Raw genomic sequence first — 72,089 nt, 5'->3', positions numbered from 1 at the left:
TACACCGTCCTCATGTGTATTTTAAGACCACAGTCCGTCGCGAGGAGGGAGGTTCACATTCACAGATCAGTTCGTTCAGTGTTTGTTTCTCTTAGAAAATTCAAGGATGGCAGAAGTGGCTCCAGCCTCAACCGCTGCCGCGCCGGCTAAAGCGCCCAAGAAGAAAGCTGCCGCTAGACCCAAGAAAGCGGGACCCAGCGTCGGTGAGCTTATCGTTAAAGCTGTTTCTGCTTCCAAAGAACGGAGCGGCGTGTCTCTCGCCGCGCTGAAGAAAGCTTTGGCTGCTGGCGGTTACGACGTGGAGAAGAACAACTCTCGCGTCAAGCTCGCCATCAAGAGCCTAGTGACGAAAGGGACTTTGGTGCAGACCAAAGGCACCGGAGCGTCTGGCTCGTTTAAGATCAACAAGCAAGCGGAAACTAAGAAGAAGCCCGCCAAGAAAGCCGCGCCTAAGGCGAAAAAGTCCCCCGTTAAGAAGCCTGCCGCGGCTAAAAAGCCCAAGAAGGTCGCGGCAAAGAAGTCGCCCAAGAAGGCGAAGAAGCCCGCTGCCGCCAAAGCTACCAAGAGTCCCAAGAAAGCGAAGAAGCCGGCCGCTCCGAAGAAAGCAGCCAAGAGCCCCAAGAAGGCAAAGGTTGCGAAGCCCAAGACCGCCAAGCCAAAAGCAGCAAAGGCGAAAAAAAGCAGCCCCCAAGAAGAAGTAAACGTGCATGTTTTCATGTCTTGGTCTCCCCAAAAGGCTCTTTTAAGAGCCACCCACCTTTTTTTCTAAAGAGCGCTTTTCTTTAAACTCTAAATATCTATTAGGGTCCAACGAAAATCAGTTTTTCTTACTGTATCCATAGTAAACATGTTGCATTTCATTATTCACAGAAATATTGTATATAATAAGATTTTATTGTATGCTATGAATACATTAGTCTGCCCATCTCTCCTCTCCTTGTCATACATGTACGTAGCTTGAATAACTTGAGTACATTTCTACATTAAATTGAAGTGCATACATATAGAAAAACGTTATTACGAGAGGGAGTTTTGTAGAGTAAACGCGCGTAAAACATTTTGCATCTCATTCAACATATGGACATGTACACAGTAATATTCTATTGTATGCTATTTTTTAATTTGCCAATCTCTCCTGTCCTTGTCATACATATGCGTTTACCCTGAATAGCTCAGAAGATTTCTAAAACTTTATTCAATATTGAAATGCATATACGAAGGACAACAAGAAAAGACGTGCCACATGGAGTGTTGCAGGGGAAAGAGATGGAGCCTGGCTTTGGATGTCGACCGCTTCGGGTTGGTTATTCGTCATGTCTTCTTTAAGCCAATAGGAGAGCAGCTGATTTAGCTATATCTCCAGCGCTCTTAGAGCAGGCGTGATTATTTCATCTTTGCTTACACGACGCTGTGGTTGACATTATGAGTGGTAGAGGCAAGACCGGTGGTAAGGCTAGGGCCAAGGCCAAGACTCGTTCGTCTCGCGCCGGACTGCAGTTTCCTGTGGGCCGTGTACACAGGCTTTTGCGCAAGGGTAACTACGCCGAGCGCGTCGGTGCCGGTGCTCCCGTCTACTTGGCTGCCGTGTTGGAGTATCTAACTGCTGAGATTCTCGAGTTGGCAGGCAACGCCGCCCGCGACAACAAGAAGACTCGTATCATTCCTCGTCACCTGCAGCTCGCCGTGCGTAACGACGAGGAGTTGAACAAGCTGTTGGGAGGAGTGACCATCGCTCAGGGTGGCGTGCTGCCCAACATTCAGGCTGTTTTGCTGCCCAAAAAGACCGAGAAGACCGTTAAATCCAAGTAAATTTCCCTTCTGTTTTCAGAATCCAACGGCTCTTTTAAGAGCCACCCACATCGACTTATGAAGTGCAACTTTTCATTCATGCAGATTTTAGTCTGCGCTCTTGTCATTATTGGATGCTGCTGTTTCACGTCTAAGCATTCGCACACTTCATTTAAATGCGCACAATCACTCAGTAATGTTGCATATGCACACATGAATTTATACGTGTGCATTAAGACAGACATGATGTTGCTCCTATGAACAGAATATAGGACAGTAAGCATAAGCTGCTGGCAACTAATGAAAGCCAGCAGTGTTGGCAGGTGAGAAATGTAGGATTATATGGTACCAGAGACATAAAATAACAGTGTTATACCTGCAGTCTGTTTTTAAGCAGATTGTATGCGAATTAAGGAGACTGATTATGGTACATTATGGGCAGAAAAATCCAAACAAAGTCTTGCCGTGAACCCGCCTGAAAAGTAGGCGTTTTTTTAATGTGTGCGCTCTACGGGCCAATTGTCGAAGAGTGACGCACACTTGATTGTCCAATGGATGGTCTTCGTGTTGAAGACGCCCAATGAGCGCTGGTCGTCGTTAGGGCTTAAAAACGACGTCCCCATACTAGGTTCCTATTCTCGTTCCTCCTTGTTGGTGAACAGTCGACTTCTGTCACTATGGCACGAACCAAGCAGACCGCCCGTAAATCCACCGGTGGCAAAGCCCCGAGGAAGCAGCTCGCCACTAAGGCTGCTCGCAAGAGCGCGCCGGCCACTGGCGGCGTGAAGAAGCCTCATCGTTACAGGCCCGGTACTGTCGCTCTGAGGGAGATTCGTCGTTATCAGAAATCTACTGAGCTGCTGATCCGTAAGCTGCCTTTCCAGCGCCTGGTGAGAGAAATCGCTCAGGACTTCAAGACCGATCTCCGCTTCCAGAGCTCCGCTGTCATGGCCTTGCAGGAGGCTAGTGAGGCATACCTGGTTGGTCTGTTCGAGGACACTAACTTGTGCGCCATCCACGCCAAGAGAGTCACCATCATGCCCAAAGACATCCAGCTGGCCCGCCGCATTCGCGGAGAGCGTGCTTAAACTGAGCGCTCGGAGTAAAAGGCCCAAAAACACAAAGGCTCTTTTAAGAGCCACCTAATTGTTTCACTGCAAAACGAGCAAGTTCACTCAGCAGAGGAATGATTCTCTGAAGCTAAATAAGATTTAAACCAGGAAATTGCTGTTTTCACATCTAGTATGAATGAATTATTTTGATCAGCATTGCTATGTTGAGGCCTAAACCCTGACTGAAAGATTTCCTTTAACTGGTTCTGAATCAGGTATTCATGAGCTTAGTTGTTAAGCTAAAAACTTTCTCAGATCTTTGAAATAAATGGCCTGTCAAGTTCAGTCGTTTTGATAAGTGGTAGGATTACTGCTCATTTGAATGACTTGGATACATAGCAAATGTTCAGGGAAGAGTTTTTTATTTATTTAGTAAAGGATCAATTGCTATAGGGAGAATTGTTTTTGAGAAAGTGTGTAGGCAACAAATCTGGTAAGCAGGATAACAGATGAGCCCTTCAATTTAAAATGATGTGTCCTTCGTGTCATTTCCAACATACAGTAGATTCACCATAGACACCAGTGATCGAATCCTGATACGCAACAAAATTTGCATGAAGCAACTGTACAGGGAAGCCTTGGTTCAATACGATCTATATAATGCACAATACATTATTATTTTTTGCAAAACAAGAGTTTTGTTTTTACAGTGAACAGCATTTGTTTTTGTGGACAATAAATATTGTGTTTATAGAGGTTTTGTGAATTGGGTTTTGATAAAGAAGGAAGACGACAAAAAACGAAGAACACAATTAATAACATTCCTAACCATTCATAAATGACCCATTGAATCAGAGATGTCAGGAGCAATAGTTGGTTTTACAGAACCACTGTAGAAAGATTAAGAATGAAATGAAAATTGAAGAATGAAAATTATTTTGTAATATTATCACTGTTAGTATGTTTTGTTTGTGTCCATGTCAGCAAATGTGTACATGAAATCTGAGAAACCAAGATATGACAGAAAACAAATTATGAAAAGTTATCCACAAGATAGCAGACAGCTGAACTCTTACAATAACAGTAAATCCATTAGAATAATACTGGGAGGCCTTCTCATTTGTTTACCCCTCACCTTCTGTATTGTGTTCTGTACTTTGAATTGATGTTGTGTTTGAAAACTGCTAAAATTATTGCCTTATTATTCTTCATTCTATGTAAAAAAAAAATCTAAAGAACATTTTGAAGTTCTATTTAAAAAATAAGGAGTAAAGGATTTTATATGCTGTGATTCTATAAGTTATGGAGGGCTGTACAAAGAATTTACAACTAATGAAATGTAACAAATGGAAATCATGTCAATGTGGGCAATGGACATTACAACATAATAGTGTGCAAGATGATTTGATGTGCTTGTAGGCTAGAGCAGAGCCTATAGTCAAATATATATTATATATGTCACATAGCCTAAGCATATTAACACAAGGCTAATGGGGGTGTGTTCAGCATGTACCCACCTTTAAAGTACCCAGGAAGGAGAAGATGGAAATATTCATTGTACATGGACCATAAGATTTAAATACCTTTCAGTGAAAAGTGTGGGTGGCTCTTAAAAGAGCCTTTGGGTTGGTTAAGTTGCACTATTCGGCCATTTACTTGTTTTATTCAGGAGTGTTTGTGTAAATTAGTGTACTAGAACAAACTTATTTAACAATATGTATGCTTAATGAACACTCTAATACAATGTACCTGTGTAAAGAATAATAATAAGCAATGTCAATGTGTGTGTGTGTATGTGTGTGTGTTTGTGTGTGTGTGTTTGTGTGTGTGTGTTTGTGTGTGTGTGTTTTTGTCTGTGTGTTTTTGTGTGTGTGTGTGTGTATGTGTGTGTGTGTATAAGTGTATGAGAGTGTTGTATGTGTTTGGTATCATAGTTTGAACATGGACATTTTCACATTTTTATGAAAAACGATCCTAATTGAACCATTACCTGTTACAAGTAAGGAACACCATTGCACTAAATATTGATAGAATAATTAGTAATGTAGTAATTAAATATTCACACTGTTTGTTAGGATTTTTTTGGTTTCAGACATCTTTTGAACAATTAAACATGCACCAGGGTTAAAGTGACCCTAAACAGTACGGCTGTTTTACAAGGATGCACATAATAGGAGGGTTAAGCTAGAGTTCTCAAACTTTTATACAAAGTACACACATGTGTTTACTACAAATGGCACCAAATGGCAACTCAATTCAAATAGCACTGGCCTCGTGAGTTGAATACATTGTGTTCCTTTGTTACAATCTACCCCACTACCAGGGTAGGTTACAACACATGCTGGGGTAAATTGTAACAATTAGACAAAACAAGCAACAACAGAGGCCACACCATGCAATATGCTTTAAAAAGAGGTTTTTGAAATAAAATAAAGAAAGAACAATCCAGAACAATGTCTCTCTCTCTCTCTCTCTCTCTCTCTCTCTCTCTCTCTCTCTCTCTCTCTCTCTCTCTCTCTCTGTGTGACTGACCATAACTCATATCCACTTGGTTTTATTCAAGTGTGTGTGTAAATTAGTGTAATAGAACAAACTTATTTAACAATATAGGTTCATTATACTTAATGAACACCAGGGCCGGCGCCACGGGGGGACGAGGTGTCCCGCCCCCTCAATGTAAAAAATAAGACCCATTTATTTTACAACAATCGCTACATGGTGCCCCCTCGGCCGCTCGACAATCGTTACACGCCCCTCCCCCCCCCCCCCCCCCGCTCAACAACTTACGTTCGCCCCCCCCCCCGAAATTTTCTGACGCCCCCTCACTGTATATGTTCTGGCGCCGGCCCTGATGAACACTCTAATACATTGTACCTGTGTAAAGAACATGGAGGTCAAATAATAAGCAATGTCTGTGTGTGTGTGTGTGTGTGTTATATCACAGATACTATGTGCCTTCACAACTGATCTGACTGACTTTCCCTTCTTTGTGACCTCATAAGATGTTTTTTTTTTTTTTAAACATTTGCAGGCTCACCACTGTCAGTCTTTCTTTTTCACTGCCTAGGCATTCTGTAAAATTATTAAAATCAAGAATGTTTTCTTAGTAAGGTGATGGTTATAACACTTTAAAAAGCTGTGTTACAACACACCCCACCCCTGTCTGCCATTGTTTAGCTAACTCCTTGTATTAGCAAGTGTTAGGTCCTGATATAATGTCTACGGGAGCGTGGTGAGTTGTGGAATGTGTGGTGTTGTGATTTCTTTCAGGTGCACCCGGGATAACGAAGTCACATGGTTCTGGGCGGTGCCTGACAACCGCTACAAAAGGCTTCCTGGAAGTGCAGACGGGAGGAGAGAGTGGCAGCCTCTCCTCGTCTTGTTCTCCCTTTCTATACATCGGCTAACGGATGTTTAGAGATTGTTATACATCAGCTAACGGATGTTTAGAGATTGTTATACATCAGCTAACGGATGTTTAGAGATTGTTATACATCAGCTACGGATGTTTAGAGATTGTTATACATCAGCTACGGATGTTAAGAGTGGTCATACTGCCCTTGTTCGTGTGTGTGACGAACTGTGTGTCAATTATGTAGTGTTTCCTTGTATGTTGTTGTTATAATTTCAAAAAGTGCTTAGCACCAGGTGGGGTAGGCCGCTGCTTGTTTTGTCGTTTTGTCGTTTGTTTCCCCTTTTTCAGCGTGGCCTACCTGAAGTCAGCGGTGCTAAGCCCATGCTTGTTTCATCTTTGTCTTTACATGTCAAATACACATCATTTTGAATTGGTTAAGTCGTTGTCCGTTCCTCCTTTACCGTCGTTCAACGAGCCGTTTCATTACTTACACTCTGTTACCGTCTGACCTAGACCGGGCGGTAACAGCAAGGTGATTTGAAATTAACAGGGCAAAAATGCATCAAAATTTACCTGAGAAACAAGTTTAATGTAATAGAAGTCACATCGTTTTTTTCTGCAATAGTATAAGTACTAAACAAAAAAATAAAGTCTTGATTCAGAAATTTACTTTCTTACCTCGAAATCAGTTTTTTCTAAATGGAATCTCCATGTGCCTGTTTCCATCCTTGATATTCACCATATGGGATCAGGGAGGAATTGGGTAAATACTGGAATGATCATATGACTCATATCTGATCCATGATCGGTGGAATTCATGGTGTTACAACTCTCCACCTGTAGTATATTAAATATACTCTCACACTATTTCTCACACGTCAACATACAGGTGTATTTGAACACACACGCACATATACTCAAGCTGAGATAGTGAAAAAGAAAACGTAGTCATGGCCTGGTGGTAGGGAACTGGTCTTGTGACTGGAGGGTCGTGGGTTCGATTCCCAGACCTGAGGCCATGACTGAGGTGCCCTTGAGCAAGGCACCTAACCCCAACTGCTCCCCGGGCACTGGGCTAGGGCTGCCCACCGCTCTGGGCACGTGTGATCCACAGCCCCCTAATAATCACTAGTGTGTGTGTGTGTGTTCTAACTGCACAGATGGGTTAAAAGCGGATGACAAATTTCGATTGCGGTGTAAAAATCACAATTGACAAAAATACAGCACACATTTAAACACATTTAACTCCCGCCCCAGCCATTTCTGCCTTCAACTTTGAAACGAAAATTATGATAGAGCTTCAAAACCTGTTTAGTTCTGCTTGCACAAGGAATATCTTATCATTTTATTATACTAAAATACTTTGGATGAGGTTCAAACTAGCTAGGTCATTACTTTGATTATCATTACAAACGTAATAATAATCTTTATTTGAATAGCACCTTTCATTTATACTCAAAGTGCTTTACAGAATAAATAAATAAAATCATTAAAAGAACCTAAAAAAAGGAAACATACATAATAAAATAAAATAATAAAATGACAATTTATTAAAATAGACAAAGTAATGTAATAAAGTAAATAAGATGGCAAGACTTGAAATAATTAGAACAGACATAGAATGTTAAATAATGTCATAACGTCATAAAATTATTTACCATTAGAGTTTCAATAATGCAGTTTCATTGCATTATTTTGTCATAAAGCGTCTCCATTTATTTTATAAAACGTGTTTTTGTGACGATCGGGGTGGAGCGAAGGACGAGACACAGAATCCTTGCAGAGACGTCACTTTTAATGAATCACACATAGATTGCGCAATAGCGCACGAGGAACATCTGACACTTACACAGAAAAGTGTAGACTCTAGACAACGACGAGCACAGGACACTGCGCGAGCGCACATTAAATAGACAAACCACATTAACTCCACGTGATTACGAGACGATTCACAGGTGAGACGGATTATCACATGACATAGCCATCACCATGGAATATCCACAGACGCAGAAGATGCACGTAGACTACGTAAACACACGCCCAAAAGGGAGGGGCCGGGGTCCTCAACGTGACAGTTTTAGGATTCAGAGACTACAACGTGCATTTTAAATTGTGGCAAATTGTAGTAGTGCACGGCAAAGTCGGACATTTCGGGTGATAAATTGTGTGTACGGTTTATCTGGGGAAATAACAGAAGTAACAAAGATTGAGTGAATGTATAAAATGAGGAATAATGTAAGCTTCGGAGCTGTAGAAATTGGAAGACAGTTAAATATCGTTTTTACAGAATAAATAAATAAAAACATTAAAAGAACCTAAATAAATTAGTATATGGGGACTTTCAATTTAAATATAGGAATCAGAACCTTGATTGGTGTAGATCTTTAACTTGTATTGTATTAGAAAACTGCACACATCTTTGGTGTTAGCGGGTTAGTTTTGACCCGATTCAAATCAGCTTGAAAATACTCAAAAACAACATCATCCGATGTTGTTAGTCACCCCTTAGATAACAGTAGCCTATGTATTTAAATCCACGTAAAGACCTTTTTGAATGTTATTTTGTTCCATTCACTTTTCGTCTCACAATATAACACTCGTTTTCAATGAACTAAATTTTACATTCACTATAGTGAAGAAAATTAGTCTAATAATCTAATATCTAGTCAAGTCAACTCAAATTTATATATATATAATATATAAATATATAAATTTATTATATATATATATAGTGTATACGTATGTTATATGTGTAGGATCACTCACGTTTAAATAATTGGCGCTTGTGGTTACCAGTAAACGCATCAAACAGCTCTTTAAATGAGTATATGGGTGGCTCTTAAACGAGCCATAACGTTTACCTCTTAATCCCGCCCCAGCCATTTCTGCCTTCAATTTTCAAACAAAAACTATAATAGAGCCTCAAAACCTCCTGATTAGTTTTGCTTACAAAAGGAATTTCTATTTTATCATTTTATTATACTAAAATTCTTTGGATGAGGTTCTAAACTAGTTAGGTCATAACGTTGGTTATTATTGCATTATTTCGTCATAAAGCGTCTTCATTTATTCAATATGTCCATTCATTTAAATGTTTTAGGATTCAGACTACAACGTGCATTTTAAAATTGTTGTAGGTCACGGCAAAGTCAGACATTGTGTGTGATAAATTGTGTAGAAATTATATGGGGAAATAACAAGTAACAAGAGTTCATGTAGCCTATAAAATGAAATGGTTTAATTTGTATGCTGTGTTTTAATAGTATGTTTGACATTATGAATCTTGCAATGATTGTGTATTGACCCTTCCATGATTTTAATAAAAGTACATTCAAAAAGCAAAGTCGGACAAAACGTTCTCTGTGCGCGTTTAAGTAATTGACGCCAATAAATGGCCTGTCAAGTTCAGTCGTTTTGATAAGTGGTAGGATTACTGCTCATTTGAATGACTTGGATACATAGCAAATGTTCAGGGAAGAGTTTTTTATTTATTTAGTAAAGGATCAATTGCTATAGGGAGAATTGTTTTTGAGAAAGTGTGTAGGCAACAAATCTGGTAAGCAGGATAACAGATGAGCCCTTCAATTTAAAATGATGTGTCCTTGGTGTCATTTCCAACATACAGTAGATTCACCATAGACACCAGTGATCGAATCCTGATACGCAACAAAATTTGCATGAAGCAACTGTACAGGGAAGCCTTGGTTCAATACGATCTATATAATGCACAATACATTATTATTTTTTGCAAAACAAGAGTTTTGTTTTTACAGTGAACAGCATTTGTTTTTGTGGACAATAAATATTGTGTTTATAGAGGTTTTGTGAATTGGGTTTTGATAAAGAAGGAAGACGACAAAAAACGAAGAACACAATTAATAACATTCCTAACCATTCATAAATGACCCATTGAATCAGAGATGTCAGGAGCAATAGTTGGTTTTACAGAACCACTGTAGAAAGATTAAGAATGAAATGAAAATTGAAGAATGAAAATTATTTTGTAATATTATCACTGTTAGTATGTTTTGTTTGTGTCCATGTCAGCAAATGTGTACATGAAATCTGAGAAACCAAGATATGACAGAAAACAAATTATGAAAAGTTATCCACAAGATAGCAGACAGCTGAACTCTTACAATAACAGTAAATCCATTAGAATAATACTGGGAGGCCTTCTCATTTGTTTACCCCTCACCTTCTGTATTGTGTTCTGTACTTTGAATTGATGTTGTGTTTGAAAACTGCTAAAATTATTGCCTTATTATTCTTCATTCTATGTAAAAAAAAAAAATCTAAAGAACATTTTGAAGTTCTATTTAAAAAATAAGGAGTAAAGGATTTTATATGCTGTGATTCTATAAGTTATGGAGGGCTGTACAAAGAATTTACAACTAATGAAATGTAACAAATGGAAATCATGTCAATGTGGGCAATGGACATTACAACATAATAGTGTGCAAGATGATTTGATGTGCTTGTAGGCTAGAGCAGAGCCTATAGTCAAATATATATTATATATGTCACATAGCCTAAGCATATTAACACAAGGCTAATGGGGGTGTGTTCAGCATGTACCCACCTTTAAAGTACCCAGGAAGGAGAAGATGGAAATATTCATTGTACATGGACCATAAGATTTAAATACCTTTCAGTGAAAAGTGTGGGTGGCTCTTAAAAGAGCCTTTGGGTTGGTTAAGTTGCACTATTCGGCCATTTACTTGTTTTATTCAGGAGTGTTTGTGTAAATTAGTGTACTAGAACAAACTTATTTAACAATATGTATGCTTAATGAACACTCTAATACAATGTACCTGTGTAAAGAATAATAATAAGCAATGTCAATGTGTGTGTGTGTGTGTATGTGTATGTGTGTGTGTTTGTGTGTGTGTGTTTGTGTGTGTGTGTTTTTGTCTGTGTGTTTTTGTGTGTGTGTGTGTGTATGTGTGTGTGTGTATAAGTGTATGAGAGTGTTGTATGTGTTTGGTATCATAGTTTGAACATGGACATTTTCACATTTTTATGAAAAACGATCCTAATTGAACCATTACCTGTTACAAGTAAGGAACACCATTGCACTAAATATTGATAGAATAATTAGTAATGTAGCAATTAAATATTCACACTGTTTGTTAGGATTTTTTTGGTTTCAGACATCTTTTGAACAATTAAACATGCACCAGGGTTAAAGTGACCCTAAACAGTACGGCTGTTTTACAAGGATGCACATAATAGGAGGGTTAAGCTAGAGTTCTCAAACTTTTATACAAAGTACACACATGTGTTTACTACAAATGGCACCAAATGGCAACTCAATTCAAATAGCACTGGCCTCGTGAGTTGAATACATTGTGTTCCTTTGTTACAATCTACCCCACTACCAGGGTAGGTTACAACACATGCTGGGGTAAATTGTAACAATTAGACAAAACAAGCAACAACAGAGGCCACACCATGCAATATGCTTTAAAAAGAGGTTTTTGAAATAAAATAAAGAAAGAACAATCCAGAACAATGTCTCTCTCTCTCTCTCTCTCTCTCTCTCTCTCTCTCTCTCTCTCTCTCTCTCTCTCTCTCTCTCTCTCTCTCTCTCTCTCTCTCTCTCTCTCTCTCTCTCTCTCTCTCTCTCTCTCTCTCTCTCTCTCTCTCTCTCTCTGTGTGACTGACCATAACTCATATCCACTTGGTTTTATTCAAGTGTGTGTGTAAATTAGTGTAATAGAACAAACTTATTTAACAATATAGGTTCATTATACTTAATGAACACCAGGGCCGGCGCCACGGGGGGACGAGGTGTCCCGCCCCCTCAATGTAAAAAATAAGACCCATTTATTTTACAACAATCGCTACATGGTGCCCCCTCGGCCGCTCGACAATCGTTACAACGCCCCCCCCCCGCTCAACAACTTACGTTCGCCCCCCCCCCGAAATTTTCTGACGCCCCCTCACTGTATATGTTCTGGCGCCGGCCCTGATGAACACTCTAATACATTGTACCTGTGTAAAGAACATGGAGGTCAAATAATAAGCAATGTCTGTGTGTGTGTGTGTGTGTGTGTGTTATATCACAGATACTATGTGCCTTCACAACTGATCTGACTGACTTTCCCTTCTTTGTGACCTCATAAGATGTTTTTTTTTTTTTTTAACATTTGCAGGCTCACCACTGTCAGTCTTTCTTTTTCACTGCCTAGGCATTCTGTAAAATTATTAAAATCAAGAATGTTTTCTTAGTAAGGTGATGGTTATAACACTTTAAAAAGCTGTGTTACAACACACCCCACCCCTGTCTGCCATTGTTTAGCTAACTCCTTGTATTAGCAAGGTGATTTGAAATTAACAGGGCAAAAATGCATCAAAATTTACCTGAGAAACAAGTTTAATGTAATAGAAGTCACATCGTTTTTTTCTGCAATAGTATAAGTACTAAACAAAAAAATAAAGTCTTGATTCAGAAATTTACTTTCTTACCTCGAAATCAGTTTTTTCTAAATGGAATCTCCATGTGCCTGTTTCCATCCTTGATATTCACCATATGGGATCAGGGAGGAATTGGGTAAATACTGGAATGATCATATGACTCATATCTGATCCATGATCGGTGGAATTCATGGTGTTACAACTCTCCACCTGTAGTATATTAAATATACTCTCACACTATTTCTCACACGTCAACATACAGGTGTATTTGAACACACACGCACATATACTCAAGCTGAGATACTGTAAAAGAAAACATAGTCATGGCCTGGTGGTAGGGAACTGGTCTTGTGACTGGAGGGTCGTGGGTTCGATTCCCAGACCTGAGGCCATGACTGAGGTGCCCTTGAGCAAGGCACCTAACCCCAACTGCTCCCCGGGCACTGGGCTAGGGCTGCCCACCGCTCTGGGCACGTGTGATCCACAGCCCCCTAATAATCACTAGTGTGTGTGTGTTCTAACTGCACAGATGGACACATTTAACTCCCGCCCCAGCCATTTCTACCTTCAACCTCCTCTTTAGTTCTGCTTGCACAAGGAATATCTTATCATTTTATTATACTAAAATACTTTGGATGAGGTTCAAACTAGCTAGGTCATTACTTTGATTATCATTACAAACGTAATAATAATCTTTATTTGAATAGCACCTTTCATTTATACTCAAAGTGCTTTACAGAATAAATAAATAAAACCATTAAAAGAACCTAAAAAAAGGAAACATACATAATAAAATAAAATAATAAAATGACAATTTATTAAAATAGACAAAGTAATGTAATAAAGTAAATAAGATGGCAAGACTTGAAATAATTAGAACAGACATAGAATGTTAAATAATGTCATAACGTCATAAAATTATTTACCATTAGAGTTTCAATAATGCAGTTTCATTGCATTATTTTGTCATAAAGCGTCTCCATTTATTTTATAAAACGTGTTTTAGGATTCAGAGACTACAACGTGCATTTTAAATTGTGGCAAATTGTAGTAGTGCACGGCAAAGTCGGACATTTTGGGTGATAAATTGTGTGTACGGTTTATCTGGGGAAATAACAGAAGTAACAAAGATTGAGTGAATGTATAAAATGAGGAATAATGTAAGCTTCGGAGCTGTAGAAATTGGAAGACAGTTAAATATCGTTTTTACAGAATAAATAAATAAAAACATTAAAAGAACCTAAATAAATTAGTATATGGGGACTTTCAATTTAAATATAGGAATCAGAACCTTGATTGGTGTAGATCTTTAACTTGTATTGTATTAGAAAACTGCACACATCTTTGGTGTTAGCGGGTTAGTTGTTAGGTGTTAGCGATGTTGTTAGTCACCCCTTAGATAACAGTAGCCTATGTATTTAAATCCACGTAAAGACCTTTTTGAATGTTATTTTGTTCCATTCACTTTTCGTCTCACAATATAACACTCGTTTTCAATGAACTAAATTTTACATTCACTATAGTGAAGAAAATGAGTCTAATAATCTAATATCTAGTCAAGTCAACTCAAATGTATATATATATATATATATATATATATATATATATATATATATATATATATATATATATATATATATATATATATATATATATATATATATAGTGTATACGTATGTTATATGTGTAGGATCACTCACGTTTAAATAATTGGCGCTTGTGGTTACCAGTAAACGCATCAAACAGCTCTTTAAATGAGTATATGGGTGGCTCTTAAACGAGCCATAACGTTTACCTCTTAATCCCGCCCCAGCCATTTCTGCCTTCAATTTTCAAACAAAAACTATAATAGAGCCTCAAAACCTCCTGATATGTTTTGCTTACAAAAGGAGTTCTATTTTATCATTTTATTATACTAAAATTCTTTGGATGAGGTTCTAAACTAGTAGGTCATAACGTTGGTTATTATTGCAATATTTCGTCATAAAGCGTCTCCATTTATTCAATATGTCCATTCATTTTAAATGTTTTAGGATTCAGAGACTACAACGTGCATTTTAAAATTGTTGTAGGTGACGGCAAAGTCGGACATTGTGTGTGATAAATTGTGTAGAAATTATATGGGGAAATAACAAGTAACAAGAGTTCATGTAGCCTATAAAATGAAATGGTATAATGTGTATGCTGTGTTTTAATACTATAATGTTTGACATTATGAATCTTGCAATGATTGTGTATTGACCCTTCCATAATTTTAATAAAATAATAAAATTAATAAAAAATAAAAGCAAAGTCGGACAAAACGTTCTCTGTGCGCGTTTAAGTAATTGAAGAATTCTCCACACATGTTTACACATCAGGAAGTGCCATACTGACAGCGTACGCTGCGAAAAAAACAAGGTAGTCTGCATTCTCAGCACAATGCACAAACAAGTGACGATCTCCGAAGGGCGCAAAAGGAAACCAAACACGATCACAGACTACAACATCATGAAGGTATGTTGATAAATGTCACATTATTGAATTTGTCATACATTATGAAAACATTTTTTCTGACATATAACACACTACCGTTCAAAAGTTTGGGGTCATCTAGACAATTGTGTTTTCCCTGAAATCTCATACTTTTATTTATCAAATGAGTTGCAAAATGAATAGAAATATAGTCCAGACATTGACAAGGTAGAAATAATAATGTTTTTTAAAATTTGAAATAATTTTCTACTTTAAACTTTGCTTTCGTCAAAGAATGCTCCCTTAGCAGCAATTACTGCATTGCAGACCTTTGGCATTCTAGCTGTTAATTTGCTGAGGTAATCTGGAGAAATTTCACCCCATGCTTCCAGAAGCCGCTCCCACAAGTTTGATTGGGTTGATGGGCACTTTTTTTGTACCATACGGTCAAGATGCTCCCACAACAACTCAATGGGGTTGAGATCTGGTGACTGCGCTGGCCACTCCATTACAGATAAAACACCAGCTGCCTGCTTCTTCTCTAAATAGTCTGTGCATAATTTGGAGGTGTGCTTTGGGTCATTGTCCTGTTGCAGGATGAAATTGGCTCCAATCAAGCGCTGTCCACAGGGTATGGCATGGTGTTGCAAAATGGAGTGATGGCCTTCCTTATTCAAAATCCCTTTTACCTTGTTCAAATCTCCCACTTTACCAGCACCAAAGCAACCCCAGACCATCACATTACCTCCACCATGTTTGACAGATGGTGTCAGGCACTCTTCCAGCATCTTTTCAGTTGTTCTGCGTCTCACAAATGTTCGTCTGTGTGATCCAAACACCTCAAACTTTGATTTTTGAGATTGTCGAGTTTCAGATTGTCGAGTTTCAATTAAAAGTTGTTTTTTTTTTCTGGCCATTTTGTGAGTTTAATCGAACCAACAATTGTAATGCTCCAGATTCTCAACTAGCTCAAAGGAAGGTCAGTTTTATAGCTTCTCTAATCAGCAAAACTGTTTTCAGCTGTGCTAACCTACTTGCACAAGGGTTTTCAAGGGTTTTCTAAATATCCAATAGCCTCCTAACAGAGTTAGCAAACACAATGTACCATTAGAACACTGGAGTGATGGTTGTTTGAAATAATACATCTATGTAGATATTGCATTAAAAACCACATGTTTACAGCTAGAATAGTCATTTACCACATTAATAATGTATAGAGTGTATTTTTGATGCATTTAATTAGCTAAATTGAAAAAAAACTGCTTTTCTTTCAAAAATAAGAACATTTCTAAGTGACCCCAAACTTTTGAAAGTTAGTGTGTATATATAACATTTTTACATTTCTTTGCAGTGCGGTGTGGATGTCATGGACCAGAAGGTGCGTGGGTATACGGTCCGCGCAGGAACACGCAGGTGGCCAGTTGCAGTGTTCTACAACATGCTAGACTTGGCAGCAATGAACACACACATTTTATACAAGGCATGCACAGGGTCCACGGAGAGAAGAAGAGACTTTTTACATGGTCTTGCTGAGGAACTTCGGCATCGGTTCTTATAGGAAAAGACAATGGCGAAAAAGCAACAACCTCCACCTGCTCCTGGAAAGAAGACGCAGTGTCAGGTGCAGATACACTGCAACAGAAATCACAGCTCAGAGCGGTGTGCTGTGTGCGCTAAGTACACCTGTCGAAAATGTAGAAAGGACGGGCCATGGATATGTGGAAACTGTTAGTTTGCTGGACGCTCATAGCGCATAGATTCAGTGCTGTGGAGGGCTCTGAAAACAGACTGATCCAAGTCTTTTATTGACTTATAAAGCACTGCACGGGCTTGCTCCTTAGTACCTCCAGGAAGTTATCATCACAGGGTGCTGGTTCCTCTTATTAGTTCCAACAATTAATAAGGTAACAGCAGGGGGAAGAGCCTTTTCTTCTAAGGCCCCCCAACTATGGAATAACCTTCCAGAATGTGTCCGGAACTCTTCAACCTAGACTTAAAGATTGAGACTGTGTCAAACGTACTTGTTTAGTTTAGTGTTTGATAATTAATATCCCCCTTAGATAAAGGTACAGATCCAGGGGTTCATAGGCGAAGGATTTAATGGTATACTGGGGCACCGGTGCTGTCATCCTGTCACTGCATGTGGTCACTCAAGTTTGTTGCATTGGATGGATGCTAATGTCTCAGAATGCTCCCAAGTCTGTTACCTTCTGGTTCTGCCCTTTTCAGGTAGGCTGTAATAATTTAACTTGATGCCGGAGTTGCTGCCACACTCCAGAAATGTTTATAATCTCATCTGTCCTGTATAGGTCCTTATACAGAGCTAATTTTCCCTGTTCTATCTTCTCCACATGGCTGCCCGCCTACTCGAGGCACACCGAGATGAGGAGAGACGAGCCTTTCCAGAGATCCATCCTGGGCCGGCCACCTCCTGCCTAACCAGATATGAGGGAGGATCAACCCACTGTCGCCCTTGGCTTGCTCATTGGGGGCTTGGACTCGGACACTTGTAAAGCTGCTTTGTGACAACAACTGTTGTAAAAAGCACTATATAAATAAAATTTATATTATAGACCCCAGGGCCCCCACCACGTGCCAATACCCACACCACTCTACTAGATAACCAAGGGCTGAATGAGACTGACATGTGGGCAGATATAGGTTTGTGCGTGTGTGTCAAAAGGAAAGGCTCCATCTAGTCTCTGGGAGAGAGCAGAAGGGCAAATTTTCTCATTTGCCTAGTAATGTGATAATTTGATAGTCAAAAGTCAAGTGAGAGGCAAACTGTGGCCTTACAGAAGTTGGTGGAGTGTCTACAACACCACACGTTAAGTAATGATTGATGAGTAATTGGCTCCTTTAAGAAATAAATGTTCATTTCGATGTTTTTAATGTAAGTGAAATTGATTAAAATTGATTGTTAAAATTTTATGATTCACTGATTTATGTGCTTCATGTTTTGTTTCTATTTGTTGTTGTTTTGTTATTTTATTCTTATTCACTGTTATTTATATAATTTGTTGGTAAAACTATTCAAGACTATTGTTTCTAATCAATTGAATGCATTCAACACTACTTTCCTTACATTTCTAATGCTTATGAAGGCTGTATACATTCCAGTGTATGTATTTTTAAACATATATTTAAACAATTCAAATAAAAAACAGTCTAGAAGACAAATGACCTTTGGTTATGATCAAATAAATGTAGCTTGACTACCATCTAGTGGCCATAATGGCAAAACACCTTCAGACTGAATTATATAGAAACAATGTTTTTATGGTTTTTGTGATGCGTTTCCATTTCATGACAGCATATTTTGCAATAGAAATATGTGATATAACAAAACACATTTAATTTGACACAAATATTGACTGCTTTCCATGTGTAACAGATGTATCCTCCTTACAGACACAATCCCAGTCTCCTCGCCATGTCTAATGTTGACATTGTTCCCATAATCCATGATAAAGTGTAAGTTACTTAAATGTGTGTCAACGGGCGAGGGGGTACATCGGTCGCCCGCAGGTCCCTTGTGTTCAAATACCAGACTTTGGTCGTAATGATTCCTAAGCGGAGTGCTGAGTCTGTGTCGCAGACAGTGACGTCAGTAACGCGTTACTTAGTAACGCGTAATCTTACCACTTTTTTCGGTAACGAGTAATATAACGCGCTACTATTTCCAGTCCAGTAATCAGATTAAAGTTACTTATCTAAGTAACTGTGCGTTACTATTTTTATTTTCCCTAGTAAAAATATATATTTTTGCTTTCTTCTTGGCTCAGTTCTACTTTTGCGTCTGACTGCAGCGCTCTACTCCGCATGCTGCGCGCGACCCTGTGAGAGCGCGAGCACGTTTTACAAGTCATTTTTTGGTCTCCTCCCGTAACGATATGTGGTAGTGTAACCCACTCAAATTATTAATAATTAATCTAATCCACCCAAATGAATAAAATAATTTATTAAACACTACAAACCGACCTAGTATTAACCTCCTCAGAAAATGATAATAAACTACATTAATTTAAAGAAAATAAATGGATAACTATATATATATATATATAAATAAATAAATAGAAAGAAAGAAAAAGAGGAGGGGGGGTATTTTACGCTGTCGCACCACGCTGCAGCACATGTTCAGTGCGAACGGCGAAACCAGGAGACTGGCGGGAGAGTATAGGGCTCATCAGCCAAAACGGTTTTCCTCCATATACCCTCACTAATACTCTGGTTCTGATAGGTAAGCCTTTTAAAGTACGTTTTGTACGGCATTTTGGGAGTTTTGTAACTTTTAAGTGATACGGTTTTGCTGTTTTATCAAGGTTATTAGCAGCATTGCAGGCTGCTGCTTCGTTGGCTGTATGCTAGGTTGCGAACAGACATGTTAAATTGTGCAGAAATTACAGGTTAATTTTAATAATGCACGGTGTTAGTTGCAAAACAATGAATACCTCTTGGTTATTGCTCATGCATTTATTTGAAAGATGTGTCTTTTTGGAGAATTTTGTAAATTAGTAGACGAAAATGTAAGCTAGTTTTTTTTTGTGTGTATGCATTTGTTCATACAGTTTTATGCTACTAACAGCTAAGAGAGTTATGTACTGCACAATTTGTTGTATTAATGAGTTCGGTCATGCAGCTGTAAATTTAGTAATGTATAGCAGTTAATTCATAAAATGTTTACGCTGTCGCACCACGCTGCAGCACATGTTCAGTGCGAACGGCGAAACCAGGAGACTGGCGGGAGAGTATAGGGCTCATCAGCCAAAACGGGTTTCCTCCATATACCCTCACTAATACTCTGGTTCTGATAGATTGGAGAGACATTGTTCTGTGGGACGGTGCCTTACGATGCTGGCTGGTTGCTGATGACATCCAAACGGACACGTGAGGATTCGCTGTTGCTATTTTTTTTTTCTTGCCTTGTTCAGAAGGATCCAAGTAAGAGAGAGAGTGTTTCATACTCTTAAATTTTTTTAGTTTTTTTTTTCTGCAGGTATATATTTTTTTTAAAGGCCTAAGGACTGCAATTTTTACTGATCACAGTAAAAAGAAAAGAGGGACTTCACCAAGGTGACTCGTCTGAATACAACTTAATGCTCATTTCACAGACAAGACTGTAGGGAGAAGGAGTTTATTTTATTTTTTTGTATTGTTACATTGAGAGTAAATAATAATAATAATAAATATAGCCGCAAGCGGCAATTGGCGGGTTCACACACGAATAGGCCACTTGGCTTCAATAGGCAATAGACCCAATAGGTTCTTTAGACCCAAAAGAAGCTGTTTGATTTATTTGTGCATTTTTTCCACTCAATGTGCAAAAAAATGTTCAATTGGGGCACTAAAGGCCCAAAAGGATCAAAATAATGTGTATTGGCAAAATGATTCAAATCACAGAACTAAATCACATGCTGAGATCAGCTTTGTGTGTGTGTTTGTGTGGTATTTCATGTGAGAAATAGTTTTCAGTCCGTTCCGATGTTTGGCCACTAGATGGAGCCCAAGTACTACCATACTGATATCTCATTAATCTCAGTAATGCAATATGACATTTTGGTGAATTAAAAGGTTCATTTCTGGTCAGGCAGTGCACTTTTTGTTATAAGATGCAATTGCAATGTTATAGAACTTATTGATCTGGATCATACAAGACCAATTACTTGTCTGTATTCTGCATAACAAGATTGCAGCATGAGTTTTTATGTTTTCTTAGGTTTTTGGGTACTGTAGCGCCCCCGACAGGCCAATTTGAACCAAACTTGGCATACCTCACAAGGACTTCAGGATATAAAAGCCTTTCAAATTGGGAATTGATTGCATACATGGTTTATGAGTTATAGCAATATAGGTCATATATGGCATGGCCACAATGATATAATGGGAAAATGGACCAATCAGAAAAATAAAAATCCAACATTTTTTTACTCAGTTTTTACCTACAGAGTCTACTGATTATGCTCATAGCAATTTTTCCATAATTGGATCAAATTCCTATGACTAGTTTGTAAATAGCTATTTTCAAACAATAGATGAATGTGACAAAAGTATGCATTTTTTAATAGGACTTGTAATTGCAAAGTTGTCAGGTCTACTGCAAGGAATAAAAAGAAACAAGTTGCATGTTCCTAAGTGAAAATTTGGAGGAGTTATGCATGATTTTCACAAATAGCGCCACCTAGTGGCCAAATGTTTCAAAACTGCACAGCATGACACATAGTCCTGAGATATGCACAGTGGTGAGGTTTCATGTTGTTTGGCCAATGGTAAGTCTGTCAAATGGCCAATTAATTCAAATAAAAATTAATTGGCTCATGGCGGCCATGTTTTTTGAGTGATGATGTCATCATTGTGTGTCTTGATATCACTTGGGCCCCTGATGATGCCTGTAAAGTTTTGGCTTGATGTGACTAATGGTTTCTGAGATACAGTTTTTCCCATGTTATAGCGCCCCCTATTGGACAATCGTGGCCAGCTTTGACGTATGACCTCGTAGTCATGTGCCCTAACAACGGTTAAAATTTTATGAAGATCGGTCAAAGCGTTGCTGAGATATGGCTGTTTAAGTAAATTTGGCCACGCCTCGGAGCTATTGATTGACATGTGACAACCAGACTGTATGCAAATCTCAAAATGTTTTTAAGCAACTTTGATAATGAGATTCTCCTGAATATTTTGACACCAAGGTTGTGGTGATCCGATGAAAAACCAGGGACTAGTACAAAAAAGTAGGTTTTGCATATTATGCAAATTAGCAAAAAATCTAAGTAGGCGGAGCTTAATGGTTCTTGAGGCTTTTTTGTTTGGCTTGAGCCAAGGAATCCATCAGAAGTGGAATTTTGTTTCTAGGCCCTACGGTTTGGGAGATAAGGACCAAAACGCAAAATGGTGCGCTATAGCGCCACCATCAGGCCAATGTGGGTCCCTGTCTCTATTTCTCTCATTGCACACCTGCTGCACCTTGCTGGCAAGTTTGGTCTTTCTGGGCCTTACGGTCTAGGCTGCAGTATGCGTTTTACAGGGGGAAAAATAATAATAATAATAATAAGAAAAATCTCAGCAATTACAATAGGTTTCCCACACTACGTGTGTGAACCCTAATAATAATAATTCCTACCACGGTATGCTCGGGCCTGATAATTCTTTATTCGGAGTCTAAGGTAGTACATTGCTACCTGACCCACCTAAACAAATTTCTCCTTTACCTTTGTTGTTTACACAAGATGCTTTCAGTGTTCCTTGTGTACTGTTACATATAGAGAAAAAAATTGGCGCCCAACGTGGGGCCCTGAGCATATACTGTAGGAATTTTAAAAGATCATACACAGTACAATATTGTCACATATAGATCGTATTGCTAAACACGTTATTCAAACAGTGCGTTATGGATTTGTGTGATAAGTACAATTTTGATCCAGAATGTACAGTGATCCTAAAGGGGGTTAGGGTTAACATTACATTAGAGGAGGTACAACAAGCATTTGCTTCACTGGATAATGTAGTAAAAATCCAGCATATAGACAGTGACATACCAGAAGGGCTCTTATGTCAGTTTGAATATGCAGTGACTCCGAAGCTCTTAGATGCTGAACAGCCTCATGGTGGTCCCGGTCCTTGCTGGGAAGTTATGCAGTTGGAAGACCATACATCCTACAAAAGCCCTGAGCACATGCAAAGAGTAGGTGATGCTAAGACCCTGGCATTTGTAGTAGAAGATCTGACCATCAACTTCAAGGAACAGTTGCAAGAGCTGGCTACTTGTTACAATGTCAATCCATCTGCTCTAAGTAGACAGGTTGCAGGAAAAATCTTCAGCCTTCATGGTCATCCTGTAAAGCCCTTAACATCCACTCCCAAAGTTGCTACAGACCCCCCACTGAACACTGAAAACAGCATGGCCACTGCAGAAGGCACAAATTTTGTTTGTGATTTTAGTGCCCAGGGCACTTCACCCATTCTTACAGTCCCTGCTGAGGTGCAAAGGGTGGTTGTTGAACACATTGTTAAGCATGGCCCAGAATTGCACACGCCTATTCAAAGAAAACTACAGCTGTTTTCGGGTAACTTGCCCAGACCATCAAATGAAGTGGAGTTCAGCATTTGGCGTTTACATGCCAGACAGGTGATAAATGATATAGGCCTTTCTGTAAATCAGCAGCGGCAAATTTTAATTGACAGTTTGTTACCGCCTGCTCTTAATGTAGCTCTCTGTGTGGGCGAAAATGCATCACCAAATCAGTACATCCAGGAGTTAGAGAATGCCTATGGCAGTGTAACTGATGGTGAGGAATTATACATACAGTTTTTGGAGACTCACCAAAGCAGTGGTGAGAAGGCTTCAGATTATCTGAGGAGACTCCGTGCTGTCCTTCAAGAAGTGGTGGAAAGGAAAGGCATATCCAAAGAAAATACAGACATGCAGCTAATGAAGCAGTTCATTCGAGGCTGCTGGGATGATGCTCTGATAGTTACACTTCGTCTGAAAGAGTCTCTGTCAACAAGCATGACTTTCTCTGAGTTGCTTATGAAGATAAGGTCTCATGAACAGGAAGTTCTCTTAAAAGAGATGAGAAAGAAGCGATATACAGGGTGCGATTCTGCCAAAGTGCACACTAAAACACATGTAAAGATTGATGCAGTCCAAGCACAAAATTCTTCATTTTCAACTCTCACAAAGGCAGAGTTGGAAGAGAGAGTTAGATATCTTGAAGCAGAGGTGGCAAAGACAAGATTCCCTCCTAGTGTTAAAGGAAGAGCAGGCACGGTCGTTGAGAATGTAAAAGTGGAAAGGGGCGTTGAGAATTTGCCAAAAGTAACCACTCCCAGCCAGACAGACAGACGTTCTAAATCACAGAAATTTTGTTATCGGTGTGGTGAGGACTCTCATATGCTGCAACAGTGCAACAACCCTGTGAATGCAACCTTGGTACAGCAAAAATTATGTGAGAGACATACAGCAAGGCAATATCCACATTCATCTGTGTCCTCTCAAGAATTCCCTTTAAACTCATAGGAGCTCCTGCTATGGAACAGGCAGGAGCTCATGACCAATACAGTTCCTCTTTCTCAACACACAGCATGTCCAATCTTCAAAACAATGATGACAACTCTGTTCCTGATGGCCTAGTGGGAGAATCCTGTGAAGGTACAGCTTGACTGGATGAAGTTCAGTGCAGTTGTCTGATAGACACTGGTTCCCAGGTGTCCATTATTGCCCAGTCCTTCTACCTGCAACATTTGTCCCATCGAGAATTGTGCTCTGTGAGTGGCTTACTTCACATAGAGGGTGCAGCTGGCCAAACAGTGCCTTATCTTGGCTACATTGAGGTGGAGGTACATTTTCCCAAAAGTGTCTGTGGAACAGGTAAAAGATTCACTATCTTAGCCCTTGTCAGTCCAGACCAATCTTATAATGAAAAAATTCCACTTTTAGTAGGCACAAACATCCTCAGACACCTTATAGATGATTGTAAGAAGAAAGGTGGTGTTCAGTTTTTTAAGTCTTTACCAATAAAAGCTGAATGGGCTTTTGCTTATCTGGATTGTTGCCAGAGAATGGAATGTGAATCCAAAAAGGCATACACGCTGAAGGTGAAGCTGAGTAGCAAGTCACCTGTGCGTGTTAAGCCAAATGAAGTCTGCATGTTAAAGGGAATCTGTCACACTAAATTGGGAGGAGGAAGATTCAAGGCCATAATTAGTGAGCCCCAACAGCACTCTGTACCAGGCGGCTTAATCATTTTTGATCAGGTGGTTGATGTTAAACCTGCGTCTCATAATAACTTCAAGTTAATTGTGCAGAATGCCTCTACAAAAGATATAACACTTCCACCTAAAGCTGTCATCGCTGAGTGTGCAGCGGTTGATTGGGCATTACCCCTCCCATCCACTACTTCTCAATGGAAGCCTGCACCAGTGGCTCAGTCTTTGATGGTATCCCAGAATGAGAGGCCAGTCTCCACAGACAGCCTGGGGTACAGTTTAGATTTTGAAGGGAGTCCCGTGTCTCCAGACTTCCAAGCTCACATCCTCAATAGGATACAGTCTGAAGCTCCAAATGCATTTGCCAGACATGATCTCGATGTTGGGACTCTTGAAGGCGTCACTCACCGCATCGAGCTTGAACCACATATGCCTTTCAAGGAACGCACTCGACGTGTGTCGCCAGCAGACTTTGAAGATCTTAAACGTCATTTACAGGAACTGCTGGTATGTGGCATTATAGAAGAGTCCACTAGTACCTATGCATCTCCTGTAGTTCTAGTACGCAAAAAGAACGGTGATCTTCGCATGGTGGTAGATTATCGAAAGCTGAACAAATTGACAAGGAAAGATGCATACCCATTGCCTCGCATTGAGGAGACCTTTGCTCTCTTGTCAGGTTCAAGATGGTTCACCGTGTTGGACCTCAAGAGCGGATACTACCAACTTGAAGTAGAGCCAGCTGATCGACCCAAAACTGCTTTTACGACGCCATTTGGGACATGGCAATTCCGAAAATTACCTCAAGGGCTCACCAACGCGCCTGCTACTTTCCAGCGTACAATGGAACGAGTCATGGCAGGTATTAACCTGCAAGAGGTCATAGCATTTCTTGATGACTTAATCATATTTTCCAGCACTTTAGAGGAGCACACAGAGAGGCTGATGACGGTGCTAAAACGGATCTCTGATGTGGGCCTCAAATTGTCACCAGCTAAGTGCAAATTCTTTCAGAAATCAGTACATTATCTGGGTCACGTCATATCAGAAGAGGGAATCCAGCCGGATCCTGGGAAAGTGTCTGCTATTATGAATTGGCCGAAGCCCACAAGGGTAAAGGAATTAAGATCTTTTCTTGGTTTTGCGGGCTATTACAGAAGATTTGTGAAGGACTTTTCAAAGTTAGCCAGACCTCTTAATGACCCGCTAAAGGGAGAGTTTTCTACAAGACACAAGAGTTCTGTTCACAAGTACAAGTCAAGCTCACAAGTTTTGGGAGGGCGGTGGACTCAGGATTGCCAAAAGGCATTTGAAGTGATTGTGGGGAGACTAACATCCGCTCCAGTCCTTGGATTTGCTGATTGGAAGCTTCCATATGTGCTTCACACAGATGCCAGTACCGTAGGGCTTGGTGCAGCCCTATATCAAGTACAAGATGGAAAGCCAAGAGTGATAGCTTATGCAAGTAGGGGTCTCAGCAAAAGTGAGACGAATTACCCAGCCCATAAGCTAGAATTTCTTGCACTTAAATGGGCTATCAGTGAAAAATTCCATGATTACTTGTATGGGTCAAACTTCAAGGTTCTTACTGATAATAACCCATTAACTTATGTATTAACCAGCGCTAAACTGGATGCTACAAGCCATAGATGGTTAGCCGCCATTTCAATGTACAACTTTGACATTCATTACAAATCAGGGAAAAACAATCTGGATGCCGATGGGCTTTCTAGAATACCTCATGGAGGAGCAGAAGAGGATGCAGACTTTGAAGAGTTCGAGCAGAGAGTGTCCAAGCTTATAAACCGCACCTGGCAGTCTTCAGATGGATTTGATGTCCTTGAAGCTGGAGCAGTGGGGGCTGTTTGCATGAGGCATGATGTGCGGCTACTGATGAACACTGTGGATGGAGAAGATGAAGAGAACGGATCTGAGGTACCTGCAGTAGAGACACTGCTGTGTGGTAGTGATGCTGTTCCTGAAAATTTGGATGAGCCGGAGCCATGGCCAGGCCAGTCTTCTCTTCCTAGTATGACCCAAAGAGATTGGCATGATCTGCAGAGAGCTGATGTAGGTTTAGCTCGTATGATTGAAATTATGAAGAGGGGATTCACTAAGGAGACACTGGACATCAGCAAGGAACTGCCAGAAGTGCGTTTGCTATTGAGGGAAAACTCAAAGCTTGTGCTAAAAAGGGGTGTTTTGTACCGTGAAATTAAAAGACCAGAAAGAGAGACCTTTTACCAGCTAGTCATACCACAAAGCCATAGAGATCGAGCATTTGAGGGTGTTCATGATGAGGTTGGCCACATGGGCTTTGAAAGAACTGTTGAATTAGCAAGAGCCAGATTCTACTGGCCTAAGATGACAAAATATGTGGAAGACAGATGCAAGACATGTGAGAGATGCGTGCGGAGAAAGGCCCATGCTCAGAAAGCAGCTAAATTGGTAAACATTAAGGTTCAGGGACCCCTTGAGTTAGTATGCATGGATTTTCTTACATTGGAACCAGACTCCAAAGATATATGGAACATATTGGTCCTCACCGATTATTTTACCAAATACTCACAAGCTTTTCCTACCCGTGATCAGACCGCCAAAACTGTAGCAACTGTATTATGGGAAAACTTCATCAGTCATTATGGATTTCCTCACCGGTTGCATAGCGACCAGGGAGCAAATTTGAGTCAGAGGTGGTTTCTGAGCTATGCAAATTGTCCGGGGTCAAATCCAGAACGACTCCCTATCACCCAAGGGGAAACCCTGTGGAGAGGTTTAATAGAACCTTGTTGGACTTGCTGGGAACCCTAAGTGAAAAGAAAAAGGAGAACTGGAGGAAGTATGTTAAGCCATTAGTCCACGCATACAATTGCACGCGCAATGACACAACAGGGGAGGCCCCATTCCTTTTAATGTTTGGTCGACAGCCACGACTTCCGATTGATCTTTCCTTTGGTATTAGCCCAGAAGGTCACAATATAAAAACACATTCCACTTATGTGAGAGACCTGAAAAACAGACTCAAGCAAGCGTATCGTTTGGCGTCAGAGAATGCAGAAAAACGGCAGTTGATGAACAAAAGGCGCTGGGATGCCAAAGTAACAGCTGCAGTCATTGAAGAAGGTGACAGAGTCTTGATCAGAAATGTGGGACTCAGGAGAAAGCATAAAATAGCTGACCGGTGGGAGTCAAATGTCTATGTTGTAGTTAAACAACCAGATGAGAACATTCCAGTTTATGTTGTTAGGGAAGAGGGCGGTACTGGGAGGGAAAGGATCCTGCATAGAGATCTTTTACTGCCCTGCGGATTCTTGCCTGCAAAGCTAAACGATGATGAGGAGCCAGGGACCAAGCAAAGGCCAGTGACACAAGCTTCACCACCAGTGGCAAGAAAGGTGTCTCCTGGTGAATCTTTTGAAAATATGGATCCGTCTGGCACTGAAGCAGGTGTATTATCAAGGGAGGACAAAGATGGACATCCAGAAACAATGCTGAATCCTGATGCACCTGAATTCTTTATGGATTCAAGCGAGTTGCATAGTGAGGTGGATCCTGAACTTCAAGAGGCTGCAAACAACTCCGTTGCGTTTGATGAAGAATTAGGGGAGAGAGAAGCAGAACTCGAGCCTGCTGTTACTCCAGTCATGGAAGCCAGTAGACCATGCAGGAAGAGACTACCTCCTGCATATCTAACAGACTATGAGATTGGTTACAGAGCCAGTTGTAAGCAGCAGATGGTAGCTACCAGATATCAAGACTCAGAACTTTGTAGTATTCTAACAGCATTAAGGAGGCAGATTGAAATTCTTGCTCAGTCACTGAGAGAAGGAACTAACGGGGACGTTAGGATTAAAGCAGGGGAGGATGTAACCCACTCAAATTATTAATAATTAATCTAATCCACCCAAATGAATAAAATAATTTATTAAACACTACAAACCGACCTAGTATTAACCTCCTCAGAAAATGATAATAAACTACATTAATTTAAAGAAAATAAATGGATAACTATATATATATAAATAAATAAATAGAAAGAAAGAAAAAGAGGAGGGGGGGTATTTTACGCTGTCGCACCACGCTGCAGCACATGTTCAGTGCGAACGGCGAAACCAGGAGACTGGCGGGAGAGTATAGGGCTCATCAGCCAAAACGGTTTTCCTCCATATACCCTCACTAATACTCTGGTTCTGATAGGTAAGCCTTTTAAAGTACGTTTTGTACGGCATTTTGGGAGTTTTGTAACTTTTAAGTGATACGGTTTTGCTGTTTTATCAAGGTTATTAGCAGCATTGCAGGCTGCTGCTTCGTTGGCTGTATGCTAGGTTGCGAACAGACATGTTAAATTGTGCAGAAATTACAGGTTAATTTTAATAATGCACGGTGTTAGTTGCAAAACAATGAATACCTCTTGGTTATTGCTCATGCATTTATTTGAAAGATGTGTCTTTTTGGAGAATTTTGTAAATTAGTAGACGAAAATGTAAGCTAGTTTTTTTTTGTGTGTATGCATTTGTTCATACAGTTTTATGCTACTAACAGCTAAGAGAGTTATGTACTGCACAATTTGTTGTATTAATGAGTTCGGTCATGCAGCTGTAAATTTAGTAATGTATAGCAGTTAATTCATAAAATGTTTACGCTGTCGCACCACGCTGCAGCACATGTTCAGTGCGAACGGCGAAACCAGGAGACTGGCGGGAGAGTATAGGGCTCATCAGCCAAAACGGGTTTCCTCCATATACCCTCACTAATACTCTGGTTCTGATAGATTGGAGAGACATTGTTCTGTGGGACGGTGCCTTACGATGCTGGCTGGTTGCTGATGACATCCAAACGGACACGTGAGGATTCGCTGTTGCTATTTTTTTTTTCTTGCCTTGTTCAGAAGGATCCAAGTAAGAGAGAGAGTGTTTCATACTCTTAAATTTTTTTAGTTTTTTTTTTTCTGCAGGTATATATTTTTTTTAAAGGCCTAAGGACTGCAATTTTTACTGATCACAGTAAAAAGAAAAGAGGGACTTCACCAAGGTGACTCGTCTGAATACAACTTAATGCTCATTTCACAGACAAGACTGTAGGGAGAAGGAGTTTATTTTATTTTTTTGTATTGTTACATTGAGAGTAAATAATAATAATAATTCCTACCACGGTTTCCCTCCTGTTATCCGTTAAGCAGTTTCTGCCTCAGTTACCGAACCTGCTTCAATACATTGTTACTGTTAAAAATGCACTTCCAATAAAGTGAGTATTGGAAAAATTAATTTTGCTGCTGAATGTAACTATTAAAGTAACTTGTAATCTAACGTAGAAGGGTTCGTTCAATCCCCCCCCCCCCCGCCCCCGCACCCTCCGTACACACATGCCCCTCAAGATAGGTAGGCTATTCAATGAATGAATTGTTAATCTCCGGTGAATATACAGACGAACAAATAAGGACAGCAACAACAGACTCACAACAAACTTATAACAGTGTTGCCAACTCTCACGCAATGAGCGTAAGACACGCGCATTTGACGGTTTTCACGTGCTCACACGCCATACATCCGATTTCTCAAGCTGAAAAAAATCTAGTTTATTTATCTCCGATCTACATCTATGATTCAATGAGTTACTAGTTCGCTCTGGCGCCAACCACTGGCGATCGATCGCTTTAAGCCAGGTTCACACTACACGACTTTTCAGTCGTCAGGTTTTTGTGCCGTTCGCACTACACGACTGGTTGTGCTGTAATCGCGAGTCTTTTAGTTGTTGTGGCTTTCACACTACATGACTGATCGGCGACGCGGGCTCACGAAGACTCTCAGTCGCCGACTGCTAGATATTAAACATGCTAGATATCTGCCGGTCGTCCGCGATGAGTCGGCGACCAGTCGGCGACGGCTCGGCGAGTGTCTTTCAGCAGTTCACACTACACGAAATGAGCGAGCGACGAGTGATCGCCGATTTGCCCCGACCACAGTTTCTGTCGGCGATCTACAAAAAACAGTCGGCGACTGAAAAAACAGCCTAAAATCGTGTAGTGTGAACCGGGCATTAAGCGCAGCATAGAGGAAACATATAAGACATAACCCGCCCCCCGTCACCGTTTGACACACACACCACCTCCACCCCACCCCCCCCCCCCGCGCCCCCAAATCAAATCTCAGTCCTAGTGATTTTGAAAAGTTGGCAACCTTGCTTATAATGAATAAAATGTGTAAATTAAAAGGTTTGAAGTGTGCTCGTGTATTTAGGGGGCATTGATGTAGAGAGCCAAATTAAGTCCACTTTTGGGGGAAAACGATCCCCCCCATCACAATGCTGGCTACGGGCCTGCGTAGTTACTTTTAAAATCAAGTAATCAGTAACGTAACTAAGTTACTTTTAAAAGGAGTAATCAGTAGTCAGTAATCGGATTACTTTTTCAAGGTAACTAAGCCATCACTGGACGCAGAGAGATTTAGACAAGCTTGAAGGATATGTTTCTAATCCCAAAGGGTAAGTTTATTCACAGCACCCATGGACAGAAAGAAATGAAAAACTTGTACACAAAAAGAAAACAAACGAATGTTAAAATCTTGAGGTTATCATCAGATTTTTAAACTGTACCATAGCACGTTAAAGCAACCTCTTTCTCACTGACTTACTGCAGCCAGTACGGACACACTCAGGAAACCAAACCAACCTCTACAAAACCAATCCTCTCTTCTCACTGCACTCTGTCCCTATATACCCATAACCCCACCATCTGCTTAATTGGACCAAACCAATTACCGACTGGGGTGCGTTCATAGGGGTATGCAATAAAATGGCTTTAACATAAACACACACATGACAAATAATAACACATACACAACACAGGCGCCCGCACTCCCTTGCATTTCCAACACAGGTAAGTATACATTTCCCAGCACACAACATGATTCATAAAACATGTGATAACATTAATTAAACACATCATAGAGTATTTGCAGTAATGGGGATGAGACAGGTTCTTCTGACCTCATCACAATGTGTATCATTACCAAACCATACAATGACAAATTAGTGTTTAAAATACAGTTCTACATACGTTCATAACAGAGACCGTATATATAAGTGGACGAGTGAAAAGTGAAGCCTCCGTGTGCCAGCTGCCCTCTACAGGGTTCGTACGGTCATGAAAAACCTGGAAAAGTTATGGAATTTGAAAATAGCAATTTCCAGGCCTGGATAAGTTTTGGAAAAACTAAAAATACTCAAATGTTTTGGAAAAGTCATGGAAATTTGCTTGACACAATAAATATATGTCGTTCCGATAACCGGAAGAAAAAATAAACATATATAATATAGCCATGTTTTTTCTTTGTGCGGACCACTAACGTAACTTCACAGGTTAGTTCGCTGCGTTAGCGTTGGACTCCAAGCGGAGCTGTAGATTGTACTTTGATGACGTGTAAATCAGCGTAATGCTGGTAAATGCCGATTCAACTATGGCTGCTTCAGTTGGACAAATACAAGCTATGGCTTGAGAAAGACAAGGACACGGGGCATGCAAAATGTGCACTGTGTGGTTAACCAACTGGTTAACGTTGGGGTTAGAGACTGAAAAGTCCGACGCAAAGCAGTTTTCGTCTAGATTTAGACACGCCTTGATCGTAAACACAGAATAGAAAAAAACTAACAATGTTCTCGTGCGTACAGCGTGAGAGAGCGACCGTGTTGCCGAGATGGGCTGCGGTGGAGGCTGCGCTGCTTCAGCTTATCGTACACAACACAACACTCCACTACACTCCACAACACTCCACAGAGCTGCCACTGCACCTCCACGCACCGCGCGAAATTAAGAAAAGTCGGTCGTAACTCCGTCCGTCGTTAACCAGACCCGTCGGTAAAAGGGAACTCGCCGGCTTTTAGCCCGGATACGGCTTATAGCTACAACATTTTCCATTAAAAAAAACTTAGATGCGGCTTATATTGATATTGAAAATACGGTAAATGTTTATTTTTTCAATTAAACCATGTGTCTTTTCATTAATTGATGATATACTGTGGAATTTTAGCCTGGATTTTTCTTATTTTTCGTGTCTACACATATGTTTAGAGAATGTACAGTCATTGAAATTTGTCTGAAAGTCATGGAAAAGTCATGGAAAAGTCATGGAAATTAGTTGTCAAAAAAGTGTATGAACCCTGCCTCTAGTGGCTGGCTGCAGTACAAGTTTTAACCCTGCCCATTCCCATGTAAGTGAACGGGCCGGATGAGAAACTTTGAATTTTTATTACACGTAAAATAAGTCTTTTGAGCAATTATATTTTGTCAATTCTATAAGACCCCATTGCGTTAGTATCTCTCCCAGTGTTTTTCTCTATGATAAACAGATTTTATAGAAGTTATTAAGTGTTATTTAAAGGGGTGTGGCGATAGGTGATTGACCTAGATGTTGGTTGACATCTAATACCAGACGCTCAAACGTGAACGCGCTCAACAGCAAAACTCTATCAAAACTCTCAACAGCAAAACTCTCGACAGCAGTATTAAAAAACTTTTACCTTTGTTTATTTTGTAAAACGTCAAGTGTCTATAGGCTACTGGTGGGCGTATCCTAACGAATGTCGGTGCGGAGATACGGTCTCTGGCGGAGATACTGTCCTGCCTACACTGTAAAAAATGAAGTGTTAAAATTACTTTAAAAAATTAAGGCAAATGTTTGCATGGATCTTTTTGAGTTGAATTAACTTGCTGTAGTATGTAACCCATCTAAGTCACTTAAATACACTTAAATAAATTATCACAGTATAACTAAAATCAATATGTTGAGTTAACTTAAATATTTTGAGTTGACAGAGGGCTGGAAATTAAGTTGAACATACTTAGTTTTTTAAATAAACACAACTAAATAAATTCAAAGTTTAGTCACTCAAATTTAAGTTGTCAGAACTAATTTCTTTTAATTCTACCAACATAGAAAAATCCATGCAAACACTTGCCTTAATTTTTTTGCTTTTGTATTACTTAAAATATAAGCCTCCTTAACTACCACTCAAATAAATAAATTTCCAGACATCAAATACAATTTTTGCATTTATTACAAACAATAATTATTATATTTTTAATAATAATAATTTTTTGTAAATTTACTGCAGTTAAATAAAACATACATAGGTCTGTAACTTCAAACAATAAATGTTTTTTGTGCTATTAAAGTCCAGAAAGGTCCCTTCACGTAATACCCACACACACACACACACACACATATATATATATGTAGTTATGTCCTGTTTGTGATGTCACATAAGGCCTGACTCACACTGTAGTTCTGTCCTGTTTGTAATGTCACATAAGGCCTGACACACTGTAGTTCTGTCCTGTTTGTCATGTCACATAAGGCCTGACTCACACTGTAGTTTTGTCCCGTTTGTCATGTCACATAAGGCCTAACTCACACTGTAGTTTTGTCCTGTTTGTCATGTCACATAATGCCTGACTCACACTGTAGTTCTGTCCCGTTTGTGATGTCACGTAAGGCCTGACTCACACTGTAGTTCTGTCCTGTTTGTGATGTCACGTAAGGCCTGACACACTGTAGTTCTGTCCTGTTTGTGATGTTACATAAGGCCTGACTCACACTGTAGTTCTGTCCTGTTTGTGATGTCACATAAGGCCTGACTCACACTGTAGTTCTGTCCTGTTTGTGATGTCACATAAGGCCTGACTCACACTGTATTTCTGTCCTGTTTGTATCGAAGGCCGTTTTAACATAAAATGGGCTTCACCCCACTTACATTCGAGATATCTGTAACTACATTACAGATATCTGTATATTTAATTTAAGATATCTCCAATTATATTTTAACTAGGCAAAATGTCAATTTGAGATATCTCCAATTACATTCTGACTAAATTACGTCATATTCACCGTTGATTTGTATGGAGGCTCAAGTTCAAGATATCTGCAATTAATTACTGACTAGTCAATTAAATTATGACTAGTCAAAAAGTCAATTACAGATATCTCGTTTTTTGTTCAGTATGGCAAGCCGTTTTAGCTTTTATTCGTATTTTTCTTGATATCAAGAATGTAATTCTTACATGTAAAAATTTTATTTTTGATATCAGGAAAGGAATTCTTACATGTAAAAATTAAATTCTTACTAGTAAATATTGAATTCTTACATGTAAGAATTACATTCTTGATATCAAAAATAAATTTTTTTACATGTGATAATTCATGACTTTTCCAATTCATTTTGAATGGGGGAAACATTTTTACATGTAAGAATAAAATTTTTACTAGTATAAATTAAATTCTTACATGTTAAAATTGTATTTTTACATGTACAAAAATAATTTTCACATGTAAGAATTCAATTTCTACTAGTAAGAATGCAATTCTTACATGTAAGAATAAAATTTTTACTAGTGAAAAATCAGAATTGATTTTTTACTAGTAAGAATGTAATTCGTGATATCAAGAATTATATTTTTGATATCATTAATTTAATTCTTACATGTGGGAATTAAATTCTGACATGTAAAAATGTATTTTTTGATATCAGGAATTACATTTCCGATATAAAAATTTTTATTTCTGATATCAACAATGTAATTCTTGATATCAAAAATTGAATTTTTACATGTGAGAATTCTTATCTTGATATCAAAAATGTTATTTTTACATGTGGGAATTTTATTTTTGATATCAAGTATTGAATTCTTACATGTAAGAATAAAATTTTTACTAGTACACGTTTATGCAAATGAGTAAATGAAGCGTCTGTTTTAAACCTATCCAATTGTGGCCTGTTGTCACTGTCTGTGGGAGTGCCTCCAAAGATGCAAGGTTGCCAAGTCTGCATCAATCAATCAATCAATCATCAGTTATTTATATAGCGCCTTACACAACCTGAGTTGACCAAAGCGCTGTACACAATAGAAATCAATAATCAATTTGTATGATCTTAAAGATAACATTGTGTGCAGTTGGTAATGATACAACTTGCAAATAATTAGATGTTGAAAGCCATCCTAAATACGTGTGTTTTAAGTTTGGCTTTAATTATTGGCAGATCAGTGATGGAACGTAGAACAGTAGGCAAGGCATTCCACACAATAGGACCTGCTACCGCGAAAGACCGATCACCCCACTGCTTACACCTAAAAGGTGTCTTTGATATTTGAATCGTTTATAATAAAAGGGTAATGGTTTCTATATATTAATAAAAGCTTTTCATGTTTATAATATTATATGCATTTATGATAGCGTGTATTCTTTTAGCCTTTTGTCTTAAAGAACTTTTAATTTTTCCACTCGAAGCAGGTTGTCTGGCTAATGATGGGATGTCGGTAATTAGCCATTTTGCAATATGTCAGGTGGAGGTGAGAATCATTCCAACACAGAGCACTCTACTGATTTTACAAGAGTATATAGAGCTTTTGCGGCAGCAAGAAGACAACTTTCCTCTGGCAGAAACACGGAATCAAATCTGTTGTCTAATGTACGGAGCTCATTTTCAACAGTTCTATGAATCTAGGTAGGTTTGCTAGCTAGTCAGCACAAATCCAGTTATGGCACCTAACATTAGTTAGCTTTGACAAATCCAGGGGTGGGTTTCCCAAAACGTTCGTAGCGCTAAGTACTTCTTAACCTCGTACGTTTCATACGAGGTTAAGAAGTACTTTTGCAAGACTACGCGCTACGAACGTTTCGGGAAACCCACCCCAGGTCAGTTAGTTAGTTAGCGCGAATCCACATATTTTAGCTTAGTTAACACAAATCCACGTATTTTAGCTAGTTAGTACAAATCCACATATGATCGCCAAAGAGCGAGCTAATATGTTCTATTTCTTGGCAGTGTTAGCTATGTTCATTATGTCTGAATATAACCAGTAAATGGAGGTAACTTTAAGTACAATGTTTAACGTATAAGTAAATACACTACAAATGGATCCTTATCTGTGATCTGTAGCTGGTGAGCAAAACTGACTGAACATGTCTTATGGTTATTACAAACATGCCTATTATGTCATGTGTCTTGCAATAGCAAAAATAATATTATGAACAACAGGTGATGGACGTCGACGTGGGAGAAAGCCTGGGCTTAAATGGCAGGTGAAGCTTTTCTTGTTAGAGGATCCTAACCAAACCACTATACCCAGTTCACAGGATTCAGAGGAACTTGAGAAATCTGGTTTAGGTATGGTGATTTTTGTTTTCTTTTTTATTGTCATCAGCAATATTTTTTGATACACTGGTACTTGGGAATACCACTATGATTTGCTACAATCATTCATTCTGCTTTACATTACAGTTAACATAATAGTAGAAGGAGTATACAATAATATAAGGAGTAGAAGCTATAATTGATTACATGAAAGTGTAAAGGCATTTAGACTTTTGTGTTGCTCATGTTGTAACATTTCCCTTTACTAATCCTGTAATCTTTTTACAGGAAGCGGGAACAGTGACTTAGGTCATGAGCATAAGACCGTTGATTTGTCATGGTCCTTGGCAGAACTCAATACATTCATCTGCCAAAGCTTTGAGAGCGTAAGCCTAAATGTGACCGGCTTTCGTCTTGCCAGAGCTACAAAAGCAAAGAAACTGCTAGTTGTCCAGGCCAACTCCGTCAAAGACTTGAAGCGACAAAATTGAAGAAGCAGACTTTATATACTGCCCAATTCAAACTTATCGCTATCCAGACAGGTGAGTTCTGATTGATTACATTGCATCTTTTATTAAAGTGAACTTTTAATATGCAAAACTGTTATTCAGCAGCTTCGTATTAACATGTGTCAGTGATCTGTTTTATTTTGCATGAGCAACTTGATTATGAAATACTGAAAATGTTCATGCAGGATGGAGAATCCTTGAATGAGAGTAGTGAAGGAAGATCAAGTGTTGGTTCTGCAGCCGTGGTAAGATGCAGTCCAGTTCTTTAACAGCTATACCTGGTAGAAGCTAAGTCAAGTACTAATATTTATTGAAGGGAACTTATTGGGAAATATTCCATAGATTAGGAATATTAGGATAAGGGTAGTTCTCAGTCAACTAATAAGTAGTGGTATAATTTGTAGTTGTTTAACCTAATTACCGGTATGTTAAAATTTGATTTCTTAATTCCTTTATGAGGTAAATATCTAGGCATGAAACATTATTGAAATAATTCTTACAGGTCTCTCTCAATGTGCATTCTGAAATGGTTAGAAGTGCAGTGACATCAGTAGAGAGTAATATTGTTGACCTGACAGATGAGGTGGTAAGCTACATCTATGAACACATTATATTGACATTTTATAAATAATGTAAATCTGTAGAAAAATGTATATTTAACAGTGCTGTTTGATGTAGGATGGAAATAGAGGCTACATATATGTAAATGCAGGCACTCCTGAGGTAATTACACATTTGCTTGAAACGTTTCATGCATTTTCTTTTTATAAACATTTAAATTATTTTTTAACATTTTTTGTTTGTTTGTTCACCATCCGTTGATTCAGGTGTTCTACAGAACAAATCAGCCAGTTGAAGGAGAAACAACTACTCAGAACTGGTATTGCTCATGTTCAGATTGCAGTGTTTTTTTTACTTCTATTACATTCCTATTACTAGTTAAATTTAGTTGATTGTAAGAATCTTTTGATGTTACTTTAACCTATATTGTTTTTCATCAGAGTGCAGGCATTTCAATTTTTTTTGTACCCATCTCAACAGGACTGGCCAGTCTTTGCTTTCTGAGAGTACACTGGAAGTGACACTTGTGCATTATCCAGTGGCAAGCTCTCCTGTGAGTCCCAGTTATGAGAGTATTTAGACACATTGATACCCATGTTTATTACTTTGTTAGTAAATATGCAGCAGGTCTGCTTTGTGTTTATAATGCAGACTCCTTTGTTATGTCAAAACCTTTTCAAGCAGATACACGGGAGCTTTCCAACAACTGTAGGAGTGTCCCACAGTCAGTTCACAGCAATCAGGTTCTCAAACATTTATAACCCTGAGACCGTTTTACTCACTTCCATTGGAGCTATAAAGGCTATCATTGTTCTTTGTGAACTGACACTAAAACATTGAAATTCCATATAATTGAAAGAGCACTAGGTGTAGTGTTATAACATTCCCACTAAATATCAGTAACTTAATTTCACCTATCTTTGTTTAGAGAGCTCATTGTTTCTAAAGAATTGGGAGAATAGTGGTCATTCACAGATCAGTGTGAGATTTGACTTCAGCTTATACAGAAGTCCATGTCTTGCTGAATCAAAGTTTAAATGTTTCTGCAAAACTGAAGGTAATGTTTTTTGACGCACCATGTGTGTAAATGGATGTAGAGCTACATATAGCAATATGGGTTTTTGTTTTGTTTCTTTTTTGTACATGCAGTGAGATATTACAAGACAGTGAACCTGATGAGGACACCCAAATGCTGTCGTCTCCAAAACGTCCATATAGTCCATCTAACGTGAGTTGAAAAATGTCGCTGTATCCACAGTGCATGATTGCATGCTAGAAGAAGTTAAACTGAAATTTAAGGTTGCTTCTGTTATGGTTATTTTTTCTTGTTTAAAGGAAGTGGAAAACCTTGCTGATATCATTGGAGAATTCAGGAAGGAAAACATCAGTGAGCATTCTACACTGATAGTTGTGGCAAGAAGGAGGCGAATTCTACACAGTGCCATCACAGCTCTGAACAAGGGCTATTTTGATTGGCACAAATGTCCACGGATTGAATTTGTGGGTGAGATGGCTGATGATTTTGGAGGGCCCACAAGAGAATTCTTCAGGTTGGAGTTACATTACCATTAATTAAGTCTTCTTTTTATTTTGCACGCGTCATACTGGAAAACTATCATTTAAAAAGTTATGAATTATCATTTTTAACCATCTAATGTACAGTGACCACCTTTTCATTTATTTCATTCACGGTTATAGTGGCATTAGGAACAAGCAGATAATTTTTCTGGACATATTGCTGAGAAGATTAGATGGAAATGATATCATATGCAAACCCATATGAGCTTGAGAAAAGCTCTGATATATAAAGTGGGGTTAAAAATAAATTAAAAGATGTAAAAAAAAAAACAAAGCATCCACCAAAATTGCCCCATCAGAAGGGCAATTGGAAGATTAAACTCTGACCTTTGCCAAAATGAATGCACTTTACGTGCAAGTGTAAGGAAGAAATACATGCAAAACCAGAGAAACTGGTGAATTAGCAATGGTTTATTTTTTTAAACATGCCCTCCTAAATGGTGGGGCCAATATTTAGGACCATTAGATAGAAATAATATTCTTTGCCATGTTCTTATTGTTTTACTGGAGATGACCCAGTTGTATGTTTTATTGAGTTAATTTTATGCTGTATTTGAAAATTTTTATGCTGTAATTTCCTCTTGTTTCTTGGTAGGCTTTTAATGAAGGACGTGCAGTCTACTTTGGGCATTTTCGAGGGACAGCCAGGCAACCTTTTTTTTTCTTATGATCAGGCAGCCATAGAAAAGGGAAAGTATTATACTGGTGGGAAGTTGATTGCCTGGTCCCTGTTGCATGGGGGACCAAGCATTAAGGCATTACATCCCAGCCTTTATCAGTTAATGTGTGGTCAGGCTCCAGATCTTGAAGGATTTGATATTGCCAGCTTGCCAGACAAGTCTGTGCAGGACAAGCTTCAACAGGTATTCTGACACTATGCAGTTTTTTTTTTTTTGCTTTGTTGTAATTTTTTTAAAGAGGAGATTTTTAACATGTTTTAACAGGGGAGAAAAATAACTAATACTTTAAATATTACTAATTGTTATTACTTTAAATATTACTAATTGTTAAAGATATAGACAGGAGTTTGTTTCTCTTGTTTGTCTTGTGTTTTCTTCTTAGATTGAAAAATGTAAAACTGAGGAGGACTGGAAAGATCTGCAGGAGAGTCTGGGTGATTGGATTGCAGACTGTGGAGTGCCAGGGGTATATGAAGCCAAGGTTCTTAATATTCCACAGATCATCTCACAAATTGTGAAACATTTTATCTTTCACAGGTATTATTCCTAGAGCTGTCCCGGATTCAATGTGTTGTGTCTTCTATTTCTATATAATCTGTGCTTTAATAGTAAATAAGATTTGTTGACTAACATCATTGCTTATTGATAACAATGGACAGATCCTTACTAACTGGTGACATCCTTCCATCTAATTATCACTATGCATGATTTTATTTTAATCATTTATTTCATTTATGTTTCAGAACTGCAAACATGGTGGAGCAGTTTAAACAAGGGATCAACTCTTGTGGTAAACTTTGGGAAACTGTGGAGAGATACTGGAAAGCATTTCAGTGCCTGTTTACACATACAGAGGAACAACTGACAAGAGCAGCCTTCCGATGTCTTTTTGATATCTTTTGGAGTGATGAGGGGGCAAACAACAAGGAAGCGGAAGAGGACACTATATTTGCATGGGAGTGTCTTCTCAACAGTGTGCAAGGTCAAAATCAATTGTCACACAATTGTCATTATGAAATTGATTATGCAGTTATGTACTTTGTCTTAACCTGTAACGTTAATATAATAGATGTGTACTGCTATGTTAAAAAATAATAAATCAACATGAATCTTATTGTGGAGCCACCTTTAAAACACAGTGCTTACGCCATTAAATCTGAGTCATGGCATTAAAAACATATTCCTGTTTTGGCATTTATGCAATTGTGTGTCTGTATTTTAACAGAAAAAGAAACTCCCTTCACCTTTGAGGACCTATTGGTGTTTGTCACGGGAGCAGATGCAATACCACATCTTGGTTTTCCGCAGCGACTTCAGATCCAGTTTTATGACCAGGAGGAAAGAGGAAGTCGTTTTCCTTATGCTTCAACTTGCTCTATGACACTGTTCCTTCTCACATTTGGTTAGGGGTGTGAGAATGTTCACTGCGCATGCTGTGGTTGTTCCATGCCTTCCTGAAAGTTTCCAATCTCTCTGTAATTTCTGGAAGATACACTGTTTGGAGTGAGTATTTATGTATTTCATTGTCTGGTTTCAAAAGGCCTTCATCTTCATAAGAGTAAAACAAGTTGTAATAGTAATGGATGACTTGTGTGAACACATCCCTCCAGAGGCGTTCAATTCGCTGATTGTGAACTGATAGCCCAGTAATGTGGCTCCCTCGTCCTTCCCCATTCAAAAGGTTCATTAACAGTGCTATCATTGTATTTTCACCCCCATGGTCTGATCTGACCCTTGATGGAAGTCCATACCGGCAACTTGCCCTTACAAAGTGAGCTAGAACTGTCAGGGCAGTGTTGTCAGTACTGGCATTCAGGTAGGTGATGACCCGTGAATATCCATCTATACCACCATGTATCACAATACCCCAGCTGTAAAAAAAAAAAGACAGGACCATTTTAATACTAACTCAGATTTATTGTTGGGTTATCAGATGATTAAACCAAATTAATTACTCAGTTATATAAAATGTTACCGTATGAGGCGCATGTATCCATCAATGTGCCATAGACTGTTGGGAAATGGTACATGATAAGTGCGCCTTGCAATAACGTTGCTCCACCTTTGTGCGGCTGCTGCTGGATCAATTCTGTTCAGTGTCTCCCGCACTCGATGTCGAGGTACATGTATACTTGCAGCAGAAAGATAGCCCCTCATCATCGACGGTTCTCATTAGATCACAGACAAACATTGATTCCTCTGGGGTCGGCAACCTATGGCACGCGTGCCACCGTTGACACGCTGGACCAGCATCAGCAAAAATATATATAAATGAATATAAATTATTATATTAATGGATTATACTTTCGCGAGTGACAGTAGCGCGTGACTCTGCACAACTTGCACGAACCTGCGCGAGCGGCGGAGGTGTTTATACTTGGTGATCGATCGCGATATAATACTTAATTTGTGTCCATTTACAATTTAAACTCACCGCCATAGTGGCACACTCATTGACTAGACATGTTAAAGTTGGCACTCCATGTTTCAAAGGTTGCCGACCCCTGGTCTAATAGCTCAGTTCCAAAAAAGTACAGCCTACCTCACAACCTGCCCTTGGATGTTGCTGATGGAGCATTCGTACATGCTGTTCAAGATCATTGTCACTGATGGGAGTAAATCTTTGCCTTATCGAAATGCCCAAAGATCTGAGTTTTCTGTAAATGAAAGACGATGAGCAGCCAAGAAGCCGTGCCATTGCTTTTGCCCTAAATCCTTGGTTGAATAAGAGTTCCAGCTGTTCTCTTGACACATCAATTCTGGGTCTACTCCGGGAGCCTGGAATAGCCAGTGCAAACAACACTGAACAAATGGAATGTGCAAAACATAATTACAGAACTAGCTTATAGTTCAAAGATTAAATTTAAACGTAATATTGTAGGCCTACATTGTGCTTAACTGCTGCTTACCAGTGCTGCTACGCTGTGCAGAGTACGAAGCAGTTGGCACATCAGCAGTTATGGAAGACTGTAATGTAGTCAGACTCTCAAACAATTCTGCAAACGTTTCCCCACTCAAATGATTTTCAATACGACGTAGATTAGCAATGAGAGAATCAATAATAGCAACATCGCGCAAGCCTCCATTACTGCCTTGCTGGACGTTTCTATGAATAAGTCTGACTCTCCTCATAATACGTGACAGAACCAAGTCGGCCATTGGCAGAGTTTAACATTAGCCCACACTTAAACTATGAAGTATGAAGCTATAAAAAAATAAGCACTGTGCAAGCTGTATAAAAAAAAGAAAGACAATACTTCATGTGGTCTCTTTAAGAAGAGCGCAATGTAAATTAGCTCCGCCTTTGTATCCGCATGCAAATCAAGCTAATTTATATTAGAACATGTAATAATTAAATTTTTACTAGTAGAAATTAAATTTTCACATGTAAAAATAGAATTTTTACTAGTAAGAATAAAAATTTTACTAGTAAGAATTCTATTCTTGATATCAAAAATATAATTTGGACATGTAATAATTAAATTCTTACTAGTAGAAATTAAATTTTTACTAGTAGAAATTAAATTTTTACTAGTGAAAAATGAATTCTTACGTGAAATAATTTAATTTATGATATCAATAATTAAATTTGTACTAGTGGAAATTGTATTATCAAGAAAAAAGGAATAAAAGCTAAAACGGCTTGCCATACATTATTCTAATTAAAGATATCTTAAGTAAAAGTTCAGCATTTGAGCAACAATGACTCTCCTTAACAGTAAGATGTTGCGGATGGCACCATTTTTCATGTCGGCCCTCACAATCCGAAAGCCGGGCATGGACACATTAGAGTACGGACAGTCAGTACACAGCCAGGTCTCAGAAAAGCACAGCATACTGCACTCCCGGTAAATTTTATCACATTCTGGAGATTCCAGAACTACCTGCAATCCACGAAGTAGAAATGGTATATTTATTTAAGTTTTTATACACTATATTAAGGCTTTATAAACCCTCCCCACACCTTTACATAAACCTTTCCCATTCACTTAATAACCATTCCCACACTGTTCTGTGCATGTGTGCTTGTCCAGCGAGCAGTCGTGTTGTATACAATCTCATGTAGGTGAGTAGCGTCTCAGGCAAGCGATGCTGGTTCTCGTTTCCGAGAATAAATATGCACTATTTACTGTAATTCGTACTATTTTATTATTTATAACATTCCTTGTTAATTGTAAGAATTAATACTTATAATATATTTTTATACATTTTGGGATTTTGTCATGTAAAAAATGATAAAATATATTTTTGTCTGCCGATCGAATTCCGCAGACAACCGGCGAAAAAGTGAAGACCTGCAAATTATTTTTACCCATAAATTGTCACGTTGAGGACCCCGGCCCCTCCTTTTTGGGCGTGTGTTTACGTTGTCCACGTGCATCGTCTGCGTCTGTGGATCTACGTGGTTATGGTTATGTCATGTGATAATCCGTCTCACCTGTGACTCGTCTCGTAATCACATGGGGCTAATGTGGTTTGTCTATTTAATGTGCGCACGCGCAATGTCCTGTGCTCGTCGTTGTCTACAGTTGCACGTCTCCGTGTGTGTTTCATGTTTTACGTGCGCTTTAAGCGTTTATTTGTATTAAAATAAAAGTGACGTGGATCGCCGCCAAGGATTCGTGTCTCATCCTTCGCCGCCCAGCCGCGCGTCACATTAATATCTTATAAAAACCCGTGAAAGAGTGAATTTGCAAAAGCTGAAGGGTGAAGTGGCGCAGGATCACTGTAACTTAATACAAAAAAATAAGTATGAACTGACCTACACTGAGTGCAAAATAAATATTAAATTAAGAGCAACATTAAGATAAAAACTGTACATTCAGAAGAAAATATCAACTTAAATGTGCAATCAAAAAGAAAATGAGTGAGTGGCAGTGCAAACGTAAATCACATCCTTAGCAACAGTTCTCTGGGTGACAGTATGTTCAGTGAACGAATCAGAGAATGAACGAGAGCCCACAGTACAGTCAACGAATCAGAGAGTGAACGAGACCTCTCAGTTCAGTGAACGAATCAGAATGAATGAGAGTCCTCAGTTCAGTGAACGAATCAGATAGTGAACGAGAGCTCTCAGTTCAGTGAACGAATCAGAGAGTGAACAAGACCTCTCAGTTCAGTGAACGAATCAGAGTGAACGAGATCCATCAGTACAGTGAACGAATCACTGAGCATGTGCAGTTCCCTCACAATGAATGTCTCCGCCTCCAGATTCGCGGGTGATTCGGTAATTCACAGGCCACACAGCAGTTCCCCTGCTGGCCTGCACGGTCGCTTCTGAGCTCAACTACTGAACTGAAAAAGGAATGAATCAGCTGAGGAAGTAATTCGATTCAGTTCGTTCACTCAAATGATTCGTTCATTTGAAAGAATCATTCGCGAATGACACAACACTAGAATAGACACAGTTTCAATTCGGTGTGACATAGTTAAGTGACATCTGCCTGCAGCTCGCAGACAGTCAGCTTAGCCTGTGTGTCTGTTGCCTGGCCTCGGCTCTGGTTTGTCAATCCCCATTAACTACTCCTACACTACCACTATTAAGCCTAGCAGATATGCTACTGGAAATGAAAGCAGCACCTTCCCAAGGATGCCGTCTCGCTTCAAAAGGCCAGGCCTGCCCTCAAAACATGTCCAATTATGTATATAACCCACTTTGATTCCTGAGCACCATTTAGACATCAAGCAGTGTAGCGCCCATAACCTGCTGTAGGTCTCAGCACCACGCCGAACTGGAATGGGACCAGAGCATATTACGGCATGTGACATCGTCCACGCTAACTCACACACCTCTTTAACGTTATCCTTAGTGATCTCAGACTGTCTCAACCCCACATCATTGGTGCCGATGAGTATAACTATCTTGGAATATTTACGTCTAGCCAGCACCTTTAAATTAGCCCTGATGTCAGGTGCTCTAGCCCCCGGGATACATTTGACTATGGCCGCTGGTGTCTATAAAGGATTTGCTACATTCACGTGTCAGAGTTGTGAGTCTCCAATAACCAGCTCAGTCGGTGTATTACTGAGTGGGGCAAACCTGTTTGACACGGGAACCTGAGTCTAACGGTGCTCAGCCCTACAGCTATGCTGCCGAGACGTCACCCATTCTCCCTGCTGCGAGGGCTCTAATATCGGAGCTGAGGGCTCGCTGGCTACGGCTGTGCAAACCGGGCCTGCTACACTAGGTGCTACTGACTCTCTAGGACTTTCTAAAGCCCAGATGTGTGTAGTTCATGAAGGTGAATAGTGTGTATAGTGTGATGTGTATGAAGGTGCACAGTGTGCTGTGTGTATGTGTGCTGTGGGTATGAGAGAGATATATGTATGTATGTGTGTCTGTGGTGTGTGTGTCTGTGTGGAATGGGTAAGAGACAGATGTATGTGTGTGGGTGTGTGGGGGGAGCTACCTGTTGTGACAGGATTAGAGTGCAATGTGTGTAGAGTCTTGTCTGGTTATGGTTCATGGGACTGTATGTGGTGTGTATGTTTATGGCATATATGATGCATATGTTGTGTGTATGAAGGTGTATTGTGTATGACCACCTCCTTTGCTATGTATCTGTCTGTTTACGTGGCGTGGGTATGAGAGAGATGTAGGTATGTGTGTGTCTGTGTGGAGTGTGTATGAGAGAGATGTATGTATGTATTGTCTGATTTATGACAAGTTAAACACTGAGGCAAATTGAGAAAAAGCCTAACTTTGATTTTGATAAGTTTACATGAGAGCCCATGGGGCAATTTGTGGTGCATAGGGCCAAACAAATGGTCATAACTTAAAAAGTAATTATTCAAATGATTAGATATTTAGGACCGCCGGAAAGGACAAGTTTATCTCCTATGTAAAATTTAAATGGAGCTTCTAGGTAAATGCTTAAGTATTTTACAGCAGTTTATCCAGGAGATTATTGATCATTTTTCACGACAGCACACTAACTGGCAAATATAATTTTTAATTCTGAAAATTTTGCCATTAATTTCTATGGGGCTTTTAGAATGTTTAAATTCATAAACAATTACAAATCCTGTCAACTCAAAAAAAAAAAAACATAGCACAAGCCCTATAATAAGAAGAAGCAATGGGATAACAATAGTGGGCTTTTCAAGCCCTCTAACAATAATAATATTTATTATTATAAAAAAAAAATCCTGAGCTGTGTTCAGGTTGCCCTGAGGAACAGGTTTCAGACTTCTCATTTTAAAGAAAGAATTTCCCCATTTTACAGCAGGACTCCTCTAACGTAGATGTTTGAAACTCTAGTTCCCAGTGCTGAGGATCTACACTATATTGTCAAAAGTATTCGCTCACCTTCCTTGACTCACATATGAGCTTAAATGACATCTCATTCCTAATCCATAGGGTTCAATTTGACGTTGGTCCACTCTTTGCATCTAGAACAGCTTCAACTCTTCTGGGAAGGCTGTGCACAAAGTTTAGGAGTGTGTTCATGGAGATTTTGATCATTCTTCCAGAAGCGCACTTGTGAGGTCACATACTGATGTTGGAGGAGAAGGCCTGGTCCATCAGATTGTCAGAAACGTGATAGAGAAACGTGATTTGTCACTCCAGAGAACACGCCTCGACTGCTCTACAGTACAGAGGTGGAGTGCTTTACACCACTGCATCTGATGCTTTGCATTGCACTTGGTGATGTATGGCTTGTGTAACAAGGTTAAGAAAAATGCTTATTGTTTTTGTTGTTAAAATTCCACCAAATCCTGATTTTTGTATAACTACTTGTTTTGTGTTCCATGTATTTCATATGTGTACTGGGAAACCTTTTATTTTAAAGAGTTGGTGAATTGTGTACTGTTCCTTTAAGTGACGCAGCTTTGCTTGGCGCCACCGCGTAGTTACCTCACTCTGAGAATAGTTATCTGAGAGGAGGTACGTAGCTCTGATGGTCGTGCTTAAAACACATATTTTTCTGTGTAAACATAAAATGGGCAGTAAACAGTGTTAAATGTTAGAATCAGGGTTGTGAACGTGTAAATGTGCAGTAGCTTGAAAGCGAACTTTATAACATGTCTTCCATGTCGAGTTATCACTGACACATGTGCTCTGTGGCCGCATGCCCCCCATGTGCATTTCTGCTAACAGGAGGCTGATAACCTGCGTGTATGAGAGCAGTGTGTATGTTCGCTTCAGAGCTTGTCTGTCTGTTTATACAGGTATGTAGCTGCCTCATTTATATCTGTTCACTGTTTAAGACCTGCATTTATTAAGTTACCGTGTTCTTGATAACTGTATTTACATACAGAGCTGGTTTTAAGTCAGAGATGGTTTTTGTCACCATGACATTCAAATTTCTTTTTATTTTATTTTCATGTGTAGAATGCCGCACTCTGAGAATAGTTATCTGAGAGCAGGAGGCTGATAACCTGCGTGTATGAGAGCAGTGTGTATGTTCGCTTCAAAGCTTGTCTGTCTATTTATACAGATACCACCAGCCATATTAAAGAACCCAAACCAGCAGAGGCCCTGCTCCGAGTCTTTCCTTATGCATCACAGATTCCCCAGAACACAACGCAGAGTATTTATGGGTTAACGGGAGTGCGGACGGACAGTCCTGACCACAGTAAAGTGTAGATGCACACCCGTTACACTTGGATGCAGCTGCTCAGCCATGGAACCCCATTCCATGAAGCTCTCTGCACACTGTTCTTGAGTTAATCTGAAGGCCACATGAATTTTGGATGTCCTCTTTACACAATGTGCTTCAGCATCCGCTGAACCTGCTCCATCAGTTTACCTGGCCTACTACTTAGTGGCTGAGTTGCTGTCGTTCCCAAACACTTCAATTTTCTTATAATACAGCTGACAGTTGACTGTGGAATATTTTGGAGCAAGGACATTTCAGGACTGGATTTGTTGCACAGGTGGCATCCTATTACAATTTCATGCTGGATTCATTGAACAACCCATTATTTCACAAATACTTTGTAAAAACAGTCTGCATGCAAAGGTGCTTAATTTTATACCCCTGTGGCCAAGGAAGTGATTGAAATGCCTCATCCTGATCATTTGGATGGGTGAGCGAATACTTTTGGCAATATAGTGTACTTCTATGCCAAGTCTTCTTATTCTTGTTATTAGCAGTAGTAGTAACAGTAAGATTTCTAGGCCCGCATTTGTTGCTCTTAAACTGCTGCTGTCTTTCTTTGCTTTCTCTTTTCCCTTTTCTTTGCTGCTTGTTGTGCTTGCCTAAACTATCTCAAATTGTAAAATTGTACTTTTTGTGACTTAGCGTGGAGTCCTTGTTCCAGTTGGTCTAAATGTGGTGCTGGAGGCTTTGGAGGAACGTGGCATTTAGCTCCGCCTCCTCCAGTGCTCCAGTGTCTTCAAAGAGGTCCTGTAGAGAAGTATAACAGAGGCGCGCTGGGTGTTGCAGCTTTATTATTTCTCTTTTCCGTAAGTAGTTAAAGAAACGTTTAGCGATGTCTGGAAGAGGTAAGGGTGGTAAAGGTCTTGGGAAAGGAGGCGCTAAGCGTCATCGCAAGGTTCTCCGTGACAACATCCAGGGCATTACTAAACCCGCCATTCGCCGTCTGGCTCGTCGTGGCGGTGTCAAGCGTATCTCCGGTCTGATTTACGAGGAGACCCGTGGTGTGCTCAAAGTGTTCCTGGAGAACGTAATCAGGGACGCGGTTACCTACACCGAACATGCCAAGAGAAAGACCGTCACCGCTATGGATGTGGTTTATGCTCTGAAACGCCAGGGACGCACTCTGTACGGATTCGGAGGTTAAACGCTCAACTCGACACGAAACCAACGGCTCTTTTAAGAGCCACCCATATACTCATTTAAAGAGCTGTTTCATGCGTTTACTGGTAACCACAAGCGTCAATTACTTAAACGCGCACAGAGAACGTTTTGTCCGACTTTGCTTTTTGAATGTACTTTTATTAAAATTATGGAAAGGTCCATACACAATCATTGCAAAATCCATGTCAAACATTACAATATTAAAACACAGCATACGCTTTATACCATTTCATTTTATAGGCTACATGAACTCTGTTACTTGTTATGTTGGCTTGCGAAGCAGCCAACATACTGTTCTCCCTATTCTTCTTATTATGTTGGCTTGCGAAGCAGCCAACATACTGTTCTCTCTATTCTTCTTATTATTATTATTCTATTCGAGTTTTCGGTAACTTTCACAGGTCGCAGTTTTTGAGCTAGAGCCTTGAAAATTTGCAGGTTCACAGATCCCATATGGAAGAAGTGTGCTTGTGCTTTTGGGACATGTCGGACATACGGTGTCCTCAGGACAAGTCCTCAAAGTTGACTTTTTCCCATAGAGAATGAATGGCGGAATGTTCAGAACTGAACATTCCGTAAGGGAGATCCCCACAGGCTCACGCAACACACGCACGGAACCTCTTCTCTCCCTCAGTCCCTGCAGCAGTATTAACTGTATAACTGAACAACCACTCAATTTTAACTAACCCACAACCAATTACCCCTCAACAGTAATTGCCCCATAACAGTAATTGCCCCACCACAAATAAATACCCCCTCAAAAATAAATAAATAAATAAACAACACGCTTTTACCAGGAACTACACAATATTCTTAATACACATCAACAACAATAACCCCAACAGGTCAATAACCCCTCAATATCAACTACCCCACAGCCAATTACCCCTCAGCAGTAATTGCCCCAAACAGCTATATTACCTATTAACCGCAACAACACCATTAAACTAATAGCCTTCAACAATATCAAATACATCTGCATTAACTACCCCAATGGCAATAGCCCCTCAACAGTAATTGCCCCACCACAGGTAATTGCCCCTCAACAACAAATACAACATCTAAACAAGCTTTTAACAGGAACTACACAGAAATCTTTAAAGCTATCAACAACAATAACCCCAACAGGTCAATAACCCCTCAATGTCAACTACCCCACAGCCAATTACCCCTCAACAGTAATTGCCCCACCACAGGTAAATACCCCCTCAACAAAACATTCCACATCTACACAAGCTTTTGACAGGAACTACACAGTAATCTTAATACCCATCAACAACAATAACCCTAACAGGTCAATAACCCCTCAATATCAACTACCCCACAGCCAATTACCCCTCAGCAGTAATTGCCCCAAACAGCTATATTACCTATTAACCGCAACAACACCATTAAACTAATAGCCTTCAACAATATCAAATACATCTGCATTAACTACCCCAATGGCAATAGCCTCTCAACAGTAATTGCCCCACCACAGGTAATTGCCCCTCAACAACAAATACAACATCTAAACAAGCTTTTAACAGGAACTACACAGAAATCTTTAAATCTATCAACAACAATAACCCCAACAGGTCAATAACCCCTCAATGTCAACTACCCCACAGCCAATTGCCCCTCAACAATAATTGCCCCACCACAGGTAAATACCCCCTCAACAAAACATTCCACATCTAAACGAGCTCTTCACAGGAACCACACAGTAATCTTAATACCCATCAACAACAATAACCCCAACAGGTCAATAACCCCTCAATGTCAACTACCCCACAGCCAATTACCCCTCAACAGTAATTGCCCCAAACAGCTAAATCCCCTCTTAACATTAACAAACCCATTAAACTAATAGCCTTCAACAATATCAAATACATCTGCATTAACTACCCCAATGGCAATAGCCCCTCAACAGTAATTGCCCCACCACAGGTAATTGCCCCTCAACAACAAATACAACATCTAAACAAGCTTTTAACAGGAACTACACAGAAATCTTTAAAGCTATCAACAACAATAACCCCAACAGGTCAATAACCCCTCAATGTCAACTACCACACAGCCAATTGCCCCTCAACAATAATTGCCCCACCACAGGTAAATACCCCCTCAACAAAACATTCCACATCTAAACAAGCTTTTAACAGGAACTACACAGTAATCTTAATACCCATCAACAACAATAACCGCAACAGGTCAATAACCCCTCAATGTCAACTACCCCACAGCCAATTACCCCTCAGCAGTAAATGCCCCAAACAGCTATATTATCTATTAACCGCAACAACACCATTAAACTATTAGTCTTCAACAATATCAAATACATCTGCATTAACTACCCCAATGGCAATAGCCCCTCAACAGTAATTGCCCCACCACAGGTAATTGCCCCTCAACAATAAATACAACATCTAAACAAGCTTTTAACAGCAACTACACAGTAATCTTAATACCCATCAACAACAATAACCCCAACAGGTCAATAACCCCTCAATGTCAACTACCCCACAGCCAATTACCCCTCAGCAGTAATTGCCCCAAACAGCTATATTACCTATTAACCGCAACAACACCATTAAACTAATAGCCTTCAACAATAACAAATACATCTGCATTAACTACCCCAATGGCAATAGCCCCTCAACAGTAATAGCCCCACCACAGGTAAATACCCCCTCAACAAAACATTCCACATCTGAACAAGCTTTTAACAGGAACTACACAGTAATCTTAATAACCATCAACAACAATAACCCCAACAGGTCAATAACCCCTCAATATCAACTACCCCACAGCCAATTACCCCTCAGCAGTAATTACCCCAAACACCTAAACTACCCCTTAACCGCAACATATTCTAACAATGATAACATTAAAACAACCTTTAACATTAGGTCATCAACATTCAAAACAGCGTTTCAGCTGCTTTGCAAGCCAACATAAAGTTTGTTCACAAACTTTGCCTATCTAGTTCTTCTTCTTCTTATTATTATTATTCTATTCGAGTTTTCGGTAACTTTCACAGGTCGCAGTTTTTGAGCTAGAACCTTGAAAATTGGCAGGTTCACAGATCTCATATGGAAGAAGTGTGCTTGTGCTTTTGGGACATGTCGGACATACGGTGTCCTCAGGACAAGTCCTCAAAGTTGACTTTTTCCCATAGAGAATGAATGGCGGAATGTTCAGAAATATCCCCAGTTAGTGTGCTCTCATGAAAAATCTCCTGGATAAACAGCTGTAAATTCCTTCCACTTTCATCTAGAAGCTCCATTTAAATTTTAAATGAGAGAGAAATTTGTCCTTTCTGGCAGGCCAAAATATCTAATCATTTTATTAATTACTTTTAGAGTTATGAGCATTTGTTTGGCACTAGACACAGAAAACTGCCCCATTAACTCCCATGTTAATTTCTCAAAATCAGAACTGTCTTTTTCACAATTTGCCTCTGTGTTTAACTTGTCATAAATCAGACAATATTGGGTCAAACAACACATAAATTACACCAAAATGATCAGCCAGGGGTCCTCTCTCATACAATATCTTCGGTTAAGCGATACGTTAAATAGAGCCCGAACTACGACCGTTTGTTCGGAGGGTGCAAATCACATTAAACAAGGCGTCTACAGTGGCAGAGACCGTGTTTCAGTTAAGGGATTTTTCACAATTAGCCTGTTTTTAACTTGTCATAAATCAGAAAATATTGGGTCAAACAACACACAAATTACACGAAAATGATCAGCCAGGGGTCCTCTCTCATACAATATCTTCGGTTAAGCGATACGTTAAATAGAGCCCGAACTACGACCGTTTGTTCGGAGGGTGCAAATCACATTAAACAAGGCGTCTACAGTGGCAGAGACCGTGTTTCAGTTAAGGGATTTTTCACAATTTGCCTGTTTTTAACTTGTCATAAATCAGAAAATATTGGGTCAAACAACACACAAATTACACCAAAATGATCAGCCAGGGGTCCTCTCTCATACAATATCTTCGGTTAAGCGATACGTTAAATAGAGCCCGAACTACGACCGTTTGTTCGGAGGGTGCAAATCACATTAAACGAGGCTCCTCCACTCAGAGTGGTGTCAGTTATGTTGAATGTGTCTCCCCCTCCCCCTCACACACGTACGCACACACACATGCATTTCTCTCATACCCACTCCACACAGACACACACAGATGGAGCAGAGGAACAGATGGGGAAGATGGAGCAGAGGGGCAGATGGGGCAGGTAGAGCAGCAGGGCAGGTAGAGCAGCGGGGCAGATGGAGCAGACGGGCAGATGGGGCAGATAAAGCAGATGGGGCAGAAGGGCAGATGGATCAGAGGGGCAGATAGAGCAGATGGAGCACACACGCACGGAACCTCTTCTCTCCCTCAGTCCCTGCAGCAGTATTAACTGTATAACTGAACAACCACTCAATTTTAACTAACCCACAACCAATTACCCCTCAACAGTAATTGCCCCACCACAGGTAAATACCCCCTCAACAAAACATTCCACATCTAAACAAGCTTTTAACAGGAACTACACAGTAATCTTTATACCCATCAACAACAATAACCCCAACAGGTCAATAACCCCTCAATATCAACTACCCCACAGCCAATTACCCCTCAGCAGTAATTGCCCCAAACAGCTATATTACCTATTCACCGCAACAACACCATTAAACGAATAGCCTTCAACAATATCAAATACATCTGCATTAACTACCCCAATGGCAATAGCCCCTCAACAGTAATTGCCCCACCACAGGTAATTGCCCCTCAACAACAAATACAACATCTAAACAAGCTTTTAACAGGAACTACACAGAAATCTTTAAAGCTATCAACAACAATAACTCCAACAGGTCAATAACCCCTCAATGTCAACTACCCCACACCCAATTACCCCTCAACAGTTATTGCCCCACCACAGGTAAATACCCCCTCAACAAAACATTCCACATCTAAACAAGCTTTTAACAGGAGCTACACAGTAATCTTAATAGCCATCAACAACAATAACCCCAACAGGTCAATAACCCCTCAATGTCAACTACCCCACAGCCAATTACCCCTCAGCAGTAATTACCCCAAACACCTAAACTACTCCTTAACCGCAACATAATCTAACAATGATGACATTAAAACAACCTTTAACATTAGGCCATCAACATTCAAAACAGCGTTTCGACTGCTTTGCAAGCCAACATAAAGTTTGTTCACAAACTTTGCCTATCTAGTTTATTCTGTTACATGAACCCCCAGATAATTTCTACACCATTTATCACACACAATGTCCGACGTTGCCGTGTACTACAACAGTTTTAAAATGCACGTTGTAGTCTCTGAATCCTAAAACATTTAAATAAATGGACATATTAAATGAATGGAGACGCTTTATGACGAAATAATGAAATGAAACTGCATTATTGAAACTAATGGTAAATAATTTTATGACGTTATGACATTATTTAACATTCTATGTCTGTTCTAATTATTTTAAGTCGTCTTATTTACTTTATTACATTACTCTGTCTATTTTAATAAATTGTCATTTTTATATTATTTTATTATGTTTGTTTCCTTTTTTTCTTTAGGTTTTTAAAAAATGTTTTTTATTTATTTTGTAAAGCACTTTGAGTTTCATGTATCTATGAAAGATACTATACAAATATTTTTTGATGAACAGATGCTCATTTTGTATATACTATACAAATATTTTTTTTTGTAATGATAATCAAAGTTATGACCTAGCTAGTTTAGAACCACATCCAAAAAATTTTAGTATAATGAAATGAAAAGCTAGAAATTCCTTGCGCAAGCAGAACTAAACAGATTTTGAGGCTCTATCATAGTTTTCGTTTGAAAGTTGAAGGCAGAAATGGCTGGGCGGGATTAAGAGGTAAACGCTACGGCACAGTGGGGTGGCGGAGCCACGATAGGAGGTCCTGTCAGAGGAGGGCTTGTTTTTGACCAATGATGCTTAGTCATGAGCGTGGAGGGAGGGCGTGACCTAATTAGAATACCAAACTCTTAATGTAGGAGGTGCTGGAGAGTTTTTGTTCATTCAACGGCGTTTCAGTCATCTTCGAGTATCATGCCTGAGCCAGCAAAGTCCGCCCCGAAGAAGGGATCTAAGAAAGCCGTGACCAAGACGGCCAGTAAAGGAGGCAAGAAGCGCAGAAAGACCAGGAAGGAGAGCTACGCTATCTACGTGTACAAAGTTCTGAAGCAGGTCCACCCCGACACCGGTATCTCTTCCAAGGCGATGGGAATCATGAATTCTTTCGTCAATGACATTTTCGAGCGCATCGCTGGTGAAGCTTCTCGTCTCGCCCACTACAACAAGCGCTCTACCATCACCTCCAGGGAGATCCAGACCGCCGTGCGCCTGCTGCTTCCCGGTGAACTGGCCAAACACGCCGTGTCTGAGGGCACAAAGGCCGTCACCAAGTACACCAGCTCCAAGTAAATGGCCGAATAGTGCGACTTAACCAACCCAAAGGCTCTTTTAAGAGCCACCCACACTTTCACCCAAAGAGTTTTTCCCTTAGGAATGTGTTTGCACAATAATTAGATTAAAGCCATTTCTGTCCTGTTTATTTTCCCACGTCCTGTGCTTTGTTGGGCAGCCTAGAATGTATTTCATGTGTTCTATAATGTATATGATTTGTACAACTTTGTATCCACTGCTGTACGTTTTCTTTTTCAGCATCTCCGCTTGTGTGTGTGTGTGTGTGTGTGTGTGTGTGTGTGTGTGTGTGCGCGCGTGTTACATTTACATTTATGGCATTTAGCAGACGCTCTTATCCAGAGCGACTTACAAAAGTGCTATGTAGTTGCTTGGAATATCCAAGGTATAATAGATGGAAAAACCACTAGACGAAAGTCAAATGATACCTAACAATTATACCTGAACATACTAGTGCTGTCAATTCCAGGTGCCGCAATTAAAAGTCCTCACCAGGATTTTGCTCTGGCTTCCTGGATTGTATTGATTCCACTAATTTTACCTGGATTGCTAATTAGAAAATCTAGCAAGCTTGAGCAAAATCCTGGTCAGGACTTTTAATCGCGGCACCTGGAATTGACAGCACTAGGACATACACATCACCTGAGGAAAAAGACAGTAAACAATACCTGTAACAAACACCTGAGGAAAGAGACGTGAAAGCACAATAGACGAAGCATAATTATGCAAAGTGCACTTGAAAGAGGTGGGTCTTCAGTCGGCGTCTGAAGACAGCAAGTGACTCCGATGTTCGGACACACAAGGGAAGTTCATTCCACCACCTTGGAGCCAGGACAGAGAAAAGTCTGGATGCTTGTCTCCCATGTGTCCTGGATGATGGAGGGTCAAGACACCTGCATGTTGACGTGTGAGAAAGGAGAATATAATATACTGTATGGGGAGACCGGGTGTTGTAACATGGGGAGAGTTGTAACACCATCAATTCCACCGATCATGGATCAGATATGAGTCATATGATCGTTCCGGTATTTACCCAATTACTCCCTGATCACACATGGTGAATATCAAGGATGGAAACAGACACATGCAGATTCCATAGAGAAAAAAATGAGGTGAAAGAGTTTTTAGTTTAGTACTTATGGTTTATCTGCAATAGTATAAGAATTATATTACATTGAACTATTACATTAATTGTAGTAGGTAAATTGTGATGCATTTTGCCCTGTTAAGTTCAAATCACCTTGCTAAAACAGCTAGCTAAACAATGGCTGACAGGGGTGGGGTGGGTTGTAACACAGCTTTTAAAAGTGTTACAACCATCACCTTACATACAACTAAGAAAACATTATTGAATTTAATAATTTTACAGAATGCCTAGGCAGTGTAAAAGAAAGACTGACATGAAAGACAAATGTTTTTTCTTAAAGCATCTGATGAGGTCACAAAGAAGGGCAAGTCAGTCAGATCAGTTGCGAAGGCACATAGTATCTGCCATATAACACACACACACACATTGACATTGTTTATTATTTGACATACATGTTCTTTACACAGGTACATACATGTTTTTGAATAAGTTTGTTCTAGTACACTAATTTACACACACTCAAACAAAACAGAAACCGGATATGAGTTATGGTCAGTCACAGAGAGAGAGACATTGTTCTGGATTGTTCTTTCATTATTTTATTTCAAAAACCTCTTTTTGAAGCATATTGCATGGTGTGGCCTCTGTTGTTGCTTCTTTTGTCTATTGTGATATTTGAATTGAGTTTTGAATTGGTGCCATTTGTAGTAAACAAATGTGTGTACTTTGTATAAAAGTTTGAGAAGTCTAGCTCAAGAATTCAGTGAGATAAAGGTACAGAAGCAAAAAGTTTTACAACCAAACCCAGTCTTCCCCTATTATATATAATTATAATAATTAATATTCTTTGCCCACATATGTCCACATTCTGGGAGTGGTAATACAGAATTGTAAACAGGCTTGCAATAATATTACCCAATATAATTGGCAAGGAACAGACGTGTGCAATTAGGGGTCATCATATGAGGGATAACTTGTGTACATTAAAGCATCTGTTGTGTGAAGGAGAAGAGAAAAACTACTTTATTGTGGGCTTGGACCAGACGAAAGGTTTTGGTCTTGTGCAAAAGGAACATATATGAAAGGTTATGGAGTAATTTAGAGTACCAGAAGCACTGGTTAATGATAAAAATGTTATGCCAAATCAAAGGTACAGGTAAATGTTAATGGTGTTTTGACAGAAGCCTTTGAAATGCATATGGAATTATTTGTAATTTACATCTAGTAAATTTTAGGAAATATATGTATTTATAATAATACATACTATAAATATGAATAGCACTTTTCAAACACAACAGCAATTGTAAGAACACTACAAAATACAAAAGGAAACATACAGACAAATTGAAGAAAACATAATTTTCTGTCTGTCATTTAGGCTTCTGATAAATTTAAGGATTTTGAACCATCATAAAAAACCAGAGGGAAGAAAACAGTTCAGAGAGTCCTTGGAGTAGAAACACGCCTACTTGTCTGACATACATGTCAATGTGGAGCCACAGATGAACGTTCTTCCTTGTGCGTCCCGATACCTTGATCTCAACTGAAATATTGCAGGTTGAGCACTACATTTGCACAAACAGGAAATATATTAAATATGACAAATTACCACATCACGCAGAAATAAAGCTGAACATCAGATTTCACAAAATACAGTGAAAGACACAGGTACGATTAAGTATACTTTCACGTTGAGGACCCCGGCCCCTCCCTTTTGGGCGTGTGATTACGTTGTTCACGTGCATCATCTGCGTCTGTGGATCTCCGTGGTGGTGGTTATTGTCCCGTGATAATATGTCGCACCTGTGGCTTGGCTCGTGAATCACGTGGGGCTAATGTGGTTTGTCTATTTAATGTGCGCTCGCGCAGTGTCCCGTGCTCGTCGTTGTCTCAGTCTGCACGTTGTGTGTGTATGTTAATGTTCTACGTGCGCTATTGCGCAATCAGTGAATAAAGCAGTGACATTTGTTGCTACAAGAAGGATTCTGTGTCTCGTCCTTCGCTGCGCTCCCAGCGTCACATATACCTTGTACTTGTCTCTTAAATTAATTCCTCAGCTTGGTAATTTGCTCGTCGTGTTCCTGTTAAAAGGAAGTACATAAACATAACTAAATCCTCATAAGGAGACACAGTTCCATTAGCACACTGCTGGAGAATGTGAGCCGTCATGTGGTGCTAGGTAGCAAAGGCCACCCTGCACACACCAGCTTAAGACTCTTGAGTAGATGCTCATCGGAGAACTCCTTTTCATTGCTGTCCACTTTCAGAGAGCGTATGCTGGGAACAACCTTCTGCTTGTACGCCTGGGAAACAACAGACCAAACGAGAAATCCGTCCAGTTAGGAATGACCATGTCAATGTGGAGCCACAGATGAACGCTCTTCCTTGTGCGTCCCGATACCTTGATCTCAACTGAAATATTGCAGGTTGAGCACTACATTTGCACACCGGTCATATAATTTAATCAGTCTGGCTAATTAGCTAGCATTATGTAGGGACTTGGATATTTCCGCGTGATAATGATTGAGCCGCGGCTATTTTTCTCCGGTCGCGCTGTCTAAGCTAAATCAGTCATCACAAGCGCGCTGTAATAAATCGGACTAAAACTAGCGCATATTTCTTGATCACAGGTTTTAGGTCAATTGCATAAAAAAAATAGGGCCGATTTAAATGTGAATATCTTTCGACTGGCTTAATCAAATTTGACAATTGAGGCATCTTTTTCTTAGTTATATTAAATGTGATTAAATAATTTTGAAAAAAATGTCCAAGTCCCTACATTATGCTAGTCTATAACTAACCCCGGTTAGTCAAAATGCTAAAGTGGAAGCTTTTAGCTAGCTAGCCGTTATATTCATACTTACCATGTTTTTGCTTTAAAGCTAAGTAGCTAAATAGTCGGTTAGTCAGCTCGCATGGAATCACCAAGTTGTTGGTATACAATACAGCGTTATGGCAACAGATGCTCAAATATCGCAATACGAGAATTGAAAACATCGGTAGCGTTTGAGTATCGCAGATTCACAATATTAATGTATTGACTTTAAAAAAATTAATTGTGTATTGTATTATATCCTCCTGAGACCCAGGAAAAAATAGACTTCATTATGATTTTTTTTTCATATAAATCAAGTGTTGGGGTCGAAACAAACATATAGCAAAGACTGTTTTATTTTTAACTAATTTTTTTTAAATGTTACAACATGTGCACTTCAGTGCACAACAGGACTTCGTTAATGTGAAATGTGGAATGGCAGCCCAATGGCAGGAGAGAGAGCCACGAATGAGACGCGAGAGAGCCAGAGAGGTCTGACTAGGTGATGGGTTATGATTTTTGAATCGAGCATTTGATATAACCTTAACGGGCCATCAGCGCTAGTTCTCTCTGCCATACCTGAAGTGAGTTGATGAGGGAAACGTTGTTAAGAGTGATGTTTTTGCTGTATTTCCTAATTTTGCTGAAAGCTCTTTTTTGGTCATTAATCAGTGTTTTTATTTGAGTGTTCTTCCGTTTCTCTGTCTCATGGAGCTCCTCACGCAGAGCCTCCACTTTCTTCTCAAATATAGCTTCTATTTCTGCAGGACAAGATCAGCATATTTGCTGCATAAGAGCAACATAGCAAATTCCCAGAGTGCACAAATACATATTTTTAACCAAAACCACACAAACAGGAAATATATTAAATATGACAAATTACCACATCACGCAGAAATAAAGCTGAACATCAGATTTCACAAAATACAGTGAAAGACACAGGTACGATTAAGTATACTGTCACGTTGAGGACCCCGGCCCCTCCATTTTGGGCGTGTGTTTACGTTGTCCACGTGCATCGTCTGTGGATCTCCGTGGTGGTGGTTATTGTCCCGTGATAATATGTCGCACCTGTGGCTTGGCTCGTGAATCACGTGGGGCTAATGTGGTTTGTCTATTTAATGTGCGCTCGCGCAGTGTCCCGTGCTCGTCGTTGTCTCAGTCTGCACGTTGTGTGTGTATGTTAGATGTTCTACGTGCGCTATTGCGCAATCAGTGAATAAAGCAGTGACATTTGTTGCTACAAGAAGGATTCTGTGTCTCGTCCTTCGCTGCGCTCCCAGCGTCACATATACCTTGTACTTGTCTCTTAAATTAATTCCTCAGCTTGGTAATTTGCTCGTCGTGTTCCTGTTAAAAGGAAGTACATAAACATAACTAAATCCTCATAAGGAGACACAGTTCCATTAGCACACTGCTGGAGAATGTGAGCCGTCATGTGGTGCTAGGTAGCAAAGGCCACCCTGCACACACCAGCTTAAGACTCTTGAGTAGATGCTCATCGGAGAACTCCTTTTCATTGCTGTCCACTTTCAGAGAGCGTATGCTGGGAACAACCTTCTGCTTGTACGCCTGGGAAACAACAGACCAAACGAGAAATCCGTCCAGTTAGGAATGACCATGTCAATGTGGAGCCACAGATGAACGCTCTTCCTTGTGCGTCCCGATACCTTGATCTCAACTGAAATATTGCAGGTTGAGCACTACATTTGCACACCGGTCATATAATTTAATCAGTCTGGCTAATTAGCTAGCATTATGTAGGGACTTGGATATTTCCGCGTGATAATGATTGAGCCGCGGCTATTTTTCTCCGGTCGCGCTGTCTAAGCGAAATCAGTCATCACAAGCGCGCTGTAATAAATCGGACTAAAACTAGCGCATATTTCTTGATCACAGGTTTTAGGTCAATTGCATAAAAAAAATAGGGCCGATTTAAATGTGAATATCTTTCGACTGGCTTAATCAAATTTGACAATTGAGGCATCTTTTTCTTAGTTATATTAAATGTGATTAAATAATTTTGAAAAAAATGTCCAAGTCCCTACATTATGCTAGTCTATAACTAACCCCGGTTAGTCAAAATGCTAAAGTGGAAGCTTTTAGCTAGCTAGCCGTTATATTCATACTTACCATGTTTTTGCTTTAAAGCTAAGTAGCTAAATAGTCGGTTAGTCAGCTCGCATGGAATCACCAAGTTGTTGGTATACAATACAGCGTTATGGCAACAGATGCTCAAATATCGCAATACGAGAATTGAAAACATCGGTAGCGTTTGAGTATCGCAGATTCACAATATTAATGTATTGACTTTAAAAAAATTAATTGTGTATTGTATTATATCCTCCTGAGACCCAGGAAAAAATAGACTTCATTATGATTTTTTTTTCATATAAATCAAGTGTTGGGGTCGAAACAAACATATAGCAAAGACTGTTTTATTTTTAACTAATTTTTTTTAAATGTTACAACATGTGCACTTCAGTGCACAACAGGACTTCGTTAATGTGAAATGTGGAATGGCAGCCCAATGGCAGGAGAGAGAGCCACGAATGAGACGCGAGAGAGCCAGAGAGGTCTGACTAGGTGATGGGTTATGATTTTTGAATCGAGCATTTGATATAACCTTAACGGGCCATCAGCGCTAGTTCTCTCTGCCATACCTGAAGTGAGTTGATGAGGGAAACGTTGTTAAGAGTGATGTTTTTGCTGTATTTCCTAATTTTGCTGAAAGCTCTTTTTTGGTCATTAATCAGTGTTTTTATTTGAGTGTTCTTCCGTTTCTCTGTCTCATGGAGCTCCTCACGCAGAGCCTCCACTTTCTTCTCAAATATAGCTTCTATTTCTGCAGGACAAGATCAGCATATTTGCTGCATAAGAGCAACATAGCAAATTCCCAGAGTGCACAAATACATATTTTTAACCAAAACCACACAAACAGGAAATATATTAAATATGACAAATTACCACATCACGCAGAAATAAAGCTGAACATCAGATTTCACAAAATACAGTGAAAGACACAGGTACGATTAAGTATACTGTCACGTTGAGGACCCCGGCCCCTCCATTTTGGGCGTGTGTTTACGTTGTCCACGTGCATCGTCTGTGGATCTCCGTGGTGGTGGTTATTGTCCCGTGATAATATGTCGCACCTGTGGCTTGGCTCGTGAATCACGTGGGGCTAATGTGGTTTGTCTATTTAATGTGCGCTCGCGCAGTGTCCCGTGCTCGTCGTTGTCTCAGTCTGCACGTTGTGTGTGTATGTTAGATGTTCTACGTGCGCTATTGCGCAATCAGTGAATAAAGCAGTGACATTTGTTGCTACAAGAAGGATTCTGTGTCTCGTCCTTCGCTGCGCTCCCAGCGTCACATATACCTTGTACTTGTCTCTTAAATTAATTCCTCAGCTTGGTAATTTGCTCGTCGTGTTCCTGTTAAAAGGAAGTACATAAACATAACTAAATCCTCATAAGGAGACACAGTTCCATTAGCACACTGCTGGAGAATGTGAGCCGTCATGTGGTGCTAGGTAGCAAAGGCCACCCTGCACACACCAGCTTAAGACTTGAGTAGATGCTCATCGGAGAACTCCTTTTCATTGCTGTCCACTTTCAGAGAGCGTATGCTGGGAACAACCTTCTGCTTGTACGCCTGGGAAACAACAGACCAAACGAGAAATCCGTCCAGTTAGGAATGACCATGTCAATGTGGAGCCACAGATGAACGCTCTTCCTTGTGCGTCCCGATACCTTGATCTCAACTGAAATATTGCAGGTTGAGCACTACATTTGCACACCGGTCATATAATTTAATCAGTCTGGCTAATTAGCTAGCATTATGTAGGGACTTGGATATTTCCGCGTGATAATGATTGAGCCGCGGCTATTTTTCTCCGGTCGCGCTGTCTAAGCGAAATCAGTCATCACAAGCGCGCTGTAATAAATCGGACTAAAACTAGCGCATATTTCTTGATCACAGGTTTTAGGTCAATTGCATAAAAAAAATAGGGCCGATTTAAATGTGAATATCTTTCGACTGGCTTAATCAAATTTGACAATTGAGGCATCTTTTTCTTAGTTATATTAAATGTGATTAAATAATTTTGAAAAAAATGTCCAAGTCCCTACATTATGCTAGTCTATAACTAACCCCGGTTAGTCAAAATGCTAAAGTGGAAGCTTTTAGCTAGCTAGCCGTTATATTCATACTTACCATGTTTTTGCTTTAAAGCTAAGTAGCTAAATAGTCGGTTAGTCAGCTCGCATGGAATCACCAAGTTGTTGGTATACAATACAGCGTTATGGCAACAGATGCTCAAATATCGCAATACGAGAATTGAAAACATCGGTAGCGTTTGAGTATCGCAGATTCACAATATTAATGTATTGACTTTAAAAAAATTAATTGTGTATTGTATTATATCCTCCTGAGACCCAGGAAAAAATAGACTTCATTATGATTTTTTTTTCATATAAATCAAGTGTTGGGGTCGAAACAAACATATAGCAAAGACTGTTTTATTTTTAACTAATTTTTTTTAAATGTTACAACATGTGCACTTCAGTGCACAACAGGACTTCGTTAATGTGAAATGTGGAATGGCAGCCCAATGGCAGGAGAGAGAGCCACGAATGAGACGCGAGAGAGCCAGAGAGGTCTGACTAGGTGATGGGTTATGATTTTTGAATCGAGCATTTGATATAACCTTAACGGGCCATCAGCGCTAGTTCTCTCTGCCATACCTGAAGTGAGTTGATGAGGGAAACGTTGTTAAGAGTGATGTTTTTGCTGTATTTCCTAATTTTGCTGAAAGCTCTTTTTTGGTCATTAATCAGTGTTTTTATTTGAGTGTTCTTCCGTTTCTCTGTCTCATGGAGCTCCTCACGCAGAGCCTCCACTTTCTTCTCAAATATAGCTTCTATTTCTGCAGGACAAGATCAGCATATTTGCTGCATAAGAGCAACATAGCAAATTCCCAGAGTGCACAAATACATATTTTTAACCAAAACCACACAAACAGGAAATATATTAAATATGACAAATTACCACATCACGCAGAAATAAAGCTGAACATCAGATTTCACAAAATACAGTGAAAGACACAGGTACGATTAAGTATACTGTCACGTTGAGGACCCCGGCCCCTCCATTTTGGGCGTGTGTTTACGTTGTCCACGTGCATCGTCTGTGGATCTCCGTGGTGGTGGTTATTGTCCCGTGATAATATGTCGCACCTGTGGCTTGGCTCGTGAATCACGTGGGGCTAATGTGGTTTGTCTATTTAATGTGCGCTCGCGCAGTGTCCCGTGCTCGTCGTTGTCTCAGTCTGCACGTTGTGTGTGTATGTTAGATGTTCTACGTGCGCTATTGCGCAATCAGTGAATAAAGCAGTGACATTTGTTGCTACAAGAAGGATTCTGTGTCTCGTCCTTCGCTGCGCTCCCAGCGTCACATATACCTTGTACTTGTCTCTTAAATTAATTCCTCAGCTTGGTAATTTGCTCGTCGTGTTCCTGTTAAAAGGAAGTACATAAACATAACTAAATCCTCATAAGGAGACACAGTTCCATTAGCACACTGCTGGAGAATGTGAGCCGTCATGTGGTGCTAGGTAGCAAAGGCCACCCTGCACACACCAGCTTAAGACTCTTGAGTAGATGCTCATCGGAGAACTCCTTTTCATTGCTGTCCACTTTCAGAGAGCGTATGCTGGGAACAACCTTCTGCTTGTACGCCTGGGAAACAACAGACCAAACGAGAAATCCGTCCAGTTAGGAATGACCATGTCAATGTGGAGCCACAGATGAACGCTCTTCCTTGTGCGTCCCGATACCTTGATCTCAACTGAAATATTGCAGGTTGAGCACTACATTTGCACACCGGTCATATAATTTAATCAGTCTGGCTAATTAGCTAGCATTATGTAGGGACTTGGATATTTCCGCGTGATAATGATTGAGCCGCGGCTATTTTTCTCCGGTCGCGCTGTCTAAGCGAAATCAGTCATCACAAGCGCGCTGTAATAAATCGGACTAAAACTAGCGCATATTTCTTGATCACAGGTTTTAGGTCAATTGCATAAAAAAAATAGGGCCGATTTAAATGTGAATATCTTTCGACTGGCTTAATCAAATTTGACAATTGAGGCATCTTTTTCTTAGTTATATTAAATGTGATTAAATAATTTTGAAAAAAATGTCCAAGTCCCTACATTATGCTAGTCTATAACTAACCCCGGTTAGTCAAAATGCTAAAGTGGAAGCTTTTAGCTAGCTAGCCGTTATATTCATACTTACCATGTTTTTGCTTTAAAGCTAAGTAGCTAAATAGTCGGTTAGTCAGCTCGCATGGAATCACCAAGTTGTTGGTATACAATACAGCGTTATGGCAACAGATGCTCAAATATCGCAATACGAGAATTGAAAACATCGGTAGCGTTTGAGTATCGCAGATTCACAATATTAATGTATTGACTTTAAAAAAATTAATTGTGTATTGTATTATATCCTCCTGAGACCCAGGAAAAAATAGACTTCATTATGATTTTTTTTTCATATAAATCAAGTGTTGGGGTCGAAACAAACATATAGCAAAGACTGTTTTATTTTTAACTAATTTTTTTTAAATGTTACAACATGTGCACTTCAGTGCACAACAGGACTTCGTTAATGTGAAATGTGGAATGGCAGCCCAATGGCAGGAGAGAGAGCCACGAATGAGACGCGAGAGAGCCAGAGAGGTCTGACTAGGTGATGGGTTATGATTTTTGAATCGAGCATTTGATATAACCTTAACGGGCCATCAGCGCTAGTTCTCTCTGCCATACCTGAAGTGAGTTGATGAGGGAAACGTTGTTAAGAGTGATGTTTTTGCTGTATTTCCTAATTTTGCTGAAAGCTCTTTTTTGGTCATTAATCAGTGATTTTATTTGAGTGTTCTTCCGTTTCTCTGTCTCATGGAGCTCCTCACGCAGAGCCTCCACTTTCTTCTCAAATATAGCTTCTATTTCTGCAGGACAAGATCAGCATATTTGCTGCATAAGAGCAACATAGCAAATTCCCAGAGTGCACAAATACATATTTTTAACCAAAACCACACAAACAGGAAATATATTAAATATGACAAATTACCACATCACGCAGAAATAAAGCTGAACATCAGATTTCACAAAATACAGTGAAAGACACAGGTACGATTAAGTATACTGTCACGTTGAGGACCCCGGCCCCTCCATTTTGGGCGTGTGTTTACGTTGTCCACGTGCATCGTCTGTGGATCTCCGTGGTGGTGGTTATTGTCCCGTGATAATATGTCGCACCTGTGGCTTGGCTCGTGAATCACGTGGGGCTAATGTGGTTTGTCTATTTAATGTGCGCTCGCGCAGTGTCCCGTGCTCGTCGTTGTCTCAGTCTGCACGTTGTGTGTGTATGTTAGATGTTCTACGTGCGCTATTGCGCAATCAGTGAATAAAGCAGTGACATTTGTTGCTACAAGAAGGATTCTGTGTCTCGTCCTTCGCTGCGCTCCCAGCGTCACATATACCTTGTACTTGTCTCTTAAATTAATTCCTCAGCTTGGTAATTTGCTCGTCGTGTTCCTGTTAAAAGGAAGTACATAAACATAACTAAATCCTCATAAGGAGACACAGTTCCATTAGCACACTGCTGGAGAATGTGAGCCGTCATGTGGTGCTAGGTAGCAAAGGCCACCCTGCACACACCAGCTTAAGACTCTTGAGTAGATGCTCATCGGAGAACTCCTTTTCATTGCTGTCCACTTTCAGAGAGCGTATGCTGGGAACAACCTTCTGCTTGTACGCCTGGGAAACAACAGACCAAACGAGAAATCCGTCCAGTTAGGAATGACCATGTCAATGTGGAGCCACAGATGAACGCTCTTCCTTGTGCGTCCCGATACCTTGATCTCAACTGAAATATTGCAGGTTGAGCACTACATTTGCACACCGGTCATATAATTTAATCAGTCTGGCTAATTAGCTAGCATTATGTAGGGACTTGGATATTTCCGCGTGATAATGATTGAGCCGCGGCTATTTTTCTCCGGTCGCGCTGTCTAAGCGAAATCAGTCATCACAAGCGCGCTGTAATAAATCGGACTAAAACTAGCGCATATTTCTTGATCACAGGTTTTAGGTCAATTGCATTAAAAAAATAGGGCCGATTTAAATGTGAATATCTTTCGACTGGCTTAATCAAATTTGACAATTGAGGCATCTTTTTCTTAGTTATATTAAATGTGATTAAATAATTTTGAAAAAAATGTCCAAGTCCCTACATTATGCTAGTCTATAACTAACCCCGGTTAGTCAAAATGCTAAAGTGGAAGCTTTTAGCTAGCTAGCCGTTATATTCATACTTACCATGTTTTTGCTTTAAAGCTAAGTAGCTAAATAGTCGGTTAGTCAGCTCGCATGGAATCACCAAGTTGTTTGTATACAATACAGCGTTATGGCAACAGATGCTCAAATATCGCGATACGAGAATTGAAAACATTGGTAGCGTTTGAGTATCGCAGATTCACAATATTAATGTATTGACTTTAAAAAAATTAATTGTGTATTTTATTATATCCTCCTGAGACCCAGGAAAAAATAGACTTCATTATGATTTTTTTTTCATATAAATCAAGTGTTGGGGTCGAAACAAACATATAGCAAAGACTGTTTTATTTTTAACTAATTTTTTTTAATGTTACAACATGTGCACTTCAGTGCACAACAGGACTTCGTTAATGTGAAATGTGGAATGGCAGCCCAATGGCAGGAGAGAGAGCCACAAATGAGACGCGAGAGAGCCAGAGAGGTCTGACTAGGTGATGGGTTATGATTTTTGAATCGAGCATTTGATATAACCTTAACTGGCCATCAGCGCTAGTTCTCTCTGCCATACCTGAAGTGAGTTGATGAGGGAAATGTTGTTAAGAGTGATGTTTTTGCTGTATTTCCTAATTTTGCTGAAAGCTCTTTTTTGGTCATTAATCAGTGTTTTTATTTGAGTGTTCTTCCGTTTCTCTGTCTCATGGAGCTCCTCACGCAGAGCCTCCACTTTCTTCTCAAATATAGCTTCTATTTCTGCAGGACAAGATCAGCATATTTGCTGCATAAGAGCAACATAGCAAATTCCCAGAGTGCACAAATACATATTTTTAACCAAAACCAAACAAACAGGAAATATATTAAATATGACAAATTACCACATCACGCAGAAATAAAGCTGAACATCAGATTTCACAAAATACAGTGAAAGACACAGGTACGATTAAGTATACTGTCACGTTGAGGACCCCGGCCCCTCCCTTTTGGGCGTGTGTTTACGTTGTCCACGTACATCGTCTGCGGATCTCCGTGGTGGTGGTTATTGTCCCGTGATAATATGTCGCTCCTGTGGCTTGGCTCGTGAATCACGTGGGGCTAATGTGGTTTGTCTATTTAATGTGCGCTCGCGCAGTGTCCCGTGCTCGTCGTTGTCTCAGTCTGCACGTTGTGTGTGTATGTTAGATGTTCTACGTGCGCTATTGCGCAATCAGTGAATAAAGCAGTGACATTTGTTGCTACAAGAAGGATTCTGTGTCTCGTCCTTCGCTGCGCTCCCAGCGTCACATATACCTTGTACTTGTCTCTTAAATTAATTCCTCAGCTTGGTAATTTGCTCGTCGTGTTCCTGTTAAAAGGAAGTACATAAACATAACTAAATCCTCATAAGGAGACACAGTTCCATTAGCACACTGCTGGAGAATGTGAGCCGTCATGTGGTGCTAGGTAGCAAAGGCCACCCTGCACACACCAGCTTAAGACTCTTGAGTAGATGCTCATCGGAGAACTCCTTTTCATTGCTGTCCACTTTCAGAGAGCGTATGCTGGGAACAGCCTTCTGCTTGTACGCCTGGGAAACAACAGACCAAACAAGAAATCCGTCCAGTTAGGAACTGGCACTGGAAATGCTACTGGGATTTTAAAGAACTGGTAGGCTGGAAAGAGAATAAACTGACTAGAGTTTAGAGTTTATTTCGGATTTTAGAGAAACATGTACATACAGTTGTGATCAAATTTATTCAACCCCCAATGCTGCGAAGGGTTTTATGGAATTCAGTGCACATTTGTAATTGTGTTCATAATGAAATCTTACAAGGACTTGTTAAAGAACTAAATGCAACTAAGATAGCATCAATTTTTTTTGTCATAAAGTATTAAATGGCCTTTTTGTGATTTCTTCATTGACACAATTATTCAACCCCTTTACGACTACCACTCCTAAGAACAGAGGTTCATTCCAGTGTTTTCCATCAGGTATTGAAAACATCTGTGGATGTCAACGAGCAGCAATCAAGCATGATAAGCACCAATTAGGCAGATTTAAAAGGACTGTGATACTCAGCTCCTTCTAGACATCTACTGGTGTGTTTCCAAGCATGGTGAAGGCAAGAGAATGGTCCCAGAAGACAAGAGAAGAGGTTATTGCTCTTCACAAGAATGGCAATGGATATAAAAAGATTGCGAAGTTGTTAAATATTCCAAGAGACACTATCGGAAGTATCATTCGCAAGTTCAAGTTAAAGGGCACAGTGGAAACGTTACCTGGTCGTGGCAGAAAGAAGATCCTGACCGCGACTGCTGTGCGCTACCTGAAGCGTAATGTGGAGAAAAATCCCTGCGTGACTGCTAAGGAACTGAAAAAAGACCTGTCAGATGTGGGCACTGAAGTTTCAGCTCAGACAATAAGGCGCGCACTGCATAACGAAGACCTCCATGCCAGAACGCCCAGACGCACCCCCTTGCTGACTCCAAAGAACAAGAAAAGTCGACTGCAGTATGCCAAAAGTCATGTGGACAAGCCACAAAGGTTTTGGAACAGTGTACTGTGGTCAGATGAAACTAAATTAGAACTGTTTGGGACAATGGACCAGCGCTATGTTTGGAGAAGGAAGAACCAGGCTTATGAACAAAAGAACACCTTGCCTACTGTGAAGCATGGCGGGGGGTCAATTATGCTTTGGGGCTGTTTTGCTTCTAATGGTACAGGAAAGCTTCAACGTGTGCAGGGTACCATGAATTCCCTTCAGTACCAGGAGATCTTGGAGGAAAATGTGATGGAGTCAGTCACAAACCTGCGGCTTGGGAGACGTTGGACCTTCCAACAGGACAATGATCTGAAGCACACATCCAAGTCCACTAGAGCATGGTTGAACATGAAAGGCTGGAACATTCTAGAGTGGCCATCGCAATCACCAGACTTAAATCCAATTGAGAACCTCTGGTGGGACCTAAAGAAGGCAGTTGCAGTGCGCAAGCCTAAGAATGTGACTGAACTGGAGGCTTTTGCCCATAAAGAATGGGCTAAGATACCCATAGGTCGCTGCAAGACACTTGTGTCAAGCTATGCTTCACGCTTGAAAGCTGTCATAACTGGAAAAGGATGTTGTACTAAGTACTAAAAAATAATGTCACTAGGGGGTTGAATAAAACTGATAATGATGTGAGCACAGTAAAGACATTTGTGGTTATTCCATCATAAATATTATGTTATGTTTGTCTAATTTATAAGTGCCTCTTTGATATAATTGTAAATAAGATGACTGAAATGATCAAAATCAATGTCAAACTGGCCAAAACACTTTATTTCAGTGGGGGTTGAATAAATTTGATCACAACTGTATACGTATAAACATATATATAAACACATATGTACACATACATTTACATAAAAAAGAAAGAA

The 72,089-nt window shown here is 39.8% G+C and overlaps 5 protein-coding genes and 1 pseudogene across 5 annotated transcripts; all 6 read left to right on the top strand.

Moving 5' to 3' along the window:
• The window catches only part of LOC143481123 (histone H1 pseudogene), a 919-nt pseudogene extending 150 nt beyond the window's left edge, over window positions 1–769 (top strand).
• A 653-nt stretch (window positions 770–1,422) lies between these two features.
• On the top strand, window positions 1,423–1,866 carry LOC143480609 (histone H2A-like). Its single transcript, XM_076978379.1, has one exon. The coding sequence runs from the start codon at window positions 1,423–1,425 to the stop codon at window positions 1,807–1,809; it is 387 nt and encodes a 128-aa protein (XP_076834494.1). The 3' UTR covers window positions 1,810–1,866.
• A 584-nt stretch (window positions 1,867–2,450) lies between these two features.
• LOC143480746 (histone H3) lies at window positions 2,451–2,876 on the top strand. The gene has a single exon (XM_076978572.1). The coding sequence runs from the start codon at window positions 2,466–2,468 to the stop codon at window positions 2,874–2,876; it is 411 nt and encodes a 136-aa protein (XP_076834687.1). The 5' UTR covers window positions 2,451–2,465.
• Window positions 2,877–38,407: 35,531 nt separating this feature from the next.
• On the top strand, window positions 38,408–41,765 carry LOC143481193 (G2/M phase-specific E3 ubiquitin-protein ligase-like). The gene is made up of 8 exons (XM_076979142.1): window positions 38,408–38,520; window positions 38,652–38,710; window positions 39,117–39,195; window positions 39,303–39,517; window positions 40,141–40,408; window positions 40,608–40,762; window positions 40,969–41,207; window positions 41,451–41,765. Exons 3-8 carry the CDS (start codon window positions 39,157–39,159, stop codon window positions 41,630–41,632), a joined length of 1,098 nt encoding a protein of 365 aa, XP_076835257.1. The 5' UTR covers window positions 38,408–38,520; window positions 38,652–38,710; window positions 39,117–39,156; the 3' UTR covers window positions 41,633–41,765.
• Window positions 41,766–49,663: 7,898 nt separating this feature from the next.
• LOC143481022 (histone H4) lies at window positions 49,664–50,107 on the top strand. Its single transcript, XM_076978949.1, has one exon. The coding sequence runs from the start codon at window positions 49,664–49,666 to the stop codon at window positions 49,973–49,975; it is 312 nt and encodes a 103-aa protein (XP_076835064.1). The 3' UTR covers window positions 49,976–50,107.
• Window positions 50,108–56,047: 5,940 nt separating this feature from the next.
• On the top strand, window positions 56,048–56,469 carry LOC143480896 (histone H2B 1/2). The gene has a single exon (XM_076978765.1). The coding sequence runs from the start codon at window positions 56,078–56,080 to the stop codon at window positions 56,450–56,452; it is 375 nt and encodes a 124-aa protein (XP_076834880.1). The 5' UTR covers window positions 56,048–56,077; the 3' UTR covers window positions 56,453–56,469.
• Window positions 56,470–72,089: the final 15,620 nt, after the last annotated feature.

This window comes from Brachyhypopomus gauderio, chromosome 17 (assembly GCF_052324685.1).
Source record: "Brachyhypopomus gauderio isolate BG-103 chromosome 17, BGAUD_0.2, whole genome shotgun sequence".
Classification (NCBI taxonomy): domain Eukaryota; kingdom Metazoa; phylum Chordata; class Actinopteri; order Gymnotiformes; family Hypopomidae; genus Brachyhypopomus; species Brachyhypopomus gauderio.
The sequence above is the reverse complement of the archived record's forward strand: the minus strand, read 5'-3'. Positions and strand labels throughout refer to the sequence as shown.

Bases quoted from the DNA above. Each gene is read 5' to 3' on its own strand.
- LOC143480609 (XM_076978379.1), top strand. From the start codon at position 1,423: ATGAGTGGTAGAGGCAAGACCGGTGGTAAGGCTAGGGCCAAGGCCAAG.
- LOC143480746 (XM_076978572.1), top strand. From the start codon at position 2,466: ATGGCACGAACCAAGCAGACCGCCCGTAAATCCACCGGTGGCAAAGCC.
- LOC143481193 (XM_076979142.1), top strand. From the start codon at position 39,157: ATGCTGTCGTCTCCAAAACGTCCATATAGTCCATCTAAC. The intron at 39,518-40,140 runs GTTGGAGTTACA...GTTTCTTGGTAG, and splicing joins CCCACAAGAGAATTCTTCAG to GCTTTTAATGAAGGACGTGC. The intron at 41,208-41,450 runs GTCAAAATCAAT...GTATTTTAACAG, and splicing joins TCTTCTCAACAGTGTGCAAG to AAAAAGAAACTCCCTTCACC.
- LOC143481022 (XM_076978949.1), top strand. From the start codon at position 49,664: ATGTCTGGAAGAGGTAAGGGTGGTAAAGGTCTTGGGAAAGGAGGCGCT.
- LOC143480896 (XM_076978765.1), top strand. From the start codon at position 56,078: ATGCCTGAGCCAGCAAAGTCCGCCCCGAAGAAGGGATCTAAGAAAGCC.